The 72,089-nt window shown below is 42.0% G+C and overlaps 1 protein-coding gene across 6 annotated transcripts; it reads right to left on the bottom strand.

Moving 5' to 3' along the window:
• Positions 1-17,490: 17,490 nt before the first annotated feature.
• LOC306913674 (ELAV-like protein 2) lies at positions 17,491-64,445 on the bottom strand. 6 transcript variants are annotated; one of them, XM_079490478.1, is made up of 9 exons: positions 64,103-64,445; positions 46,692-46,782; positions 42,725-42,968; positions 38,062-38,115; positions 33,971-34,074; positions 28,797-28,950; positions 25,207-25,432; positions 24,330-24,368; positions 17,491-20,241 (listed from the first exon to the last, which is right to left on the bottom strand). In XM_079490478.1, exons 2-9 carry the CDS (start codon positions 46,764-46,766, stop codon positions 19,911-19,913), a joined length of 1,227 nt encoding a protein of 408 aa, XP_079346604.1. In that variant the 5' UTR covers positions 46,767-46,782; positions 64,103-64,445; the 3' UTR covers positions 17,491-19,910. The 6 variants fall into 6 exon arrangements, with proteins under 6 accessions (XP_079346604.1, XP_079346605.1, XP_079346606.1 ...); XM_079490479.1 differs by lacking the exon at positions 64,103-64,445 and adding an exon at positions 58,530-58,730 and having other exon boundaries at positions 25,207-25,429; XM_079490480.1 differs by lacking the exon at positions 64,103-64,445 and adding an exon at positions 58,530-58,730 and having other exon boundaries at positions 42,725-42,965.
• Between the last annotated feature and the right edge of the window lie 7,644 nt (positions 64,446-72,089).

Below are 72,089 nucleotides of genomic sequence, written 5' to 3'. Positions count from 1 at the left end.
CCCCTCCCGGAGCGCACCAAGATGGCAGCATCCGTAAACAACTCAAAATTTACGATACCGCAGTCACAGGGCCGAACGGCCACTACTACTCCAATGCACAGAGGGGATGACGGTCTGCAGTATGTAATTCAGACAGGAGTGTTGCTCTACGAAGACGTACGGTTTCAGTCAAACCCTTTAAGGCTTAGCAAGCTGGACCTGAGATGAGTTGGCTCTGTACCGTAATCATCTACACCAAATCTCGTGGCCAAAAATAGCCGATCTACAAGCTCACGTGCGCCTGGGCTTGTAGAGCCGCTATAATTGGCAAATGTCTCCCGGAATATGGATGCTGGGGTTCAAGTGGTTAAAGATGAACGCCTACTCTAGCCACCATTATATTCTTTTTTTTTTCTCTCTGTACTTTGTCAGAGTACCCCGTTGTACACGCCTGTCTGTATCCCTTTTGTGCCCACCACTGGCGGAACAGGTCAATACCGGGCCGCGTGGGGCAGAACGCACAAATTGGACCCCCCCCACCACACACACACACACACACACACACACACACTCACACTCACACACCTTGTTCAATTCAGATTTTACGGGGGCCAGTTTCGAATTGCAGACGTCCGTAGGTGCCCTTTGACCTCACAGGAAGCCAGCCATGGGTTAGTTTTAACCTGCCATGCATGTCGGGAGCCACACGTGTGCGTTTTAACCGGCCATGGGTTCTTTTTAACCTGCCGCGCATGTTGGGAGCCACACGGGTGAGTTTTAACCCGGCCACGGGTTAGTTGTAACCGGACGCGCATGTCGGGAGCAACTGTGTTGTCGGACTAATGCCTGTCGACTGTTAGTATGTCTAACAAACGTATGCACCCCTTGGTGCAATATAATAACCCATCAAAGCTTGACGTTACATCACTTTAAAACAAACATCCCGCAACTTACGGGTCTTAAAAAATGTACACACTTTGGAAGTACGTTAAAACATGGAGTAGTTAATTGTATAAGGGTCTAAGCCTTGGCTACTGCAGTTTGCTCTCACACAAATTCAGTCAGAAAAATAATGAAGTATGTGTGTTTGATTAGGGTTTGACTGGATTGCTGAATTCCTACAATGCCCATAATGCTTTAGTGCACTTCCCCTCCTTGTGGAGAGGGGGGAGGCTGCATGGAGGTGTGGCTTTGTAGTCCAGGAAGGAAGTGAGACCACATTTTCATGAGAGGTTTTTGATCGGAGAGCGTGTCAACAGTAATAATGAGGTAAATATACTATATGCCAAGTGTTTCTCCAGCTACAAAGTCAGAAGGATTTGAGCCACGCTGCTGAGGGAACTTGGGGTGCAGATATTCAGAGTACCACCCCTGCGGCACCACACACATTCCCAGAGGATTGGCCAGCCCCAGTTTGTTCTTTGTTTAGCCAAGATACATTACAATCACATTGGAAGTTAAAGTAAAGTGTCTTGTCAGCAAAGGCAAACTAATTAATGCTGGGAAACAAATGGCTTATTATTCCTTTTCTTTTATTGTCACTCCCCCTGAGAGCAGTTTACCTTGATGAACATCAGTGGTGGAAAAAGTACTCGCATTTGTTTGCTTACTGCAATAAATAAATTGGCATCGAAATGTACTTAAAGTACCAAAAGTAAGAAAAAATAAAGATATAGGGGAGCTGAAGCTCCAGCTGGAGATGAAGCTGGGGCTGGAGGGGTCTAACGCTAGAACTCCTATTCAATCGCGCAATTGTTTTTTGTTCACATCTGTTCTAGATGATGTGACAGCAACTCTCCATGCATTGTTGACACTGCACTCTTCCTGGTCTACGTCAAGGACAGTCTAAGAAGGATGAGACGCGAAGACCGTACGGGCGACGCCATGTTGCTTTGGAAGGAAAGAAACATGCGCAATGGGCTATATGCAGCCAACACTTCCGCGTTCAGCTTCCTTGGTCTCAACTGCGCATGTTTCTTTCCTTCCAAAGCAACATGGCGTCGCCCGTACGGTCTTCGCGTCTCATCCTTCTTAGACTGTCCTTGGTCTACGTGAGCTGGTGTTAGACCCCCCCAGCAGCAGCCCCAGCTCCAGCCCCAGCCTCAGCTCCCCTATATCTTTATTTTTTTTGTCAATATACATAATTATCAACTTACTTTTGTAAAAAAAGGTTTAGGGAGAAATTCCCCTTTAATCTGACTGGTTAATTGGCAGGTGTGGGGATGCCATGGCAATCAATAGGCTGAGGCAGAGGCTGGAAATTGCACAGGTGAGGGGATTTAGGCTGATTAGGCCCACTGGCAGAGCCTGAGCAGAGCCTTTTGTGGTGGTTCTGGAGAACCGTGGGTCCGACCGACTCGATACCGGGCACTGCACTCCCTGCGGGGGTGTGGAACGTGTGTGTCGATGAGGCAGGCGGTGGGGCAAACGGTTCTCGAGTGCTTTACAACCATACACACACACACGCAGACACACACACACACGCAGACACACACACACACACACGCAGACACACACACACACACACACACACACACACACACACACACACACACACACACACACACACACACACACACACACACACACACACACACACACACACACACACACACACACACACACACACAGAGAGAGACGTGGCACATTTATTGTAGGATGTGACATGTCAAACTAGGGGGTTTTCATGATTCTTGGCCTGGGCTGGGCTTGTTTTCATAAACCTGGCCGCTTGTTTCTGTTTGCAAAATCTGGCAACACTAGTCACAGCAGCAACAGCAACCAAGATGGTAATAGACAATTAGACATGCCATCTCCGGTTTACTACCAGTATAATATGAGTGAAGTAGGTGGACCCCTTTTTAGGAGACCATTTGTAGGAGTGTACCATGTCGGTTCTAGTGGCTCCAACCAGAATGGACTATCTTCCTAAATTAACAATCTTTGGCTACAGCCAAGAGGAAGAGGAAGGATACAAACAGATATAAGCAACAAGGGGCGGCTTGCCGCTCTTCTAGGTCTCTTCTAGGTCTCTTCTAGGTTTTTAAACAGCTGGTGGATGGAAATTAAGCTCCACCCACGCTGCAACTTGCAGTGTCGGCAACGTGTTTCCGTTTTTCTGGCTGGGTACACTCTAGCTGTCTCCACACTTAGGCGTCTAGGCGCGGCAGAAATCCGCTCGTGGCAGGCGTCTCTTCCTGGGTTTTAGACAGCTGGTGGATGGAAATGAAGCTCCACCTACGCGGCAGGTAAGCTTTTCCGGGAATTTGGCCGACGCCGCATTCTGCCGCGTGGGTGGAGATTCATTTCCATCCACCAGCTGTCTAAAAACCCGGAAGAGACTCCTGCTCAGAGCGAAAAACTGCCGCGCCTATAGACGCCTACGTGTGGAAACAGCCTTTGACTGTCTGATGAAGTTACGCCATTGGTCAGCTGACGTATGTGGGAGTTTCTCCATTGTCTGTTCTCCAAAACTGTACTCAAGCAAAAGTACGATTTTAAAATAATGATAATATAAGTAAAAATATTATAGTCTAGTGAAAAGTTACTTCATATTATCTTAAATAAAATAATTGTCCAATAGAAACGAACCAAATGTAAAATAGCCATGTCCAAATTTCAAAATGGAAACAATTTCTTTCAGAACAGCCTTTAAATTCTTAAAATAACTTTTATGTTTTGGGTAAGTATAAAGGATTTCACTCCCTAGAACATTTTTGCAAACAAACCTTCCTTTGCGGGCTGAGAATGCCATATGTTTTGCCATGTCGACGACAGCACTTCCTTCAGATCTTAGCCATCTGCAGTGTGGTGTGTGTGTGTGTGTGTGTGTGTGTGTGTGTGTGTGTGTGTGTGTGTGTGTGTGTGTGTGTGTGTGTGCGTGCGCTCAGTGCTCACACTGAATTCAATCCAGAGTTGATGAGGAGATAGGGCCTCATTGAAATGCACTGTAATGTTGCTGTATACTGTATAAGGCCATATGTGTGACTCACACTACCTACGGTGAAACACAACAGCTCAGTAATAGACCATGATGCATGCATGATCTATAAACATGACGTATTTCATGGAAAAAGGGTCTCTCTCTCTCTCTCTCTCTCTCTCTCAGCATAGGGCATAGCAGTGGTGGCCAGTTAGCTTAAGTTTAATCTCAAAGGAGAGTCATATGGGGTCCAGCCACCAGGTGGCGCAGACACAGAACATTACATACACTCACGGAAAATTCTTATCGGACCGTGATTTTGTGGATCAAGGTGAGGTCACTGACCATGCCCTCCAGGCATATAGCAGGGGGCCCAACCTTGTGACGCTATCCTCCATCTTTCTTGCTAAAAAATCACAGGCTTTCATCTGGAATTTCACTGCCCTGAAGTGGTGGTTTCTACTCACGAACGATTCGCAGAACAGATTGTAAGTCTTCTTACACAGGACGACATGAACTCCTCTGAGCCTTTGAGCCGTTTGTCCTTTCTTCTACCGCTAGCTTAGCACCTAGCTTACTGCTTAACTAGCCCCATCACTAACTCCTAGCTTGGCCTTGTCATTAGACACTAGCCTGCCAGAAAGGCCACCAGCTCAGCCTGCTGCCTTCCCTTCTAGCATTGACTCGAGTAGCAGTTAGGACCTCTTGTTTTCAGCTAGCCCTGGCCTTGCTAGCGCCACGTTAGCTCCCAGTCGACAGACGTCAGCTAGCTAGCCCACAGCCTTGCTAGCCAACCTGCAGCCTTGCTCCTAGCTCCTACAGTAGCTTTAGCTCTCGGTCGAACAACGATTGCTATAGCCAACCCGGAGTTAGCCCGTAGCCTACTAGCCAAGTCGTCAGACCGCTGGTAGAGCGACACGAAGCACCTCGCCGCATTCAACGCGACTGCTTACCCTCGGCGCAGCCTACTACAACTCCAGAAGCCTGATGGGGGGCTAACCCCCTGTTAGCACGAAGCCTAGCTTCTCCCCTCTCTTTCGACAGATGGGACCCCGGCTTCTACACTCTTCGGCCCGGAGTTGGTAACCACGTGTCTACTAGTTACACTGGTAGTGAAGCACACCGCGCCCCGCCGCTTCTTACGAAACAACTATACTGCCACCCGCGCTAACCTTGTAACCTCGAGCCTGCAGTTGACACAACGCCTCTCGAGCTAACATGGCTAACCGGTGGTAATGACAGGATGAGCGGGTTTTACCTATACCGCAAGCGGGTATGTTTCTCCGGCACATGTGACCGCATCCTATAGCACCAGGCGACCCGCATGCATGTTCCGCCTGGGCCCGGAGCACGCGCGCCAAGCATTTAAGACTCCAGGCTACTTGCACATGCCGCACCATGCTCTCCGCCAGGGAGAAAGGCAGACACATTGCGCAAGTTAAGCCCCATCAAGAGAGAGCGTTCAAGCGGCATCTTCCACTACCACAACGTGGCGACTCTCCCAACCGGCACCAAAACCCCTGGCCTAGCCTCCCTCCCCCAGAGGTAGGTTGTTCACCTGGCTGAATGCCACCATTGCAGCAAGTTAGGATGGTGAGGACACCGTGTTCCCCTTCACTACAGGGATCCCTGACTGAGCCATCTCCCCTACACAACCAGGTATGTGATTGTGATGCTAGGTTTGTTTAGTATAAAGCTAATTAAACTGTACGAGGTCAGGAGTAGCAACCTCTTTTGATGGCCAACACCATCCTAGGCCCTTTTAGGGTTTCAGATAGTATATTTCCAGGGACCCACGCAGACTAGCAAGCCTCGTCACGGGATATCAGTTAGCCAGCCGGAGCTGGGCTAACTGCTACACTGCTGAAAACACAGCCCTGGTCGCTGGCCACTTCAGCTGTTAATTATTTTCCTCAAGCACGTGTTTTGTCCTCTCCACTGCGCTAGCATGGCACAACGAGGCACCATTATGCTGCTTCCTCCTGTGCGGTCGTCGCCCACCACCTGGACGACAACCGCCACAGCAACTCCGGGGAGGGGCCGAGTGAGACCCCCGCGGCCTGCTAAGACATAGGAGTATCAATAGCCTGCGACATGGCAGCACACATGCCCCCCTGCAGTCCTGGACTCCTTGCCAAGCATCACGCTCTCCAGGAGCAAACCGCTCTCCAGGCCCACGGCTCCCACCACTAGGCCCCCCGGCCTACCACGCAGCACCAGCCGCTCGTTATGACTACAGCGGCACGCCGCTGAACAAATTGGCGCTGCCCCCGACCCACGGCCGCCTTTCCTCCGTGCAGCACTCCTGCTACCAGCGAACAAGGGCTTCCCTCCTCCCCACCTGACAGCCAGCGTCAAGAGGGCCTACAGCGGTCTGAACCTTCAATGGCAAAGGCCCTGTACTCGCCCGCCCTTCCCACCATGGTTCGAACCAGGGAAATGGTGACTCTCAACTGAGATAGCTGGACCCCCGTCCCGCCACTGTGGCCCCGCCGCCGGTTCCAGGCGGTCCCATGCGGCTGCGAGGCGCTCGCCACCTTCGTTCCCCGCTCCGTGCGTAGCCACGTGCCAGGCCGCCCCTGTGGCAGCCCCCCACCCACCTCGACACCAACCTCCGCACCCCAGTGGCGGCAGAGGTGGCCGCCAGGCTTACAGGCCTCGACAGGAGAGAGACGACCTACCCCTGGACCCCCATGGGCCGCCGCCTCCTCCTCCAACAGGGACGGACGCCCTCCGAGACCACGGGAGGACCGCCGACGTCTCCCCCCCCCGCTGGGTCCAAGTGCGGCTACCCCAGAAACCTTAGTTAGTTACATAGTTAGAAACCTTAGTTAGTTACATTTTTGGAAATCTCTATGGGAAAAATGAATGGCGTCAGAAAATGGCTGCCACTGCTATGCCCTATTGTGTGAAAAGTAAACATATTTTCAAGGAAGCTCCTGCAGAGGAAATGAGAGATGAGGCATTATTCCTGGTGCTCTCCAGTCATTCTTAACTGCATACAGAACTAACTAACACACATGCTAGTGCACACACATTACTTCAGCAAAGTTTGTGCACAAACACATGCATAATACAGTACATCTACAATAGATTCTATTGCACGTGCTTAAGCACAAATGAGCATACGACGCACACACACACACACACACACACACACACACACACACACACACACACACACACACACACACACACACACACACACACACACACACACACACACACACACACACACACACACACACACACACACACACACACACACACACACACACACACACACACACACACACACAGCATCTTGCCTACCAGGGCCTCAACACTCCAGTGAATGCTTCGCTCCTCAGAGGTATACACATCATCATCAGACACAGTGGGTGGCCTAAGTGCTAGATTCTGCAATCTATAAAGACCCACCGTCTGTCCCCCACCCCACCCCACCCCCCGTCTTCTTGCCTTTGGCGCCACAATTACATTTTACAGGAGCCAAACCAGCTATTAGTATCTAGCAGGGGAGAGAGATGCAATGGGCGTTGGAGGCAGGTATAGTCACAGAACAATGTAGCTTTCTTTTTTGTCTTGCTGTAAGAGTGTGTCATGTCACGTGAGACCGAGACTTTTGAGGAGGGTAACCAAAGGGAAAGCTGAAGTTCTTTATCAGCAGCACACAGATGTAAACCCCTCTGCAAAAAACACTGTATGGGTATTGTTCCACTGTCTGTCTGCACGATGGAAGGTACTGTAACAAGCCACGCTGCTCTGGCTGGAGCAAATGTGTTTCCACAACGCCAAAGACACAACAGTTGTGGGGAATTGAAATTACGGCAGTCAGTCAGTCGGTGTATAAGAGGTCACACTCTATAGTCATTCATATCATTACCTGCATACTCTGCACAGGACGAGAAACTGGCTAGAGATACTGTAGCTCCTCTGCTGTTATTGCGATATGGCAGAACCTGACACCCATGTTGATGTGTGATGCTCCCCTTCTGGGCCCCGTTATGTTTTTTTTTTTTTTTAGGTATCTTTGCATTTGAATGCTGCATAAAACCGTGACAACCACTGGTTTTGAAAGCAACATCTTAATAATGTTGGGAAGCTACAAGCTAGGTTATCTAGGAAGGTATTCGATTTTCCTTTATCGATCAAGGTTCCACCATTTGGAATAGATGTGATATATTCTTCCATTATTGTGAAATTCTGAATGTAAATAATATTTGTGCTGACAGCGATATCTAAAATTCTATCCATGTTTGCACAGTACTGCAACACTGGCCACGGCCAGCAGGAAGACTTGTCAATAGCGATCATTGGGGCAGCACAGCCTATGTCCCTGGGATGAGGGCTGGAGTAGCCGGAGACGTTTCCTACTGGCCAAAACTAATTTTATTTTATTTACAGTCAGACATGGATTTTCCTCTGTGTTCTCTTCTGACTATTGGCGGGAGCTGAGAAAAAGCAGACAAGCAGTGAAGGAGAGAGGCAGAGATAGGGGAGGGGGGGCTGAGTATGTTGATTGCCATCCTCGTGCCGGCGGCCTGCCACAGCTGCTATCAGGGCTTGTTTTGCGTGGGGGTTGTATGAGAGAGAGAGAGAGAGAGAGAGAGAGAGAGAGAGCAATTTTGGCATTGCACTGCGAAATGAGAAATGACACGCTTTCCCCAAACGTACCGCCTCATCGGCCTGATATGGATTAGTTAAGGCTGTTATTCTAATCTGCGCCCCTTTTCTTCATCGCCTCATTATGGTGCCATTGGGAGAGTACAACATAGGCCCTGTTAGCAGTCGATTTAGCTAGAATATTTGAACCATCTCAAATGAAATGGGCCCCGAGCCACCAGGGGGCCACCGCGGAAAATACTTTTTGTTTATTTGTTTTGTCTTTCCAATTCCCAAACAGTGTTCCGTTCAAGTAAAGCAGATGAGCAGAAGCTTATGGTTTCTTTTATGTCTTTCATGTATCCGATTTTTGTAAAGATCAGCTGATCTAAACAGAATATAAGTTGATCTGCCGTAGCCTATACTTTAACATGGCCAGGAACGACTAACTAGTAACTACTAAACTCGGAGGAGGATGACCAGGCAAGTACACAACATACAAGTACACAACATACAAGTACACAACATACAAGTACACAACATACAAGCTCACAGGGGAAGTTCATGACACACAAACCATCATTATTACAATAGTAATTTCATAGAAAAAACAAAAAAGAGAGAGAAGCTGAGATGGGGGGGGGGGTCTGACTATGTTGATCCTCGTGCGTGCGTGCGTGCGTGCGTGCGTCTCCACAACGGCAGTCTTAAAGGGGCCTAGAAATCCATCTATCCCTGGATAGACGATGCCTCCCCGTTGGGAGTCAGTGGTGAACTGACAGCGGCCGGATCGAGCGAGCCAAGATTCCACCATTTGTGATGTAAGCATTGAACATCTTTTACTGTGGAATGGAAGCAAGACGAAGACATCAGATCAAGAACCAACGCTGAGCTGAATGCCAGAGCTGATGTACAACAGATGGCAAGACGATGGAGCGAGGCGCTCATCACTGCAAATTATGGTAAAAACCAAGCTGCTTGGCATCTTTGGGATTTACAAAGATGAATGGCGCTTTTCGTATGGCAAGCTCTGTAGGCTGGTGAAATTACCACATTTTCCTTCAACCTCCAAGATTGAATTAAATTCAGGTTGCTCCAAGTCCATTTCAGATTCCAACTCTACAGTGGCTACAGTATGTGTGTAAGCAACAAACATCACCCATCCATCTCCAAACAGCCTCCACTTATCCTCTGCAATGTCTAAAACCATTGTCTAAAACCTTTGTTTCTGTAATTGCTTGTTAAAAAAAGAACATTTCAGAAGGTGCTTGATGGAAAAGCCGCCAAGGAGAGAGAGAGAGCACTTGTGAATTTAAGTATCGGTGACACTTTTGCCATTAAATCGCTGATCACATGAAATGCATATGAAAGGACCACTCTCCATCCACTCCATGTCAATCAACTTAAACCTTTTGCATTTAAAGGGTTCAAGAGCATTTGACTGGTGAGTGACAGACAATGTTCTGCAGATGCCAAATAACAGTTGTAAAATGGGAATTAGAACTGACAAAAAATGATGGCTGAATGATGCTGGAGAAGGGAGATACATTTGAACCCTAAATGCTAGTATTAAAATTGGATAGCAAAGTTTTCAGTTTGCTTGTAAAGGCCATAGAGGGTCTCTACAAGCCACACATTATCAACTGAAACCTCTCAGGGAACGAAAGGAAACGCTATTTCGTAATTGCTCTGTCTGCGGAGGTAGTTCAAGTCAAAGTGGCTTTGTTTACTCCAACATCAATTTACTGTCCACAGTCAAGGGGTTTGAAAATGTCAACTTGATGGTAGCAACACCAGAAATAACGGTCATATTTTTACTGAAACATAATGATCGCCTCCTATTTTGTCCATTTCTCCTCCTTTGCTCAGCCAGAGAAGAGTAGAAACATACAAATATATATTGATAAATAAGTCACAGATGTATTGTTTTTCAATTAACTTAATCTATCGTTTCATCTGTCGCTCAAACAAGATAGTATAGGCTACTGTACACATGGTATGTGAATGCTTGTAGCTGACAGTGAATTCAACAGGCGGGGAGACGACAACGACAAATAAATCAATACAGCTTGATACTTATCAAGCCGAATACACATACATTTAGGTATGAGAGTTTTGCATTGTGTTAAATTCTTTGAGGTCCAAACAAGCTGTATCAAAAACTACTTGAAAACTACCATGGAATTGCTGTAAGACAAAAACTTCCACTTGTAAACAAGATATCTCAAAATCTTAAGTGTAGGATTCCCATGACATTCCCTGACCCTGGAAGATATACCCTAATCATTTCAGTGACCCAATGACCTTTCCAAGCCTTTCCTCAAGACAAAACAGCTTTTTGGCGTGCCATGGCCTAGCATCACCCATAGGCCACAATCTCCACTCGTTTTCAGATTTTTAATAACCATTTTAATTATAGTATTTTGTTTTATTTCACTTCAATGCTTTCCTGTTGTTTACACAGCCGAATCCAACCATAGTACATTCAATCAAAGCAAACGGCACAAGTTTAGTTATTAGTTTGCCTCTTCTACAAAAATTAAAGTTACAAGTTACTGTCACGCGTGCCAATAAAGCTGCCATTCTCTTGTACTATTATTTCCCACCACGGAGTAACCTCGCGTATCGGAGGACAGTCTGGTGAGACCATGGGGGCTAGACGGGCTAGAAGGGCAGTGTCGGTAGGCCAATCAGAGGCAGGCGGGGCGTTACCATGTCTATAGCCTCGGAAACCCAGACGTTTTTATTTCCAGGGAGAAAAAAAAGTCTGGGTCCGAGTCCACTTCAATTCGGCATAGAGTAGTGCAAACATCACTCACTCTCTGCTGATTTCAGATCGTCTGCACCTTTGTTAAATTGACACACACGCACACATGTACACACACACACTCCTCTCTCTCTCTGTCGCTCTAAATAATTAGTCTCATGTCTAACAGCTGCGCTTAGTTTCTGCCTATGCTCAGACGTAGAATAGATATACGCCATGGACACTGGGCTCACTTACTTCCTGGACTACATGTTGTCTCAGTAAGACAGCCCTCCCCCTATCCACAAGGACTAGCAGTGCGCCAAAGCATTATGGGAATTGTAGTATAGGAAGGAAGTGAGCCCAGTGTCCATGACATCATGGAGCCCATGGACACCTTGAAATACTGAAATATCAAATTACCCACATAAAAACCCCAGGAAAGTGTTTCTTGTCTCCCAAACATCATTAAAATAAGATCTGGTTGCAAAAGGGGTGAAGTGGCCCTTTAAGTGTATGCAATGCATGGCCATTTAACAGAAGGCCTTTGGAAGGTAACATGGCATGTCACTGTGGTTTATCCATCTTGTTTGGCACACGTGTCTTTTTGATAACGTACAAGTTCTTGTTAACAAGGTCCCATTTGTGTGCTATAAGCCTATAATATAAGCTGTTGAAAATATTACGATAAAATATGAAGGATAAAAGCCTGCAATAGACCTTCTGCATAATGTTGCCATTAGGCAGAAACATTGTGTCTCCATATTTCTATTTTTTTTCTTTCATAAATGAATGCCTTAATGTGAAAATAGCAGATCTACAACCATATATTTTTAAATAATAGTAATAATAATTTATGGTTTTGAACATACTGGACCACCGGACAGCGACGATAAGTTGTTGTGGTGCCAAGCAACTTATTGACAGGAAGATGGGGGCACACTATAAATGAACTGTAATGGAAAATGTGTTGTGCCCATAAATCACTGCAGCAGACAGACCACATGCAAATGTGTTTACAGTTACCTGCTGACATCAGCAGCACTGGCTCGAATTTAATGACATTTTATTTATCACCTCCCCTGTCTCCGATACTGTGCTTTGAGTAGGAAGAGGTGGTGTTGGCAGTTTGGTAGACAGGTGACATAACAATAGAGAAAACATCTGCCTTAGTGCGTCTTGGCTGGCCTGAAATAGCAGGGCCAGCCCTATAAACGTGAGAGTCACAGTAAATGGTAAATGGTGCATTTATATAGCGCCTTTATCCAAGGCGCTTTACAGAGATTGTGCATTACATTCACCCATTCACACACACATTCATACACCGATGGCAGCGGAAACCATGCAAGGCACCAACTAGCACATCGGGAGCAATTAGGGGTTCAGTGTCTTGCTCAAGGACACTTCGACAGTAACTCTGGGGGAGCCCGGGTTTGAACTGGCAACCTTGCGGTTACCATCCAGGCACTCTACCCCTGAACCACCGCCGCCCCAGTGATTCTTCCAGGTGATGTGGTGTCGTTCCTCTTTCTTAGGTGTTTCGCCCAGGTGAGCGTGGTGGGTTTTGTCATATGCCTATCCCTAATCTCTCAAGACAGATTCTGCTAAAAGCAGAACTAAAGAAAAACAACATTTTTTTTCCTTTTTCTTTCCCAAATGGGTTCCTAGATGGGCCTAACCCTAATCCTGACCTTAACCTCGCTTAACCGATTTTGACCTGAGATCAGATTCTAAAAATGTCTTCTACATCCTGACAGTTTTCTGAAAAAGCTATGTTTCTATGTCAGTCGTCAGTCATTTTTCAAAAATAGCAGACCTACAAGCTCGTAGCGCGCCACTCGGTGGCGCGCTATGAGCTTGTAGATCTGCTATTTTTCAATAGCTATAGCATAACATAATGCCAACACCAAAAGGGGTTCCCGCCCAAAATGGGTTAAAACTGTGCCTAAACCTAAACCTAATCCTAACCGTAACCTCACAGAAACAATGCCTAAACCTAACCTCAAAACCACACCCACCTGGGCAAAACACCGGGAAAAGAGTCCGATTCCTCCATGCTACACAATGTAGCTTTATCCTAATTACTAGTGACCTTCTCTCATAATTTGAAGCCAGAGATGATGCTACTGTACTTGTAGCCATGGTCGAATACATCTATTGGTTCCAGTCAGCCCGGATGATCTATTAAACTGGCATGAACCTGCCTACCTCTACAGGGATTTCACGGAAATCTGAACATCACTTACTGATGAAGTTATACCTTGGCAGAGTATTGCTAGCCTGGATCCAGCCCAAAGACCCCGCCCACTAGCTTCAAGAAAGCTACAGTCTGATAATCAGGCTAGAGTATTGCCACTTCCTGAATCCATGATTTCAAATCTCTCCACCGTTTCACACACAATCCAGTCATATACTTGGTTTAGACCTAGTCTTGTTCAGTTAACGATTGAATGTTAAATATTGGTTGTCGGGGACAATAGTTTAATAATAATAGGGGACATTGCCAGAAATCACATTTCCCAGTGGACTTGCCCACATGGCATTCCAAGTAATTTTACTGGAAGCAGACAATAATGTGGTTACTGCAAGAACAGCCAAGACAACAATTTATCATGTATCTGATATCTGAAGGGGAAGCATGACTCCAGTAGGTACTGGAAGCAGATTATATTATGCAACCAATATACATGGTGTTGTGCAACTAAGGGTGCATGGGAGTTTCAACGTCCTAGATATTCTAGTATAGTTTAGATGCATGAACCACTACCTCTCACTCTTTGGACAAAAAAGTCAGTGAATAGAGCGCCGAAGTCCTGACGTGACTCGCTCATCCCCTCGATTCCCCTGGTTCACGGAAGTAATTTCTCTATGGAGAATAATATGGGGTCATCTTAAAATCGTTTCATAAAAGCATTGTGGTCGGAAAATAAACAAGCTGTCTCTGCGTTATTGTCAGGGAGGTGTCTCTGTATCGTTTGCGAAACATATCGTCTGTTTCTAGCAAAAATGTAACTAATTCAGTAGCAGTAACAATAGCGTTTTCTCTCAGTCTGTTGATTCTTCATATGTGAAACAGCCGGGATGACATGTTTATTTTTCAAACACAGTTCTTATATGAGGCGATCTAAAATCCCCCTATGGGGATTACAATGCAAATAAAAAGTACATGAACCCGTGGATTTGCGCCCTCCGATATTGACGTCAGACTTCGGTGCTCTATTGAAAATACTGTATGCCGTTTCATTCATGGCCTGGCTAGGTTGTAACCTGTGCACTTGCCTATTCTGGCCTTTACCGGCAAGTTCCACCACTAGAAAGGGCAAATGAACACAAACCTGTGTGCAATATATAAAATAATAATACAAATCACACCTGTGTGAAGTGATGGGCGCTCTTATCATCGTACAACATCATACATCATCTCATTCCGGCCAATCAGAATTTCGTCCTCACCTTCGTCTTCAAATGAGTAAAATCTAATTTTACCCAGTAGTCACGCATTCATTCAATTCAGGCCATCATCCTTTGATCTGAATGACTGCTCCTTCAAACACACAAAAGGGTCCAAGGCTTGTCTAAAAATTGAGTGGGACATAATAACATCACATCAACTTAGAAACGACTCATCCGAGATGACTGCCATAGCCCTGGCCTACTAATCCTGTTTTACTGGCACCGTGTAATCAGCTGTAGGATGACCAATCACATCAATTGCACGTCTGCAATGACAACACCCTTCTACAGCTGGGACAACTGCCACAGGCATGCCTGCAAGTTGTCACTCAGATATCCGTTACCTGCACAACAACTCCACCAAGAAGCTCAAAGAAATCTTTAATTGACTTTAGGACGTTTGTAGATATCAGAATTATTCAAAAATGATTCCTTGCCATACGAGAAATGGCCATCGGGAGATTACACTGTTGTAACGTTTAAGCTAATGGGCCAATAAATCACTGAAAGCTTTTTAAACTGCATGCAGATTAGACCACATATCCTTCACTAGCCATGCAGAATGGTACAATTGCTACATGATTGAGCATGGCATAAATATCGTGTTCATTAAAATAAGTGGCTGGACTGGAGCTCTTCAACGCAGCACGATTAAGAGAACTTTTGCCCATGAAATAAATAAATAAATAAAAGACACATGAAAAGCCAGCATAGCCAGGCTGCTTCAGTGGATCAGGGCTTTGTCCTTCCAATGCCCCTTAAAGCGACAGTCCGACAGAAAGAGGTGGCCGCACAGTGGGGAAGCTCACTTCAAAGCGGGCCATTTCACCTTTGCCAAGGCTGCCGGCCTCAAGTGGAGCGTGAGATAAGGAAAATCAATACTCTATATCAGGCTTCTCTGCCTTCAAGCCTCGTGCCACTCTTTGTGACAGCAGATTCTGGAGCCAGTGCCTGAACTCTACCCCAATTAACTATTGGGCCAACCAGTAAATAGCATTCAGCCACTGATGTAGAAGATCCTCTGTCCAAGTGAAAACGCCTGGGAATAAGTTCAGACTCTGTAATTTCAATGTCACTGTGCCACATAAAGGAGAAACAAAAAGGGTTGTACGGTATCTGAATTAAGAGTTGTTACATTGAGCTACGATGATGCATTACCACTTAGGGCCAGTGGTGGAGTAGTAACCAGATTTTTGTACATAAGTAAAGGTAGAAATACCATAGACATATAAACGTAGACGCCCTTTCCAGCTCTGGAGCGTATGTGCTCAAGGGAGGGCAAAATATTCCCGAGATTCCTTGCGAAGCACCACGGAAGCATGAGCGTGCGTCACAGAGCGCATGTTCGGGTCTGATAAGTCCCGGAAAAGATGCGCTGTGATTGGCCAGTAATCACTTGAGTGGCAGTGTGACGTAACGTACCTTCCACACTTCCGGCGTACTTCCTCCCCCAGTGTAAATTCTTCCGCCCCTCCTTCAACACACATCGCTCCAACGAACTGCAGTGGCCAATGAGGCATCTATTTTTTAAATATCTATGAGGAATACAATATAAAAATACTCTATTACACATGAAAGACCTGTACTCAAAGGTTTACTTGAGTAAAAGTGCATCAAAATTCACGTGTTTTGAAAATAGCAGATCTACGATAGCTCATAAAGTTGCGACAGAGTGAGCTTGTAGATCAGCAATGTTTTGTATTAATAATCTAATTCAGCAATGTAACTTAAATTTCCAAATAATTGCACTGGAGTAAAAAGTACAATAGGCTATTTGACTGAGATCTAGTTGGGTAGAAAAAATGAAAATACTCACTACAGTAAAAGTACTTGAGAACAGTCAGTTACTTTTCACCTCTGCTTCTGGCCATCTAGTGCAGGATTGAGAGACTTGAGGAACTAGCACTTGCCGCAGCACATGCCGACCTTACAGGTGTATGCAAAGGCTCAACTTATGGAACTTAAATAGCATTTTATGTAGACATTGCACTCTAGTGTATATGCATCGTTTCATTATAGATATTCCACTGTTAGGTTATTAGTTTACCTATGAGTCTTGATGACATTTTATGGATTTGATGCATGTTTTTGTTCTTGCTTACTGTGAATCGCTCTGAATTAAGAACTAAATGCTTAAATTGTAAATTGTAGGGAGAACAATTCATTTCATTAGCTTGTTTCTTTGAGGTATGAGGGTTCTTTTTGTGAATGTTAAGCATCCTCTGACCTGCCAGGATTGATAGGCTTTATACCTTCGGTACAATGCCTGTCAGTTATTGGCATTTGGAAGACTTAAAGGTATGTTTCACCAAAATGACCTGTCTATGATCATTCAGATAAACTCTGAGGCACTGACCAAATGTCTTTGTAAAGAAATCTTTTTAATCTGGATAGGCTGCTTCCTTAAGAGGCCCACTTATGTGGGCAGGAAAAAAAAGAAAAGCTATAAATGATTATGTTGGCAGCGAGTTCTACTAAAATAAAAATCACATGTTTAACCAAGACAGGTTAAAAACAAATCAACTGAAATATTAACTACATCATAAGGGCAGAGCAAAATCAGAAAACCGTGAATTGTCCAGGAAATGAGCCTTTTTTGCCAAACACAGAATTTGCCACTAAAGATCAAAATAGTCTTTCAAAGCATAATTTATGCTTTGGCTAAAAGTGTCAAGACGTGTTGCTCAACAAAAGTTTTGTTTTTTTTGTCAATATGACACTTTTCTTTTACTTAAGAATTTGGTTTAAGAATGTATTGATGAAGTAATCATGGGATTCATTCACAGAATTGCATTGCCCTCCAACTTATTTATTGATGTACTCAACATGTAAAAGTCCAAAATATTCAAAACAAACAAAGTAAAGAACATGTACATCCTTTTAAATACGGGAACTAAAGATATATTCTATTAAAGAAAAATAGAAAAAAAAAGAAAAATGCTGTGAACAAAGTCATACTGTACAACTTCCATTTAAATAATCATTCTCACATTAAGAGGGGCAGGAGGAACATTTTTCACACCAGGCCATCAAAGCACAAATTGTCAGAATCCACTCATGAATTCATTGTCTGTTACAAAAAAACAAACAAAAAAAATTTCAATAATGAGGTCAGGCGTGAAAAAAAAGAAAGAAAAAAAAATAGAGAAATCCAGCCCCTGCCCCGCAGCAGCAAGTATCACAGCTCAATCTTAGACTCAAAGATTTAACTTTTACAACAAACAGAAGGAGGAATAGATAACCAAGAAAAAAAAGAAAAGAGGGGGAGAAAAAGCAGTTGCAAAGATAAATATATAATGCATAGCACACTGCTCATTTTAAAGGGGAAGCATGACTATTAAATTGTTTAAAGTACCAAGCAGGATGCAGGTGCAGCACTCAATGCATCTATTAAGGCTCGACTAGCCTCCGGGTCTTTCTTCCAAGTAGCGCAAGATGCGTGTTAATCTCTTGCAACCCCTTTTTGCTATATGGTCATGTAACTGCTTCATTGTCCTTCCCCAAAGTGAAAAGAGCAATATACACCTTTTTATGATTTTAAAGACAGGTTATATGCATTACGTATATATGAATAAGAAAGAAAAACAAAAGCGTAATCAAACAGTTCAAAACTGTGGTTTATATCCATTCTTTACCACATAAATATATATCTATATATATATATATATATATCTATGATGTTTATATATATATATATATATATAAAATAACAAAAAAAATAACTTAGATGTCCATAGATTCTTAATACTTTTTTACGAAGCAAGACTATCTACAGACCAAACCACCAACAAATCCGATGCACTGTAAATCTAGTCCATAGGACAACAAATCAAGTATTCAACTGAATGTAAACAATCGAGATGAAAGCAAAAATTCCAAATGAAAATACCTTTACGTACTCTTAAAAAACAAAAGCACTTTGCAATTAAGTCCAAAAAAGAACCAAAATAAAATTGCCAAATACTCAACATAAAAGGACTTATTTACATACGGTACTGTAGCTCTAAGATCCGGAGCAATCAATCCTATTCTTCAAACAGTTTTGTTAAGCTGCTGCCATCGTCGGCTCATCTCCCTTAATCTTACATACAAAGCAGGTAAAAACCCTTATTAGTTGATAGTAAGACAAATTCAGCCTTTAATGATATAGCATAAGTACACCACAAAACACCATGAGCTCTGTCTGAAGGGAATTCTTACGGAAGAACAGATTTTTATCCCCCGTTTTACCTTTTAAGATATTTCCACGTTATAATTTTGCATGCACTTTTCGCGAATAAACCTTTGTATTTTTCTGTCTGTTTCAAAAATCAAATCTGAAAGTGAGTTTGCTAGTCATATAATAACCAGGATGATGGGACAACCCACAGATGATTTTACAAATGAAACCAGCACTGCCATTGATTCTAGAATCTAAAGATAATACAAAGATCTCAAAAGGTATCTTTTACATCATAAATCTCTCCAGAAATTTCAACCGCTGAAAACTTTCTGGTAAAGTTCAAAAGCTCACAAGGTGTCATATGAAGATATTTCTCAAAGTATCCAAGTCAAAATATTTGCTCCAGGTCCAGTAAAAAGTTTCTCCAAATTTTTCTTTTTATAAAAATAGATGCTTTTTAAACCCACATCAAAGAGGTTCTTAGCTCTTTGGCAAGGTACTGCTTTAAGAATTTTTTTTGTCTTTTCTCCTTTAAATTTTACAATAAGCAACATTATGCAGCCAACCAAGAACCAACTCATATTACAATAAACAGAATACTTACAAAAACAAAAACTGAAAATCGTCCAAAAATAAATACTTTAACCACTGAAAGCATAACGCACCTAAGGCAAATCAGAACACAGAAAAATACAAAATAAATCACTACACAAAGCCTTACAAGACTTACTTTTTCAAAGCAGATGGGCAACAAAACAACGAAAACCTAGTAGTAACATTTTAGAAGGTCCATCCGTAGAGACAGCAATAGAATGCAACATCACAGGCCTCAAAACCTGCAGATTTTTTTTCTGGTTCAACATAAATTATATCAAGAAGATTCAAAGCTTAGCAATGAAGGAGAAGAAAATCACGCTGTTGGACGCCAAATATCGTTTTCCTTTGTAACACTGATTTTACAAAGATGGTTTTACTAATGTAGAAAGTATACGGTCGATACGTTTCCATTTTCTGCAGAGTTCTCCAGAAACAATCGGAGTGGGTTATTAGGCTTTGTGCGTTTTGTTGGTTTTGAATGACACTTGGAGAACTCTGTCTCCGAGGCGGTATCCATTCAAGCTAGCGATGGCCACGGCTGCTTCATCATAGTTAGTCATGGTGACAAAACCGAATCCTTTGCACTTGTTTGTGTTGAAATCGCGGATGACCTTGACATTTGTGACCGCGCCGAAGGGCCCAAACATCTGCCACAGGATGCTTTCGTCGGCGTCTGGAGCCAGGTTGTAGACGAAGATGCACCAACCAGTGCCCGCGTGACCCGGGATGTTGATGCCAGCCAGACTGGTTACCCCATCGATGGCCATGGGGGAGAACCTGCTGTAAAAACACACACACAGCACGGTTCAAGACAAAACACTTAACGTGTCCATCAAAAAAAAAGAAAGAAAAGAGTAAAAGTCACTTCAATGAGCAGTAACAGAAACTGACAACTTTACAGGCCTGAGGCATGTTTACACTACTCTTCAAAATAGGTTACGCTTCAAACACCTTTGTTTCACAAATCACTGGATAAACCAAATTCTTTGGCATTCCTCAATATCTTCTCTACAGCTAGACAATTATTTACAAAAGCAGTCCCGTCAGAAGAATGCACCAAGTCTGTATCTCAACTGCACAGCACAAAAAGTTGCAACAGATGGTGTAATAAATCTGTGTTCCCTGTGAATACTACCAAAATCATTGTTCATAAACAATATAAAATGAACTATTAAATATTCAGTTTGTTTTCAGAGACCGCAATAACGAGTCCCAAAAACCCTGATCTTAGGTAAATCTGGTCTTGGGGTTTTGAAGAACAAAATCCAAAGTGCATAGGAAAAGCCATGAATTATTTCAGCAGGTGTCAAATGAGATTAGCTGCTCCAGTTGGCCTCTCAGGGAACATCTACCATGACAGGTGTGCTCCCAGCATCAAGGAACCCGAGAGAGATTTGGCAACCAAGACACCAGCCAACCAGCAGCAGAGAAGACAAATCACAAGTCTAGCATTGCCAGTGATAGGCCTTTGAGCCTTTAGGGAACTGAACTTCAGTCACCCTCTAGGAATGCTCTCTGTTCAATTGAGCTCAAACAAAGTACCATCTCAGAGACTTCTGAACACGCTTCAGACACAGTAAAGTTTAAGAGGGAAAATCACTGTCCATAATAGATCACAAGATGCATGTATGACATTTTAACCAAACAGATTGTATGGACGAAACTTCTGTGGCAGTTACGACAACCAACACCGTAACACTGGCAGAGACAGTGATGGCAACGGACAGATACTATTTAATTACAAAGATGAATATTTTACACATATTCAAATAGCACAAGCACTAGACTTGTACGTGCCCATCGCAGTCGGCCACCGGCCTACTTGGGAACGATGCAACTTGGGAACCTAATGATATATGTTGTCATAGCACCCGTTTTAACTGTCAGCCGGTGTCCCACATGGAGATCTGTGTGAAGACTGCAAACTGAAAAGTGTACTTGGCAATCAATTCGGCCCACTGGCAGAGCCTGATTGGTTGAGCCTCAATTGGCTGAGGCAGAGGCTGGAAATTGCACACAGGTGAAAGGAGTTGGCCTCATAAGGCCCACTGGCAGAGCCTGGCCCAGGTGTAAGGAGTTGGCCTCATTAGGCCCACTGGCAGAGCCTGACCAGAGCCTTTTGTGGTGGCTCTGTAGAACCGTGGGTCCGACCGACTAGATACCTGGCACTGCACTCCCTGTGGGGGTGTGGAACGCGTGTGTCGAATGTGAAGTCGGTGGGTCAAAAGGTTCTCGAGTTACGTGCATTACAACCGTACACACACGTACGTGCACACGTACGCACGCGCACACACGCACGCAGAGACGTGGTGCATAATATAGTAGATATAGAATTAAAAAAATATGGACTTTTAATTCAGAGTGCGACCCTTCTTGGTTTGATTTATAAATGTTGGAAAAAGGCGTTGGAACAGATACATCTGCCCCAGTGCTGTGATGTCATATCAGGAGTGGATGAAGTGCAACATGCTAAACTCCCCATCAACAAATACAAGTATACTCATTACTGATCAATATGCAATAGCTTTAACTCAACCTTTTACAATAGAGAGGCTTCGAGAGCATTGCAATATGTCTGCTTTTAATTGAAAGGCTAGACATTTACAATGTTCACTTATAGGCCAATATTGATCTGGCAAATATTGTTACAAGATCTGGCAATACAGTGTACAGCAGCAGCTTCCTCCACTGGTGTGTCATCACAGTGCAGTTCCATTCTGCTACCAATATGGTTACTTTTTCAAAACTTCTGATTTCAATCATTTCCACATAGTTAAGAAAACTATACCTTTGTTGTTTAGATATGGAATAGTATCAACAGAAACTGCAAATTAACAGCATCTCAAGACCACAAATAGAGTTCAAGTGGCTGACACATCGCAAAATCAACGTTTAGGAAATGAATCAGGCCTTCATGGTCAAACTTCTGCAAAGAAGCCACTACTGGGGAAGAACAAGAATTGCTTAGGCCAAGAAAGAAATGTTTCATTCATTCATTTTCAGCACCAAAGATGGTCCTTATAGTTTTATCAAACACAATAAAACAAGAAAGTCACTGATATTTGTCAGGTGAAATAAGCACAGTCTTGTTTTCTCCCCCCCATATTATGATTATTTTAGTAACGTGTATGTTTGTGTGTCACAACCTCACACCTCGCCGGTGTTTGCGTGCGCTGTCTATGTTGTACAGGCTTTGGGTCGGCCGCGTGCTGAACATTTATAGGCTACGTTTATAATAGCAGCGCAGCCTAGGACACTAGGACCCAGGAGCAACTGCTGTCAGTGTGCAGCAAGCGAAGCAGGCACACACACACTCTGATAAGACAGTGTTAGAGCTGTTGGAACAAACAGGCTCTCAGGCCAGGCCTAGTTTGTCAAACATTTTACGGGATTCTGGCCGGGCTGAACTTTTGTCGGCTGGGCTGGGGCTCAAATTATTAGGCACGATTAAAGCTCTACTATACGTCCCAGTTCAGTAGCCTCGTGGTTAGGTTGGGGTTAGATCCCCAGCCGGGTCATACCAAAGACTTACTTGGGGGTAAGTCCCTGCGACATACTGTACTGTACTAGCGTCATGACGATGCTACAGAGACAGGAGATGGGCTCCTGCCCTATGGGCCTCATGGTTTGGTAAAGCCCAAACCACACCAAAGGGTTGGGTTGGGACAAAACGTTTTTTTGTAAAGGTAGACCACACCAATGCAACTCATTGCAACTCAGTGAGTTGCATTGGTGTGGTTTCCCGTAACAGTTTTGTCCCAACCCGACCCTTTCGTGTGGTTTGGGCTTTAGCCTTACTTACTTATACGGCAAAGCTCTACTATTCACACCAAGAGATGAGATCTGACACTAATGCTGCGTTCACACAGCAGATGAAAGCTACAGTCTACCATTCATTGTCAATGGAAGCCAGTGACATGAAGATGCAAAGATGCATCCAGCATTTGTAGCTGCTTCAGAAGCTACAATTACACTGATTAACGTTGCATATGGCCGTGTGAACGCAGCTTATGGCCCATTTCTGGTCAAGAGAATGTAAGCAATGTAATTGAGTCAGTTGATATTCCAATAGTCTAAAGAGGTTGGTCAACAGAGTAGCATGTTGCAGTGGCAGGGGGGGAATTATTGTACAGAATTGTAGCAGGGACAGTGGGTGACGCATGACCACATTAGTGGTCTTTCTCCTGCTAGCGTGAATAAACCTCAGAACCTCAGTTCGCCCACAGCCCTCTCTGCTTTCTCCATCCCTCACATGTATTGTATCGTCACACTTGCTATGGGACACAACACTACCATTCCACTAATCTCTCAAGACAGATTCAGAGCGGCGCAGCTGAATCTATCGGCAACTCCCATTAAAATGTGTACAGTTTGTTGTTAGTATGAATGTAAACAAAGACGCACCACCGGAAGAGGAGGGCAGAAGGAGCTGACACCCGGTCTCTATATGCGGACACGGGTACTGCCCCCAGAGGCAAATTCATTAATTTATTTTTGGATGGATTCCCAGATTACCATTCCAATGACATTGCATAGTTTGGCACTGAATCCAAATTGAACGGTCAACCCATTGCTCATTACAGAGATGTTCAGTCAGATGGTCCAGGCACCATGAAAATAAATCAAGGCAAAAACACTGATACCTGGAAACAGATTGAATCCTCCTGAACGTGCTACCTCATAGTGATCGAGTACCACTTAATCCCGTGCCCTCGCACAAAAGTGTACCACTACACACAATGCCAGAGTCATGGAAAAATTAAAAGAAACAAACCAGATCATAAATTTCCCAGCAGTTTCTGAAAATTAAGACAGACTTGTAAACCCAGAAATCAATCTAATCAAAACTAGAATGAAATCTAAATTACCTTTTGACTCCATAGGCCATGTTAAGCAGATTGTCCAACCTGAAACCAAACACACACAAAACCAATACATATATTAGCTCCAGTATGCATGATGGTTTCCATGAGATAAATGAATACATTTTCATAAAGTTTGCGTCAAGGAGCCACAGAGATGAATCGATAACTAGAGACTAAGTGGAGTCAGCTGTTCTCCTGCCACGCTATTCCCAAGACAATCCCATCCTTATTAACCTGCTGACATTTGCCTTGAGTGTCGATATTCTAGCTACTCAACAGAGCAAACAGGAAACATCCACTTGATTCAGACACAACAAGGTTGGGAAGAGCACGAGTTGGCTTTAAAAACACGGGAAAGGATTTGCTACTAGGTGCTACACTCTTCAATCGGAACAATTCAAGTTTATTTAATGAAAAAAGTTAACATTATGATCCCACGTGACCATCATCAGATGGTCGTTACTATCCTGATAGTCCCCCCCACCACCCTGATAGTTCCCCCCCCCCCCCCCCACCCATCCTCCTTCTCAGATAAAGCGCAAAACATCCCAGGGTGTTGAGTAAGTAGCCATTGCCTTTAACACCTCAAATCACCCGCTGTCTTAATTATACAGAGAACTGCTCATCATCCACTGCCATGCCTGACCAAATGACCTCAAACCAAAGTGTAGTAGGAACTACATCTGCAACAGGACAATGTAGCTCGGCCAAGCTTCAAAATGTAAAGACTGAAAGGGCTGAATTATTCTGGACAGTCTTTTAACACAACACAGATTTTCAACAATTCTGCTGAGACAATTTAAATGCTAATTTCAAGAGACTTGAAGGTCAACATATTCCGCATCGGTAGCAGTTTCAGTTATTTTTCTTTTAATTTCACCTGAAGCGCTGTGCTTGCTGCGCGAGGGGTCCTGGGTACCTTCGATTGGGGGACTGGTACAGCTGGGAGAGAAGCGCTTGGCTAGTCTTTTGACTTGGGTTGTTGGCAAACTTCACCGTGATTGGCTCAGTGGCACCGGGAGGCTTCTGGCAGTTCAGACCCTTGATGGCCTCCTCGGCTTCAATTCGCCGGTCAAAGCGAATGAAGCCTACCCCTCTGGAGACTCCTGGGGAAAAGGCACATGTACGATGATTATGGCTGCAGGGCTCCAAATGAACTGTTTTACTTAGTAGCACTGGTGCTACCAGTTTAAAAATGTAAGAGCACCAGAATTGCTTTAGGAGCACCCACCAAAATGTAAGGAGCACCCATATGTTATCGATTTTTTTTGAGGGGGCGCCAGCACCTCCTATGTCCAGCTTTGAGGGTTTGTGTAAACAAACATTGAAGACAAAAGTTTGTAAACGCAAACATTGAAGACAAAAGTGAGGAATTGTGATTGGCCAGAATGAGATGATGTATGATGACGTATGATGATAAGAGCGCCCCTCACTTCACAGGGGTGTGATATTTTAAATGAATAAAAACAATATAACATGAAATTGTGAAAGTAGCCTTACAAAGCATGCAATTATTAGGTCAATTGTACTGTGAGTGTGAGGGTGCTTGTCTTGAGTCTGTGTGTGTCCTACACCAGTTGGCCTCAAACTTTTTCATGTCAAGGAGAAAGAACCCCAAATTGTTATTAGCCCACAGACCCCCATTTGAAAATGCATGTCAGGGCTCTAGCAGTGATTCTCATCATTTTAATTTCAAGGACACCCAGTGTTCTGTTACGGTTGTTAACTTGTTCATTTCATGTTCTGCATTTCATTTTGAAAAATGTAAATTCATTGTTTTCCTATGGCAAGTAGTGTCTCTTTAAGAAATACATCAAGTAGGCTTCAGTTTTGTCATGTGACCTCTTTCAGGAAGTGCACTAGATTTTCACTTAGAGTATAAATATAAGTATAAATATAAATATAAAATTTTATTATGATAAAATTATAAAAAAAATATAATAAAAATCACGGAAAATCAGAGCCTGAGGCTCGGCCCGACTAATTATCGTGCATTTTGGGCCCTACCCTACCCGAAAATGTCGGGCCGGGTTCGGGCAGAGAGGCGTTGCCATAACAACCGGGCCAATGTTAAAAGCTACCATGGGGCTCAACCATTATTTACATTGGGATCCGTATATATACGGACCCCTTATAAGGTCCACTAGGACCCTCTAGTGGTGGGTCCGTGTGTATGTACATACATACATACATACACATACATACATACACACAGACTTAGCAGAAAAATAATTAAACATACATTTTATTTTCAGAAACCGAAACTAGGATTCCAATTGTATCCAATCAGGATAGAGAACGGATACGGAATAAACAAGTGGAATTGTAGGTGATGACACAAAGAAATGAGCAGACAAAATTGGAACTGGAACAATTATCAATAAATTAAGCTCATAAATAGCTACTTTCTCCTTATTGGCTGAAATGTTGTCACCTACCTGAAAATGTATTTTCTGTTTATTAAAGAGCTGGAGAGACATGGAGACCTCTGTTACTTAACACTCTATAGCAATGATTTATATCAGAACATAGTGATTTAACCTTATAACAATTTGTTTTAACGCAAAAATATCACTTACTCTACCTTTAACCCATTCAAAACGGGAACCCCTTTTGGTGTTTTAAGCATTATGTTATGCTATAGCTGTTGAAAAATAGCAGATCTACAAGCTACAAACTTGTAGATCTGCTATTTTTGAAAAATCGTAAAAATGTGGCGCAAATCTTTGAATATATATATTCTTTCAGAGTGAACGTTTTTAACTAAATCTTTGCTTCTGGGAGGTCACTACAGATAATTCTGGGGGTCCTTGATGTGAAAAAGGTTGAGCACCGCTGACATAGAAACAGGTTTCTATGGTTTGTTTTGTTTTTCAGGAAACTTTTAGGATTTAGAAGCCATTTTCAGACATCCGAAGGAAAAAGGGTAAACATTTCAAAGAGGAAATGGTAGAGTTACACAGCTGGTAGAGTTAGGGTTAGAGTTAATGTTTAGCCTGCACCAAGACTACTCAATTCTAGCACATGCGCAGCAGTGCTGACCGACACATTGCCTCACTGAAAAATAATGACTAGGGGCCATCTGAAAATGCAGCTGCAAGCAGCTTACCAAAGACATCCATATGAATGGCTTTACAGTCTACATTCATTTCTTATGTCAGATTCAAAACAGCGTTTTCCGTGATCATTCCAAAGCTTAGCACATTTGTCAAGTCTGTGATCTTCAAAATAGAGCGTATTGAAGGGCTGTGCGATGCAAATTAATTGCCTTGAGCAACACAGAGCTACTTGACATCACAGCATACTACAATAATGACTGGGAAATTGAAAATCCTTCAAATGCTCCTCGTGCTCTTGAGGGAAGCGCAGAATCATTGTTTTTATTCAAATAAAAAAAGTTACTTATTGAGAAACAAGCGTTTCTTTAAAACTTTGATAAAAGTAATAATTGTGACACCCGTAGGCAGATCTACTTTGGGAATGCCATTTTAGATTAGAATGCCCCCCCCCCCCAAAAAAAGTTGTAGATCAACTATTTTCGCACAACACCATTGTGTCAAAACATAGCAAATTGATCGGATTCTCTATAAGTCCTTGCTTCAAAGCATCGTGCCCTCTGCTGCAGCAGGGAATGTAAAGAGGCATAGGCGTGTTTGTTCATAGCTGTGGGAAATTCAGTTTATTAGTATTTCATATGGATCCCTTTCCACATGGCAGTTTGGGAAATGAAGATTATAAGTTGTTGTAAATGTATTTTACCTCTTGCCACAAAAACAGGCTACAGCTACAACCTTAGGGAACAAAAAAGCCAGCAAAAAGGGAGGGTTGAGCGAGAAGGTGAATGCAAGCAGCTGGGAGGGAGGTTGTAAGCGGAAAGGAGAAAAGGAATTACCAGACGTAGAGACCTACTACTTTACACTGATTTCATATTCTATCCATCGATGCATATTTATGAACTGCTCCAGTGGAAAATTGCATTTTTTGGGGGGACCACATAGCGACATGTTTGATGTATTCCTTAGGCCTGATGGTGGCACCTTGCCAGACAGCCAGTGCAGGCAGGAGGAGGAACGGAGGGCGGTGTGGGGAGATGAAAACGGATTGGGGGGGTTGGTAGACGCATGGATTAAAGCAAAATAAAATCTCATGACTAAAAGAGTTTGTATGGCCAAGTCCTTAATGTGTGATTTTGCCTCAAGCAAAAACGCTCATGGAAAGACATCGTCGGGGGCGAAATAATTAATGAATGAATACATGGCAGGAGAAGTGTTAGGATTTTATGGAAGATGCTTCTGAACATATTGCTAGTTTGACACAATCACTCTGATCTTAAAATAACAGAAAATAGCCCATCTACCAGCTCTCAATGCGTTGCAGTGCGACACATTAAGAGCTTGTAGTTTGGCTATTTTCGCTGTGCAAAATGCTTCTATAGAAGACATGCTATCTACTATTTCATATTATACTCACCAGTCACCTGGTCCACCAGAATGCGTGAGGTAATGATGCGCCCGTACTGGGAGAAGAGCTGCTCCAGTTCCTTCTGAGTCATGGTTTTTGGCAAGCCACTCACGTACAAATTTGCATCTCTGATGGAGGCCGAGCTTGGACGAGCGTAGGAAACCTTACGGGGCGGGGAGACAGATAGCGTGACCGCCAGTTAGCTTGTACAGCGCATTGCAGAAGGGTTCAGGATTACACACAGCTAAAACACACTGCGGTGTGCCAACACACACACACACCTCTCAAAAGGAATCGCATCAGAGCGGGTAGGCTATACATCACAACTCTCGTTACATTTGTTCACACCGACAGACGAGAGCTGACACTATGGCCTATTTCTTGCCAAGAGAATGTAAGCAGAAAGAAACAGTTCCGTCAGATAAAGGAGTTCAGGTCCAATTAAAAAGCCACACACACACACGTAAGATATTGTCACAACATTGCAATGGACAGCATGTTTGTTGATACTTGACCTTCAGAATAAACTTGACCTTCAGAATAAAAGCCAAACGATAACAGTGTTGTTCCTGCCCCCAAATCAACTTCTTGTTTTTGCTCCTAATTTTCTCAAAAGGTGGAGTGAAATAATAAAGGACTCGCTTCTTCACGGACGGTGGGACCTGATGGATAATGATGGGGCGCTTGTTTTACAGCGCCAGCTACTACTAGTAGGGCGGGGTTGTAGAACCTCAAAAACTATGCCTAAACCTAACCCCAACCTCACAGAAACTATGCCTAAACCTAACCCCAACCTCACAGAAACTATGCCTAAACCAACCCTAAACCTTACAAAAACTATGCCTAAACCTAACCTTAACCTGTAAAACAAGTGCCCCCTCAGCACCCATCAGGTCCCACCGTCCACGAAAAAGGTAGTCCAGAAATCATACGTCAGGCTGCTTTGGCAACCAGGGGCAGTCTTCATGATTCTCATGAAGGCAATCTCGCATGAATGTGAAAAGTGTGGCATCACAGTGCGCCGAGTGCAGTGATGTGTGTGTAACTTCGGTATTCACGACAATTCACGATGCTGGGTTCATGTTATTATTTTCTCACAATTTGTTATTAAAATGTGTCCACATCCAGGAACATCATGAATATTATGATTAATTTAAAATTCCTCAGACAAACTAGAACATACTCTATGGCATCTTTTATAAATCAAATACAAGAATGTTCCAGGTTATGTATACTCCTGGTGTCACACATCAATAATAGTAGCTCTACAAACTTACAATTTGACGCATTAGATAAGCTATTTTCAGGCTTCATTTTTGTAGTCTGTAAGGCAAGACCAGTGGTATTCATCTGGTCCTTAGAGTGTTCTATTACCAATAAGACACCTGAGGGTGAGAAGCAACCTCGCCCTTTAGTGTACGCATCCGCCTGGGTGAGCAGACTATGGGCGAGCGCTGGCACTTTGGAATGGGGGGTCAGATCAACATATCCGCCTGGGTGACAGCAGACTGCTGGGCGAGCACTGGCGCTTTTGCATGGGGGTCAGATCAACATATGGAATTAATTCTGTACTGGCCATATGGAGCGTGTCTTGCGTGTACAGGGTTTGATGAAGTCAGATCAACATATGGAATGTCAGAACAGGTCAGCTCCATATATGGAGATCTAAGGGTGGCAGCGGGGGCAGTACCTTGAGTGTACAGGGTTTGATGAGGGCCCAGGTAGGGCCGGGCCTTAATTTTCAGGCCTGTTGAGAACTCTAGTTTTCACCGGCTGCCGGGCGCGGCTGCACTAATACTTTGGAGCAGGCCTGTCTAGAGTTTGAATGGACAGGTATCAGTCAAAAGGGAGACATCGAAGAGGAAGGATGGATGGGGGAAGGATCAACATATGGAATGTCAGAACAGGTTCTGACATATCCATATATGGAGATCTAAGGGTTTGAGGTCAGATGTAGAGTTGCTGGCCAATATTGATGACATCAGGGATCTCCATATATGGACTTAATTGCGACAGCAGGTCGCATTTACTATGACCTCAGGGATCTACATCACTGATGATGTCATGAGACCTGGGCACCATATATGGGGGCTGGCACCATATATGGATTTTAAGTGATACACTGACTGAAGAAAACGCCCCAAAACAATGCATGGTTTTGAGCTGCGGGGAGACATGCCACTCCAGATTAAAAACAAACTGTATACAGTGTACTTTTGTATTCACAATGGTACCGATAAAGCCTAATTCATATAGTACAACAGTGTTGCACTTGCATGCCCATCAAAAAATCACACCCGTGTGAACCGAGGGTGCCAGCCCGGTTCTGGCGACTCGCCCCGTATCCGAAAGTGTCGAGAACTGACACCTCTCTCTCTCTCGCTCTCTCATTGCAACACTCTCTCTCTCTCTCTCCCTCTGTTTCTAGCACAACAGCACCACTTTTGCCCCTACTGGTACTCTAAACATCGGGACATAGTCACATAGGTTAGGATATAGGGACATTGCTGTTCCTTGGAGTGGTTGCACCACTCCAAAAAAAAAAAGGTACTCAAAGAGCATCACAATTCCTATTCACCAATTTGAATTGATAAACTGTCCTGTTACTCAACTACTCTCCTCTGTCTTCACTCTTCACATATAAAATCAAAATTTAAGAGCCTAATTTCACAAACTAGAGCTGTTGCACCGCCAATCCGACCAATATGTCCGAGTCATAGTGTCGAGGGCTTTGACAGATTTGTGCCCATATATGGAGATCTCTGTATCCGTCTGTCTAGTCGTGCCCAAATATGGACTGGGCAGCAGGCACCACACTCCCTCGAGTCATCGATGCACACGCCAAGTTTTAAGTTATTGTTATTTTTCAAGTTTAATGTTTCTGATGTCTTGATGTATGTTGTTTTTGATGTCCTTTATATTTTCTAACCTGTATAGCACTTTGTAACTTTATGTTTAGAAAGGTATATAAGGTGGTATATAAATAAAATTCATTCATTCATTAAGTTGTTCGATCCCATATATGCACATGGGCAATATGGGCATAGCGGTCGGATCTATGGCTTTGGACAACGGGTTTACCATATATGCCTATGGGAATATCATCTGTGTCATAGTGATATGCTTATATGGGCTTATCAGGTTTACTTATGGTTATGTCAAGAGTTAACAACATGGCCGTGGTCCTGACTATATATGGGTTTGTTGATGGTTCTGTCTGAGTGATGTGGCTGTGGTCATTTTAATATAGGATGGGAGTCAATGGGATCTGGATAATTGTCGCTTTTAGCTAAATACTGTTCCAAGGGGAGCTTAAAATGTTTTAACTTTGCATTAAAAATGTACCATCATAAATGGTCCATAAAAAATAATAAATGGTCCATAGGAAAATCCATGTATAGCACTATTATATAGGTATATATATATATATATATATATATATATATATATATATATAGGTTGGCAGTGGAAAAACGATACAAGAATGCAAAAAATGTCACTTCAAAGTAACAAATTAGTCTTTCTCCATAGACCAATGTGTCAACATTTCTTTCTAGAGCTATAATGTTTTTTAGAAGGGGTGTTCTGGCAGCCTACTGCACTGGGCTGGAGCCCAACCATAAATCAACATTTGTCCATAAACACAGACGAGTAATAGAAAACAGAGGGGGACCAGATAGTCATCTACCAGGTACTGTGGATCAATACATCATTACACCCCTGAGTAGTCATAAATTCATTTTCCTCATTGCACCACCACCCTTTCCCAGAGACACCGTGCAGACATGTAGACTCTACAGCGCAACACATGCATAAAAACATGCACGCACACAGACACGGCCAGCCTACAGTTGAGTCAACGGGGGAAAGTACTTGTGTTGCAAACTGAGCGTGTGCGTGCGTGAGGACAGCGCCAGGGTCTGCTGCATCTTGCAATTCCCTGTGCCTGGTGGCTGCAGGTTCGCGTGACAGGGACGTCTATTATCTGGAGAGTGCACCGCGGCCGCATTTAATTACAGTGTCAGGCCTGCTAAATGGTCCTACGCCAGGCCCCTCTCCGCAATCTCGCCCGATGGATTGTATCAATAAAATTCACTTGCTTTAATTAAACCTCCAAATAGGATTCTTTTCGGTGCTCCCCGATCGATGAGACCCCCACTCTCCGCCCCTCTCTCACCTTCCCCTAGTCCTGTCCTGAAGCAAAAGCATACAAGGTGAAAGTGAAAAAGCTAAAGCTCCCTCCCTCCGCACAGCCTTCTCTGCCATTCCCCATCCCTCCCTGCCTCACCTTCACACTTCATTTGATGCTAATACTTGCAAAGTATATTCCTCTAGCTCAATGGGGTTTATTTGCACTTCTAACAGAGCAGCTGGAGAATTTGGTGATGTGATGTAGGAAAAAAAGGGAAAGAAAATGCTCCCATGTTCCACTTTCAGAGGTGTGAGGAGAAGAAGCAGGAGGATAAAGCTTTGTGCCACGTTTGATTTGTGCACGGAAAACCAAGTGAGTTCACAACATTCCACACAGTACCCCTTCAAAATAATAAAGCTTGCAATACACGACTTGGCACCAATCACAATCAGCATATTTACTAACAAAAATTTGAATTTCTGTTATTTTTGTAACTCTCTCTTGCCTACATTTCCGAGAGATCAGACCAATGCCGTGTACGGCCCCACTGGAAGATCACATCCAATAATCTGAGATGAACCGTTCCTCCCAGGTCCTGCAACACTGTATGAAGCAAATTAGCTTTTCCACCAGCACACCACAGTCCATGCACTGTCTGATGAATGCTAATGGCCGCCACCTCCCTGTACCGGCATCATACATATGGGGGAGCCACTCCATAGCACACGCAACCATAGAAACAGTTCTGCTCTACTTGAGGCCCAGACAAAGCTGCCTGTGCCCAGATTAACAATAGGCTGCCATGCCTCTCTCTCAGTTCTGCTCCCCTCACAGTGCTTTGACTTCAAGCCAGAGAGCTATAATAGTAGGCCTTTTTGCAGCTGTTGTTAACGGAAACAGATTTAATTGGCTTCATATTTAATTGGCTTCAATGTCATCGATGCAGATTGCCCCTCGATTTATTGGTCTAAAAAGAAATCTTGGCATAAGGACAGAATGAAATGGCAACCTATTTTTACATATTTTTACAATTTCATTTAGGTCATCTTACCTTGATGGTTTTGGTTTGAAGTCTCAGGCCGTTTAAGGTATTGATGGCTTTTTCTGCATCTTTCGGGTCCACGTAATTCACAAATCCATACCCTAGGCTCTGCCCTGCAATCAAGACAAGATGTATTCAAAATTGTGCATAACCAGGGGCATAATACATATATTCTGGATATGCAAACAATATATAGCCTATATTAGGAGGACGTGAACTGTAACTAAGTAAAACATGTTCCACAATGACGTTAACTGAAATTATTTTTATTTTGAAAAGGTATACTCTTTGTCAAGTGAAGAATTAACGTCTTTAACCCTGACATTCCCCATTTTGTAGATGACATTTTTCAATTGTTCCTATTTTCTTTGAAAATGTATCTACAAGCTCACAACGCAATTTAAAAAAAAAGGAGGTTAAGCACTCCACATGTTGAATGTTAAGGTGCGTTCAGACTTGGACGGTTAGAGCGGCGCGATTACATACAAAGTCAATGCAAAGACGATAGTTGCGCGAGCGGCGCGAACGTTCGCGGCACGACCTGGCGCAGCACAAACTGGACGAACCGAGGCGAATATATATATATATATATATATATATATATATATATATATATATATATATTCAGGTCTGAACGCAGCTGTAGGGTTGACGACAGAGTACAGCAACTTGCAATGGGCCTGGTCTATAAGATTCCCTACACCACCAAGATACCCATGTACCTGTCAAAATACTTCCTTAATGTCAACAAAGTCTACAGTCTCAACACCAGAGGGAGTTCAACAAACTATGTGCAACCCAGATTCGGCTCAAACAACGAAATAAATTAATTGGATTAATTTCGCTCCTATGCTACTAAAATGTGGAACGCCCTACAAACAGCCAGACATGTGAATCCGTCGACACCTTCAATACCACCCTCAAAGGGCACCTACGGACGACTGCAATTCTATACAGGACCCCTAAATAAATACATCAGAAAGTCTGATTTCCCACCCCTTATCTTTTTACCCCCTTTTTTACTTTCTTTATATGATGATTTCCTGTTTCCTGTTCCTGTGTGTATTTGTACGTCTATAAATGTTCTGATGAATTGAAAATGGTGGACCCTGTGACTTTATCATGGTTTTGTCCACAAAGTAGCAGTTTTTGTATTGACTTTCGTTTGAAATGTACCCATTCTACATACTGTGAAATACATTTTTTAATCAATCAATTTAAACTCTGAGTCCAAGAATACACAAGGTCACAAGGCTGCCTCAAGCAACTTCAGAACCAGAACCTAGCCATCTCTTTGACAAATATCTTAAATTACCAATGGCAGGCAATTCGTCTGGTTTCACACTGACTCACATCTCTGACAGCGCAGCGGCTGTGTCTCAGTGTGTTCCCCAAACCCCCTCCTGCAGCCGTTTATCTCCAAGACGTACAATAGATTGACACCCACTCTTATGTGCACACAGGCAATTCAATTTCCTCCGCCCACATCACTGGGCCTCCATGCAATTCTGCTGCAGGTCAAGTTCACAAGCAACTTCAGCAAATTAACATCTAAGCTACTTCAATGAAATAAAAACTTTCTATTAGATCGGGTGAAAATATTTTCATATTCCCGTAGTAGCATATGGAAGCAAAATTACTCCAAGGCACCGTGTTCACTTCACAAAAAAAAAGAAGAAAAAAAAAAGAAGAGGGGAAACTAATGTCAACATTGATTAACCAATTATTTGCACAGGATGATTTATTAAAGGCGGGGGTGGCTGAGCATCAGCTTCAGCTATGGTTTTAATGTATCAACAGTCGGCTCCTATGGACCATGCCACAGCCATCTTACCATATAAGTTAATGGCAAGGTGCTAACAAGGTGCAACTTCCATTGGCAGCCCATTCATCCAAACAAAAAAGTCCTATCTGATTGTATTACACAACGTCAAACTCATCAACATTGCAGCTGTACGAAAAGCTTGAATTATCCTCTTTCTATCCTCAAAGTGTTTGTTTCATAAAAATTCACTGTAGACATATTATGAGCTACTTTCTGTCCTTGCAGGTGATTCTTTTTCTAAGTGTTGCAGTTTGGAAGTGCTCATTAGATATCACTCAACTGTCCTGTGTACCATGCTGTTTTGAATTAGCACATAATGCAAGAGGCAGCAGGACATTGCTTTACTGAAAACAAGTGCTTCCAAACTCTGATGGAAACATGGCCGCGGTCTGCAAATGGGCAATAGACTCGCCCTTGAGGGCTTAAATGTTATATGCTTAAATTCATATTTAGAAAATGTTTCAGATGTCAAAAATGCCTGAGATGATAGAATGATGATGGATGATGATGGTCATGGAAGGGGAACGTTCTGAAAGCTTCATGGGCAACTTCAAAATCTAAAAAAATGACCTCTCAGACATGCTAGTGTTAAGTGTGTGGATTTTACAAATTGAACCAATTAAAAGTATCAACAAGAACTTAAATAACGACATTAGATTTATTGGAACAAATGTCTGCCCGAAAAACTTATGTCTAAAATGGTTTTAGACATAAGGTTTCCATCTGACAGCAACAAAATAATACTATAAAGGGACTTGTAGCTTTGGCAGCAAATAGGTGGCCTGAATGTATACATATTAACTTATTTCTGGCTCACACCACCATGAGGCAGCGGTCTCATGGGTCCCTTAGCTGTGACGAGGAACAGTTCATAAACTTACATTCACCTTAGGCCTACATCTCAGGGAGTGCTATAGAAGAAAGACGCAGAGCCTTTGAAATGAGCTGGTGAAATCACGCTTTTTGTTAATGCCTGGAGGTCAAACAAAGCCTGAGTGTGTGTAGACAGGCATGTGTTGAGGTGGGGGATGTGAAATGGCAATTATGTGGCTCCTGTGGAACACTTCAATCTCTGCTACTTCAGTGGTCTTTGATAAAACCAAGACTCATAGGACATCTGCCTAGAATATGAGATATGAACTGACTCCCTATGTGCATGGCTGCCAGAATGGAGGGTGGGATAACAGACTCCCGTCATGCCCACACACATATTCATTAGTGTAGATTTTCGTCTTACACAAACATTAAATTCCCATCGACAATGAATGGAGAATTTACGTCATGTGGACGAGCAAAGCAGCTATATTTGCCTGCACAAAAATGTAATTCCCATTGACAATGGAGAATTTACGCCATGATGTTCAATGATAAGAGCGCCCCTCTCTTCACATGGGTGTGATTTTTAAGGAGCGCTAGCCCCTTCTATAAACATCTTTTGTCCCCACACGTCTCAAGATTTGCCATTTACAATGGAGAAATTACGTCAGAATTCCACTAAATATGGCGTAAATTAAACATCAAAACATTAAACGCCATTGACATTGAAGGGAAAATTTACACCATATGTAAATGAGAAAATCAGCTAACCAATCACAGGCAACAGGCATTCTGATTGGCCAGTATGAGATGATGACAAACATTGAACTAAAAACAAACATTAAACCTGTATATAGGAGGGGCTTATATACAGATTTTTAGAATCTGATCTCAGGTCAAAATGAGTTAAATGAATACTTTTTGAAACGTCTATGGGAAAAATGAACGGGGAATTCTCTTCCGGGCCTGTCGTCGGGGGCGGGACTGCGACGCTCTATAATCATTCATTAATCGCAATTGAGGCAAAACTTTGAAATAAACGTGATACAGATTTTAATTAATATCACCCAGCCCCAACATGGATGCTAGTTGAAGTTAAGGACACTGCCACAGGGCTAGGCTAAACAGAAGCAACACACCATAACTGAAAATGAGTCAGTAACTCATCCACAGGCCTAAATGACACTGATCTTTTGATAAAGACAGAAGCAAGGCTGATGAGTTAGACTGCAAATATGTTATTTTCATAGTGATTATTCAATCCAGTACCTTTTAAATTAATTTAATCAAGAAGCATTTTAATTAGATTTTTTTTATTCTTAATATTTGTGTCTATGACATGTCCCAAAATAGGGATCAATATTTAGCTTGCCTATGACATGCCCGAACATAAGGATGAATATGAGCAATTATGTTGTTGATTGATTTTTATAATGATTAAATTGATTAAGTTTCATACTTTGATTAACTGTTGCAGCCTTAGCGCCCTGTAGAAATTGTAGATCTTGGCCCTCTAAAACAAAAAGAAAGGCAATCATTGGCATCTCGATTAACCACGTAAGCCCCATTTTCCCCCAGTTGGGAGCAGACTTGATCTCTGGTTTCATCCATATTTTGCTCAAAAGGAGCAAAATATGGATGAAACCAGAGATCAAGTCTGCTCCCAACTTCACGCCACATGTGAACGCCCCTTAAATTGCTATTAAAAAACACTCGTGGTAAATGGTGCATTTATATACCGTAGCGCCTTTATCCAAGGCGCTTTACATAAATTGTGCATCAATTCACCCATTCACACACACATTCATACACCAATGGTGGCGGAAACCATGCAAGGCACCAACCAGCACATCAGGAGCAATGTGGGGTTCAGTGTCTTGCTCAAGGACACTTCGACACTAACTCTGGGGGAGCCTGGGTTCGAACAGGCAACCTTGCGGTTACCATCCAGCCACTCTACCCCTGAGCCACCACCGCCCTACACTCGTGTGAAGTGAGGGGCATCTCACTTCTTTAAAACATTGTACTCAAACATTAAAGATGGAGTGTCGTGATTTTTGTACTCTGTTTTGTATGTGTCTATGGAGTTAACATTACTCTAATAGACCCCCAGGTGTGGTTAGAATATTAAATATGTCTTCCTTGAGTATTTTTGGTTTCTTCCTGAAAGCTGAAAACCTTTGAGTGAAAAGGCCTAATCGAAATACACCAGATAGTGACATCACAATATCATTATCGGCCCGGGCCGTATCCTGTTTTTTGGGTTGCCGTTTGTTAAACAAACATTAAAAGTGCATAGACTTGTCTGCTATAGGACATTATTTCTGAAAGCCATATATTGGAGGGGCTAGGCGCACCTTAAAAAATATGAAATATACAGATTTCAAGTCCTTGAACACTTCCATTTGGTTCCAAACACTTCAATTATTTAGGCTACGGTTTTCACACTTCACACGTACTGTTAAATATGCAGCCCATCAAGTATGTTTATGTTCAACCACCCAAGTGAGTTGTGCCAAACAGATTTCTGAAAAATATTACTACATCTCAACCCATTTCATATAATGATCAGCTTTTCTAGCATGCATCACTTCACAATGCCATTTCCTGCATGGAATCATTACATGCCACACAACATGGCTTGGCCTGTAAGCCTACAACTTCAACACAAGAAAGTGTGTGTGTGTGTGTGTGTGGGGGGGGGGGGGGGGCACACACACACACACACACACACACACACACACACACACACACAGAGGCCTTGTACACATATGTCGGACGGACATGCTCTGTTCCGTCCGTGTTTCATGGCCGCCTCAATGCTTTTCCAATAGAAGTCACGTGGTTTGACCAAACCCCTCCCCCCATCAAACACAAGTGTTTGGCCAAACCACCATGTACTTCTTTGTACGACAATTAACAAAACTAGCAGATCTACAAGCTCAAAACATGAGCAAATTGTGAGCTGTAGCTATGTTTTTTTTTGGGGGGGGGGGGGGGATTAGGGTTGCCATGGTTGGTCTATACTACTTTTAAATTCTGATACTAGCCAATATAAATAGGAAGTGAATGCATTTAATTAAATCTGACCAGAAGCAGGGATAAATATAATTGAATGACCCCCAACAAATCCAACCACGTGAAAGCAGAGGTGATGCACTCCCAACTGCTTGCTCCTTTAAACTGTGCAACACAACACTATTGCCAAAGTTGATCTGAACTTCTAAACGTACTTTTTATATTTTAAATAATAGCAACTACACTGTTAACATCAGAAAGCCTCATTAAAGATAATGTGATGCAGTCCAACATAAGGAAGATGGACATGAAATGCATTTATCTAAAAATACTCCACATTTTTAGGCATGGGTAAAGCCATTAGTAGGTGCAGTGCTTCTGCCAAGCACGCACAAGACAGCCTCTCATGAATAGTGGTCAGCTATATGTAAGCATTGTGAAATATTTAACATTATGAATATTTCAGAGACAGGAGGTGGTTCTGTGCACATCTTTTATGTTCACTTAATGAAGGCAGTCAAACCCTTGGGTATCAAAACATCATTAAAATGATCTATAATTACAAAAGGAGTAGAGTCAATTCAAGACCAGCTTCTCTCTCACACAAGTCACTGGGGAGAATCAGCCTCCTACCCGGCAGCCTCCATTCACGGTGAACGATCAGTTCACTACACAGTGGCTCTGGCAATTTCAGAGCAAATATGCAAATGACAGAAGCTTATTCATTCTCAACCAAGAAAAAAGGCTAAGGAGGCTGAAGTCCCTGACAGAGGGACTGAGGGAGTTCTAAAGAGCAGATGGAGGAAGGTCTAGGCAACCTTGACAAACTCAGCACGCAGTTAAGAATCCAGCAGCCTCAGCCATTATCTAACCGCTCACGTCCGAGAGGCCATGTCAGCATGTGCCTCCATGCCGGCTGCACGCCACTCTCCTTTAAAAAGTAATCTTATAAAGTCTTCTACCTAAATATGCAATGTGACTCCAGATAGTACTTTTGAGGTCCTCCCAGTCTGCAAGTACAATAATAACAAAAACTAACATCCACTCTCTCCAAAGAAACCCTACACACCAGGCACCAGTACACACACTTAGGGGTGTGCTGAAATATCGATATGGCGATATATATCGATACGTCCTCCCGCGATAAATAATCGATATTGATTATTCAAATATCGATATTAAAATGAATTAAAAAAAACTCTATTAATTTAGTGTTTGAGTGGTGCAACCACTATAGACAGCTATGTCTGGGTCCCTCTGTGTCCAAGCACGAAAATAGCATTTTTTCAGTTCCAAGTATTTTGTAGTTGCAGATATCGTGATATATCGTTGATGAAATTTCATACAATATATTGATATATCGCACATATCGCAATATATTGAATATCGTGATATTATCGTTATCGAGGGCCTAATATCGCAATATATATCGTATCGTGAGGTACCCATATCGTCCCACCCCTACACACACTACATATTAATCCAGTGATATTTAACAATTAAATCAGCCCTTAATGGCCCAACTCATTCTGGCCTGCTGCTGGGTCGTTTTCATAATGGTGGAAACATTTACACAGTGGCATCTAATTATAACATTTGAGACTTCGTTTGCCTCACCAAATATGAGCCTGATTTAAAAGTTTAAGGCTTCTGACTTCAATTCATTGAGGGTAAAAAGTTCCATAATTCATGACGGTAGAAAAAGAGATTAACACCATCCAAAGAGATCATCTATATGGATGTAGGGAAACTCACATGTGTGCCTGCATAAATAGAGCAAAGCGTATGCCTTAATGGGTAATACAGTTGGTAGAACCCGAGTGATAACATTTTAGTGAACAAATATTGATGCAGACATTTGTGGGGACACTTGTATTAGTGTGCCTGGGTTCTACAATTTACAATTTAGGCATTTAGCAGACGCTCTTAATCCAGAGCGACTTACATTAAGCAATAACAAAAGCATGGCATACATCACTAGTGTAAAGATAGCCTGGCTCCAGCCCTGAATCGCTAGCCACGCCCATTAAGAAAATATGTTCTGGCGATTCAGGTCTGGAGTCTCTCTGCCTACGGCTGCGTCAGTGTCGTTCGGAAATCCGATCGTAGCAGCTGATTCACCTGATTGGCCATCAGCCCCGTCACTCAACAGCGTTAGACAACAAACATGGCTGCCCCCACTGCGGTAACTCACGACCGTATCAATCTGGCTATTAAATCGACGTATGATAAATAGTTTCTTTACAGACACGAGAGGTTTTATAAACATCATCATCCGACATATTTTACCGCTTTTGTTTACATGCTAGTAGCGCTCGTTGGTTTGGTTAGCAAACAGGTTAGCCATAGCCACATGATTGACAACAACGTCATCTGCTTTCCTACTATTCTGATTGGTTGGTATGAATTAATCACTGAAGACTGCCGCTTTGACGATAAACTGCTGACGATAAACTGCTGCCGTGGGGAGGGCTTTCAGTCTGAATAATAACGAAATGAGATTCAGACTGAATGTCAGGCTAGTGTAAAGAGGTTCTTTGAATACAAACTAAACACCAACAATGATTGGTATTATGTGCAAAATATACAGCAAGTAGATAGTGTCTTAAAATAAGTTATATATAAAATAAAAAATTAAAGATGGAGTGCCACAATTTTTCCAGTTTTTCATGTGTCTATGAGGTGACAGTACTTCATTAGACACCCTGGAGTCGTTTTTATGTGCAATGGTGTATTCACTTTGTATTTATGTAAAAAAGTATACCTCCTTATATAACAATAATACCTGATGATCATGTTTTAGGGTGGAAAAAAATCACGGCACGCCATCTTTAAGATCACACTCGTGTGAAGTGAGTGGCGCCCTTATCATACATCATCACATTCCGGCCAATCACTTTTGGCGTCCTCACTTTTTATCCTCACATTCCGTGCTCAGCCAATCAAATCATCACTATGGGATACACACAAACACACAACACTGGGAATAGGAGGGGGCGGCTAGCGCCCCTCAAAAAGAGTTAAGATGCAGATCGTATCTTAAGAGCCTCACAATTAGTCAGTGATAGAAATGGAAAGAGCCAGTGTGTTTGTCTGCATGTTACCTGTTATTTTGTCTCGAACTAGTTTACAGGACTCAATTTCGCCGATGCTCCCGAACAAGCTCTTCAGCTCCTCCTGGGTCATGTTCTGAGGCAGATAGTTGACTATCAAGTTGGTTTTACTGTCTTCTATGCTCCCTGACTCTACAGGAGAGGAGCAGTTGTTTGAGATTGTAGAGGGGCCGTTGCTTGTGTTGTTGCAAGTAGGCCCATTAGACAGCTGTGTTTCCATGGCAGCAATTACCTGCTAAAGAGACAAATAAAAAAGTCAGTTTGGCCGAACCCAAGACAAAACTCACTCAAAGAGATGCTCACTCACACTCCGTTAAGAAAAGGACGCTCTTCAAACATGTTGCTGATTCAGCCTATGATGAATTGTCATCGATCGAAATGCAAAAGCTTAAATAAAATTGCAACCTTGTATTTTTATTTTGTTATTGTTCCGCTTTGCAACGCATAATGCATTGCAAAGTGTTGTGAGCTTGTAGATCTGCCATTTACTTTTATGTTTTACAATTAAGATGTTGCCACTAATGGCATGCCCAAAATAGGGACACCAAGCTGGTTAAAGGGATAGTTCCACCCAAAAAATTACTTTAACTATTGATTACTCACTCCATGGAGGCTTGAATTCATGGATATACATTTTGGAGGGGCGCTAGCCCCTCCTATATTCAACTATAGTGTAGATTTTCATCTTACAAACAATAAATTCCCATCGAGTCTCGACAATGAATGGAGAATTTACATTCATTACGTGATTTATTTATGTGAATGAGCAAATCGGCTATTTTTGTCCTACACAAAGATTAAATTCCCATTGACAATGAATGGATGATGTACGATGAAGAGCGCCCCTCAATTCACACGGGAGTGATTTTTGTTGTTTTAAACCAATGATTTGAAGACAAAGGACACTCTGTGTCTATAGGGAACCACTGCTGTCATCGGCTTAGGAATGCAACAAAAAAACAGCCATGAATTCAAGTCTCCATGGGGTGAGTAGAAAGTAATCTTTTGGGTGAGTCGGTGGGTTTCATAAATATTTAACCAATAAGTATTAACAAGAGCTTGTGACTAAATTGGAACAAACGGTTTTGGACTTCCAGTACAAGGTTTCTGCCCGACAACAACAATACCAAGGGCACTAATGGGAATGGATATCTCAACAGGCATATTATTAGGCAAAAACAACAACTTGTAAGTAAGGGATAATGTATGGCTGAGTGGTGGTCATTGTTTATAGATAAATCACAGACAGGCTGATTAAGCACCGACGCGAAGCGGAGGTGGTTAATCACCCTGAAGGTGCTTTATATTCCATTCTGGACGGGAACCCCTTTTGGTGTTTTAACTAAGCATTATGTTATACTTTAGCTATTGAAAAATAGCAGATCTACAAGCTCATACTACTACAAGCTCGTAGCGCGCCACTCGGTGGCGCGCTACGAGCTTGTAGTAAAAATCGTAAAAATGCGGCACAAAACTTTGAATATATATTATTTCAGAGCGAACATTTTTTGATTTCGACGTCAGGCCTAAATGGGATATATAAACAATGACCACTCAGCCATACATTATCCCGCTTATTACACGGCTACTTAATACATAAATTAATAAATTGACCCAAAACACAACAAAACCAGGTATTTCCTTGCTTGGTAATGAAAGTGGCCGGCGTCTGCCCAGCTACAGCACAGTCGGAAAACAAGGAAGTGAGTTGATCAAATAGAATCCATTTCCGGGTACTCAATTTCTGGCTCAAATGTTTTCAAAAACATTTTTGAGTGCAATTTTTAGCTGTAAATGACATTGCTTTGTGTGTGTTTACATGGCTGTCATGTTGGAAACAGCAGTAAATCAGCGGGGGGGGGCAGCAGGTGCTCCGAGGGTTTGATTAGGCATCGGTCTGTTATAGAGCGGAGTGGTCATTATCCAGAAATAACAGACCGCTGAATTTAGCGATTGACCAATCAGAATCAAGCATTCAACCAAGCCAGGTAAAAAGCCACAATAACTTATAAATGTTCAGAATAATAGCTGCACTGCTCAACTGTTAAAAAAATTATAATCACACTCATCTAAAGTGGGGGCGCAGCGAGGACAGTATTTATTATAAATACTGTCCTCGCTGCGCCCCCACTTTAGATGAGCCAGATGACGTCTGACGGTATTTACTGCCATAAAGAAACATTTAAGTCCATAGACTCGGCTAGCAAAAACATACATCATAACTGCCCTAAACAAACATTAAAGTCCATAGACATGACTGGCAAAAAATTACATCATAACCCATTTAGGCCTGACGTCGAAATTAAAAAAATGTCTTCTAAATGATGACAATTTTCTGGAAAAACCTCATGTTTCTGTATCAGTGGTGCTCAATATTTCATGTCAAGGATCCCAAAAATGATATGTAATTGGCCACCGACCACCATCTGAAAATATGTTGTTCCAGGAACCTCTCAGAAGCAAATATTTGAGTTAAATAATATATATTCAAAGATTTGAGCCACATTTACAAGATTTTTCAAAAATAGCAGACCTACAAGCTCGTAGAGCGGCACTCGTGCCGCGCTATGATCTTGTAGATCTGCCATTTTTCAATAGATAAAGTGTAACAATGCTTAAAACACCAAAAGGGGTTCCCGCCCAGTATGGGCTGAACAAACATTGAAGTCCATAGACTTGGCTGGGGATGGGACATTTATAATTGGGCTCTAACCAACATTAAAGGTCCATAGACTTGGCTGGCCTATGACGTAATTTCAGAAAGCCATGCATTGCCAACGCTGGGCAAGACCTACGCTGTAGAGTGTATCATTTTTTGGGGGCGGAAGTTGCAGGGTTTTGACGGAAATACTGCTCAAGGAAATGACGGATCTGACAGATGTTCCGGCCCGACACTTCCGCCGATACACTCTCTGCCTTAGGTTGTGACCAGGCTTTTCTCTTTGCAGATGAGTAAGGCTGGGACTGAGGCTATGCATTGCCTCTCAAAAAAGAAAAAAGTGCACTCGAACCCCTTGGTGTTTTAAGCATTATTTTATAATTTAGCTATTGAAGTGCATGGCACTTCAATAGATCTGATATTTTTGAAAAATTGTGAAAATGAGGCGCAAATCTTTGAATATATATTCTTTCAGAGCAAATGTTTTGAACTCAAATCTTTGCTTCTGGGGAGTTCCTGGAACTACATATTTTCAGATGTTGGTCCCAATTACTTGGGGGGTCCTTGATATGTAGGAGAAAACTACACACCAGTAGAAATTAGGCGTATGCACAGGTGCATAGGCCAGTGGACATCAATGAAAACAATAAGGTACACCCGCACACTGTGTATTTGCTCGGTACATGAGTATTGTCTTATTTAATGAAGCAACGTTTCGGTCCCTCCGGACCTTCCTCAGGCAGGTCCTTGACATGAAAATGTTTGAGAATGACAGACATAGGAAAAATAGGTTTTTCCGAAAACTGAAAAATGTAGAAGACATTTGTAGAATCGTCCTCAGGTCTAAATGGATTATAAACAATAATCTCTCTGAAGGTTAGCTGTTGCAACATTTCATTCAGCAACTGATCTATAGTCAAAAATCAAAGCCACCTTCAGTACACTGGTACTGAACATGCCTGGAACAGTACGGCAGTCCTATGTTGTGAGGCAACAAGCAGCGGGTTCATGTATGAAGACACATCCTTTCTTAACATATTATCCAGTGATGTGCAGATGTATGTCAGTTTAGTCAAACACCGCTATCAATATTGTAATTGTTAAGTTAAAATGACATTATTCAGTCAATATCAGCAGCAGTCTGACATGTTTAGACCATACCAATATACAGGGAGTCACGTATCATATGAACAACATGGGGGTTTCAATAATTTGATTCATACAAAATGTGTCTGAGAGTGCTAGAATCATTGGTATGACCTAGTGGCCAAATTAATTCAAGAAAGAAATGCCACAGACCCCAGTCCAAGCCGGTTCAGCCGCCCACGAACCACTTCTGAGAAGAGAAGCCACATCGCACAGTCTGACTGCCATGTTAGTTTGGAGTTGTCTGCAAAAGAGGACACAAAAAGTGCTTCATGTTAGATCAACAAGAACAGTGATGCACAGTGAACAGTCAGTGGTGATAACATGTCATTGTTGGAAGGGAGGGACTCAGTGGGCTGATTGTATGTTTTGGCTGTCCATATATGCAGATTGGGTTAAACCAGGGAGAGGCAAAAGGCAACGTTTCACTCAGTTACAAGTCAGCTTGGGCGAGGAACAAACAGCAGAACCAAGGGATGTATAAATATTCGGTCAAGAATGGAAACAGCCATCTAGTGTCTACAGGAATGAGCACAATAAGCATGGAAAGGCAATTTAAAAAAAAGTAGATGGACGCTTCGCAGAAAGGTGTACTGAAATCACAAATCAGAACGTTCGCTCACATCTAGCAGATGGAGCCGTTGCTTGAGCTAGTGCACACCGGCACACCCTGCAAGTGCTAACCAAGTTGGCACTTAAATATTTCAAAAGATCTGAACAAGCAAGATCTATAAATATTACCCAGAGGTCATGACACACAGCTTTGCCTCCAAAAGACAAACAATGAAAATGTATTTAATTTCTTTAACACTGGCAAGCTGTGAGCTGACACCTTATGACAAGAACATTCTGTCTACTAGTGGCTACTTTGCCTTAAACTCATTACCAATAAGTTAACAAGCATCTAATTTTCCAAATCCATGCAGTCAGGTTAATATGGACACACACACACACACACACACACACACACCCCCCCAAGAAAAAAGCATCTTCGTGTGTGTTATAATGTGTGTGTAATCATAATCAAGAGTCATCAGAAAAACACCATAACAGTTAAGTAGACTGCACAACGAAACGTTTTCTTGGTTTAGGCACGCTTGATATCATAGCTACAAATTGTTCCAATATTAGGGGTAATAAGAGGTGAATACACCCATGAATGGTTGCAACCCACGCCTCTAAGTGAAAAGGCACAAGCAAAGAGAAATGTTGCCACTGGCAACAGTCTGACATTGAAATCCATAGTTGTTTGAAAGGTGGTGTACTTTATTTATAAGCTTTGATTTATACTACATTAGTTTTGGTATTTGTAACCCTTGGGATTGTCATTTTTGCCTGGACTTAAATACGCCATTTTCACTACATTCTCTCACCAAACTGCTTCCCACAAATTATTTGAACATGACAGTGTACACATGAGAAACTAAAAAGGATTAGCCCAGGCGCAGAGACAGATTTTTATACCACTTAAAGGTGACCATACATTTTTTTTATTGTTGTATTCCTACATGTCTCTAGCCCTATTTTGGGCAGGAACCCCTTTTTGGTGTTTTCAGCATTATGTTATACTTTTAGCTATTGAAAAATAGCAGATCTGCTATTTTTGAAAAATCGTGAAAATGTGGTGCAAGTCTTTGAATATGTATTCCTTCAGAGAGAACATTTTTAACTCAAATCTTTGCTTCTGTGAGATCCCTGGAACAACATATTTTCAGATGGGGGTCGGCGGCCAATTACATACAATTCTGGGGCTCCTTGACATGAAATAGTTTGAGAACAACTGATATAGAAACATACGTTTTTCTGAAAACTATCATGATTTAGAAGACATTTGTACCAGTTATTTGTGACCACACCATAGACAACATATATAAGGCAACATTTTCCAAATGTCATTGTGCTTTAAGTAGCATGAGACGTGTCAAACTAGGGGGTTTTCGTGATTATGAATCCTAGCCTAAATTCGGCCATAGCCACTTAAGGCTTATGTGTGACCTCATCACATTTGTGATGACAGGTATGGCTGTTTTTAGCCCAAGGAGAATAAAAAAATATTAAAATAAGTGGTACCAATTCATGAAAATATCAGTGTTGGCCCCTGCACTAGATGACCGCGATACTCTTCTGGTTATGACTCACTTAAACCGTCTATTCTTAGTCAAATTGACCCAAGTTAGAACTGTACTTGTACTGCCCGCCCCTCCCCAAATGTACAGCAAATGTCTTTCCACAAAAATAGCCAATCTACAAGCACACAACAATGCGTTGTGACTCGTGAACTTGTAGATCTGCTTTGGTGAATATTCCCCCTAGAATATGCATGCTTGGGTTCAAGTGGTAAGCAACTTGAAATGGCTCCTTATTTCTAGTTACATACATTGACATTTTCTATGTTTTTTTCCTGTACAGTGATTCTCTCTCCTGCAAGACCTCAATACAATTCCTGCATTTCAGAACCCTTCTGACAGCTGTCTCCACTCATGTCTGGTGCATCCCTCCTCAATAGGTGCTTTTTCATTACGTTTCAGGAAGCGTATGTTCATTAAGTCAAAAAAAGAAAAGCTTATTGACGGTCGTTTCCATCCACTGATAATGCGACTCATGGTAGATATAGAATAAGTTAATGAAATAAGCAGTAGGTGGCACTATTTTGCCAGTACAGTGAGTCGCATGCAATTTTACATTTATTTAACTTCGACATTCTTTTAGGCTATACAAAAATATAATACACGGACTGCCTGGTTGGCGATTGGGCTAGTTTTTGTAACCAATGAGTCCTCTGACTCCTCGGAATTTAATTTACTATTAAACTAGCACTATAAAGCGCTGGTAAGACTAGATTGAAGTTCATCGAACCCTAAATTTTAAGTTAATTAAGGGACATTCAACTTCAAGCCCATAGGCCTACCCGTGAAAGAGAAGAACTACATGAAACATATAGGCTATGTGATTGCATAAACATCACAGGAATAACTTGGAAGTCAGAATAAATGATGCCGCCTATTATAGATAATAAATGATAGCCTATAGGCGATGCCTCGACAGACCTTTTCACCTTGATGAATAAGTAAAGTAATCCACGTCCACGATCACGCAATTCACACCATTGATTGATGCGCTTTGTGCGTGCTCTCTCATTTAAACGTGTTGGTTTCTTATGCAATGAATATAATAATAGATGAAGCATGCATGGATCGAATAGCCTGCATGGACCAGGCAGGTCATCTAAAAGTTTAAAATAGATTGACATTATAGCGTTGTGTGTGTGTGCGTGCGTGCGTGCTTTGCATCCATACAGTATAGATCCAGATATCAAAATGATCAACTCGGGAGGATTCAGACTTCAGATGGGATCTTTGAACACACTACACGATTATTGGACGGGTAGTGAATTGGGACCTTATATGTATCGACAACATCACTCCCTCCCTAGCCACCCACCCGCCGTTCACTCCACTGCCTCCCCATCGGTTTTTTATTTTAATTTCCAACTGTTCAAATATAATGAGTTCAATGCTTAAAACTTTTCCGCAAGTGTTTCCATACCCAATTTGCACATTTCCTTTTTTTCGATACAGGCCAAAATCCACACCCTGCCAGCGCAAAAGTGTTTTTGCATTCGCATTTCGAGGTCTTTCCATTCCATTTATTCGCAACAGCCTTATTGCTTTATGAAAACACACCTAATGTCTTGCATGATCTGACTAACATACAACAGTCTGGTGGTTACATAATATTACATTATGCTTATAAACATGTGGTTGCTTAACACACAATATAAAGATAAAGTAATTAGTCAAGCAAACCTAACGTTGAAACTAAAGGCAGCCAGCAGAAAGCCAGCAGAAAGAACGGAGGGCTTCAGGATGTGATTTGATCAGCATACTTTTTCCCCCGCAATACATTCAGGATGCTCAAGACAGTACAGGCATATAGGGCTGTCACGATAATTGCGAAATCTTAGCGATTTAATTGTGTTTGTTTTGCATTGAACATTGGAAGCATATGAATAAAAATAGATTTGTTTGCCTAGAAATCAAAAAATCACAACCGTGTGAAGTGAGGGGCTAATATATTAACGTCTAACTCATGTTGATTACGTGATGTAATGGTGATATAAAACAAACGGTACCAACACAAACATTAAATGCCATTAACAATAAAGAGACAATATGATGTAATGAGGCACATTATGACGTAAATTTTCCCTTCATTGTCAATGGCTTTTACAAAACATTGAACATTGAACTAAAGACAAACATTAAACCTGTGTATAGGAGGGGCTGGTGCCCCTCAAAAATACAAAGAAATTACTGACAGATTCATTTTATAGTTTAAAAAAAGGTAAACATAGGGGAAATATCTGATCTACAAGCTTACAACGTGTTGTAAGCTTGTAGATCTGCCATTTCTGCTTTTTTATGTACAACATTTTTTTGGAATATGGAAACAATGACGATGACAAAATTGCAATTATCTAATTGTGACAGGCCTGCGTATGTACTTAACACTTAATTAACACTAAGTGTCCCATTGAATAGCTACTCTTAAAACGCCATTTGAAAATGCCAACCTCTACTTTTCTTTTTGCAAAATGTAACTGATTAAACACTAGAATGATTGTTTGTTGGCACGAGGACTGGCCACCACAGTCTGCACAAATTTCATACAGAAATCCCAGTCTACTCTGCATAGATATTATATTTTACGAACTAAGCATTTCAACCTTCTTAAAGCTCATGGACAACCAACAAACCAAATGTTTCACGACAAACTATGTCAAATGAATCCCTTTAACCCATTTCGACCGAGACCAGATTCTACAAATGTCTTCTGAATCATGACAGTTTTCTGAAAAACTGTTTCTGTGATCAAACATTATTATTTTTGGTGAGTCAGGGACCCACCAAAAATATATGTAATTTGCCGCCGACCCCCATCTGAATATATGTTGTTCCAGGGAGTCGGGACCCCCCAGAAGCAAAGTTATGAGTTTAAAACGTTCGCTCTTAAAGAATATATAGATTTACGCCACATTTTCACGATTTTTCAAAATAGCAGACCTATGAGCTTGTAGATCTGCTATTTTTCAACAGCTAAAGCATAACATAATGCTTAAAACACCAAAAGGAGTTCCCGCCCAAAATGGGTTAAGTCCACTGAAGTAGCCCAAAATGTCATCCATGCAATGTCAAACCACTACCGAAACATTTCTGAGCCGGATTTGCTTTCAACGTGAGCATGCTGTGTCCTTCCTGATAGTGCCAAGTACAGTCTACACATAAACTCAAAATAGTGCTGCATGCGTTCAAGTCAGGCAATGACGTAGGCTTGAACTTCACAGCTCAGATAATCTCTCCCGCTGCTCTTCCCATCTGTTATTTTCCTCCTAGTCTAAAACAGGTAACGTTAAAGACTGCAAAACAGGTCTGCTTTGCTGCTACTTGCACTCGGCAACTCTCGATAGCCCAGTTATGATGAAAAACAAAAGCATATCAAATTCAGCCAAATTATAATTGAAATCATACAGTACTAGACTCCACCTAACCCTAACCGCAAGCACGGGAGCAGCGCATGTTCGACCGCATGTCCGACCGCATGTCCGACCGCTGTATCCACATGTCTAACCTGCGTGTGCATCCCGCGGTCCTCCCTCACTTGCATATTATGCAAGCACTCCATTTAATCTACAGTATAATAAATGCAGTGGATAACAATACAAACATGTAAAAGCTTGCTTCCATCTCCTTTTCAGTATCACCTTCCATTTTAAGTACAAAGTACAAACATTGGCCCTTATCCCGCTGCAGACAATGCCACAAGGCAGAAATATTTCATTAGATAAACACTTGGAAACGGAGGCTTGGCATGAAGCCTCTGCCCAAAAAAAAAAATCCAGTGAAGGCTTTCAGTATTTGGAGGCAGCCAACCAGCCAGCAGCCTTCATCAGTGCTGGCATTTCAGTGCGGAGCATCTTGTTCCCCTGGAGGCCTTGCCTTGCGGTTTTCATCAGAAAACAGCCCCAGTTAAAGATCATGAGGTTATTTTGTCCCCCTCCCCCCACTCCCGTCAGTGCTAGGATAAACCCATCCTCCTCCACACCACACTACAGTTTTACCCCACTGAGCAATGGCTCCCTTTAAGAGTCATTAAAGTGTAGCATGTTTAGTTAACTGGTACTCACACATCCCACTGCATTCGCACACAGATTGAGCAAGAGAGAGGGAAGAGGGGGGGGACTTAACACGCAATGCTACTATGAAAAGAACCTGATGGAATGCCAGAAGGATACCCAATTTAAATGTCTTTGGTTAAATAAAGAGAATGAATGCTTTTGACTTCTAGCACACCCGTCAATATTTTATAACCATCTGCTAGTCTGCTTCAATGCCACTGCATACAGAATGCTGTACAATTGCTAGGTATGTTCTCAGAGTCCAAGTGCTACATTGATTTATCCATACGTCGTGCACTGTAGCTAAATTCTTTGTGATCTGTGCTTTAACCAAAGGCCTTCCTCCATTTTAGGATGCCATTAGGAGTGGCAGGTTTTGCCTCGGCCACTCAATGATTTGTCCTTGGTGGTGACCAGGGTTTGTTCTTGGAAGTAAGACTTGTTGACAGTTGAAATTCAACTGAAAGAATGCCAATAAATACAACTGAGGGAAAACAACAAAAGCCATTTTGATTTGTAATCCTACTGTGCTAGACAAATGGTAAATGTACAGACATGCCGTTAAAAGAAGAATTCTGTCAAAAAAACAAGCACTGCTTCAGATTTAATGTGTAACAAATCCCTGACACATGTAGCATGCAACAAGGAATAATAAAGACCTCCCTCAGTAATTCAACAGTACATAAATGAATGAGGTGTGATTAAAGCAACTGCCACAGGACTCGGGAGACTCTAGTCAAAGGTTTGACATCTTGTTTTCAATTAATGGCACTGGTGCCATCAATAAAATAAATGCTTTCAACAAAATATGCAGCTAGTACACCAACGAACATGAGCACCTAGCATACTTGTGAATATAGATTGGTTTCATTTTTCTCCAAATTGTTGGGACTGTTATGGCCCGTTAACTGGAATATTTGAGCAGCTGGCATAAACAAAGTGCAAGATCCATGTGCATGTGTTGTGGCATGCAAGTCTTCGATCTGAAATATAGTAGACAACTAGTATATTTGATTGGAGCCAACTAAATCAATTTCACTGAATAAACACCTGAACTGTTTAACTGCATAAAAATAATTTGGAATAAGATTGTAAATAAAAACTGGATCTCCATTTTCAAACTATCACAAGAGAGTGTAAGGGTAGTCCAACCAGTGTATCCCGCTTAATTTAGTGTAATAGAATTTAGTGTGATAGAATTAATCTATGTCATATTGATTATTTTTCAGTTTTTGGATAGGAGAGTGTAAACATGTTTGGCTGTCAGATCAGACTTTTTCCAGATTAGCTAATTCCCACAACTATTACGGTAACGGACAATACGACAGGTCCCCTATAAATATGCTGTTATGACATGAGTATTTAGAGCTCTCCGTCAGAACTACACCAACCCAGCTACAGAGTGGACAATCTGCAGACACAGCAACAATCATGGCCTGTCTGTCCTTGTAAAATATGGCCCACCACACACACACAGTGACTGAAAACAGTCTTGACATCGCACAGCATTTTATACTAAGGCATATACTATATGCCTGAAGTTGAACATCCATCTCCAGCAGAGAGGAATGCAATATGCAAATGATCTAAACTGAATGCAAATGAACTAAACAGAAAACCAGTGTAGTTTGTGTCCAAGTAGTTGACACATGCATGCCCCTCTGGCTCAAACTGGGCTAGATATTAGATTTGTGAATTGAATATCAATGCTCCAATGGTAGTCACAGAAAATGTAAATATACCCAGTAAAATATACACTCGAGACTAAAAAGGCAATTTGATAAGATAGATACATCATTATCTTTAACTACTTAAACATCCATCATTATCTTTAACAACTTAAACATCCAAAATATGGAACTGGGGTAAAATCAAAGCTACAATAAAAAAAATTATACTGAGGTTGGACTCATACCTTGCTTTGTGATGATATATCATAAACCAAATTACTATAGTGTGGTTTGCCCAGTGCCACCACATAAACAATACCAAAGCGTACCGCTATGCAAACTAGCAAAAGTGTAAACTAAATGGCTGTGCTTTGCACATACACGTTTCAATTGACTATATTCACACAGCAGCCATATTGCTCTCACGTCATTTGCTGGTTCGGAGGAAATGCCACTTCCTGGCACTGTAAAGTATGACTTAAGTGCAAAATGGCCACCCAGTGAATATGGTGAATGTCTTCTTCATGCCATATAAAAGAAGATAGTTGAAGAAATGCATAGTTGTTAAACGCATTTATTAACGGCTATAAAAAAAATACAGAGAGCAGCTGTGAGCGTTGGTGTTTCGTGATCACAAACCAAACTGCAGTTAAGTAGCACTCCTCAGGTTCTATCGATGTCTGCTCCCTCTCCAAACTACAATCATGTTCTATCTATTTCCAATGTTTTGTTGCAAATCACCCTTTTACAAAAAGTAGCATCCCTGCTCATCAATAACCATGCTTATGCCAGAATACTTCATTTCAAAACAAGTGGACATTGCACTGTTTACATGACAAACAATTAAGAGAATTGTGAAAATAAAACAAATGGAGGAAAAACAGTTGAGACTAAAAAGGCAATTTGATACCATGGCGTATATATATATACACAGTAGCACATGTGGGATATCTATACGAGTTGCTGTGATTCAGTGACAAGGTCCAAGGACACTGCAGTGCTGGCCTCCGGCAATGACCAGCACACACGGAGGGAGGGACACCCTGTGGCCAGCACACAAAATAGACACAGAGGAGGGAAGGGGAAGAGAGTCCCATGCGCCACCCACTGAGCCCAGACTAAGTCAACTGCAACAAGCGAATATTTAGAGAGAAAAATAAAATACAGAAAGAAACTAGAGAATAGAGGGGGATGGGATAGTTTTGAGGAGGACAAAGGGAGGGGGGGGGGGGTTGTTTTTTGTTGCCAAAGCCATCCCCCGTACACTAACCTAATTCTCTGACAGCCCTAGTGCACATTACTGCATAGCACACTGACGTGGCCTTTGGAAGTTCCTGCGTTTTAGTCGCTCTGTCAGCAGCCTTTATTTAGAAAAAGGCAAATGTCTTAACTCAATAATACATCAAGACAACCACTCTTCCCCCGATCGCTCAAAGAACATGAAGCCACTGCAATTGTAGAAGGCAGCGGAATGCTGAAGGGGGTAATGCCTGAAAGCTGTGGATATTAATAGAAAATATCATGGGAGGAGGATTCCCGTGCGATACCAAGAGAATGAAAATGCTGGACTGGGCATGAGGTCAAACAATGCACAATTTAATGGATAGGATGTGATGTTGGCCAGCATTAATGATGCTAAATGTGCCTGCACTCTCCATGAAGGCCGTAAACACCCAGAGCAGAGTGCTACTGAAGTGTAGTATAACATGCTCACATTATAACACATTGAAGAGTTACACTTAATTAGATTTAACTTAAAGCCTTAAAAGAAGCTTTTATGTGCCTGTATATCTGTTCGCCACAATTTGCAACACTAGATTTAGAAAATATATATATGCTGAATCTAGAGTAGCAACACCAACCGTTGACAGCCCATGCATCCAAACAGAAAAGTCCTATCTGATTAACATTAAACTCTTTTTGCATTTACAAAAAGCTTTTCTAGCTGCAAATTGTTGCATAAAAATCCACCGTAGACATGATATGAGCTATTTTCTGTCAAGAAATTCTGTGCAGGTGATATTTTTCTAAGTATTGGAGTTTGGAAGCGCTCGTTTTCAAAAATGCAACCTCCTGGCTGCAATTTCAAAACAGGTGGTACGCACTACGCAGGGCCGTTGAGGGATTCCCAACGAGAGCGTCCAAACTCAAAAACAGAAAAATGTTCACCTGCACAGACTTTCTTGACGGAAAGTAGCTCATAACATGTCTACGGTGGATATTTATGAAACAAACACTTTGCAGATAGAAAGCGGATAATTCAACCAAAGTTTAATACCGTTTAATACGATCAGATAGGACTTTTCTGTTTGGTTGCATGGGCTGTCAATGGTTGGTGTAACACTAGATTCAACATATTTAAAAAAAAAATAGTGTTGCAAATTGCAGCTACTCAATACCCCTCTCATTTGCCTCATTCACTTAGCTGGGGGGGGGACAAGAACCCCAGACTCATAGTAGTCAAGCAACACTAGAGTGCACCACACCCTCAGGCCTCGGCCAGTCTGTATTGCTGGCCCATGCTCTCCATTCCCACAGGCCACCTACGAAACAGTGCATCAGCAGTCTCCTACTAAATTAACTCGTCAGTTGCTGGCTTGATGATACAGGATATATTGGTGACCTTCTGAGTCACTGCAGACTACAGCTTGAATTCTTGACACAAGGCAGACCCTGCTCTCTGCACACTTGCCTGCTCAGTATTCAATGCCAGAAACAATAGTAAGTACCTAAGGAGCCAGAGACAATGGTAACTACTAAGGAGGCCAACTCAATAGAAACTATAGTACCACTGCTGAGAAGGAAATACTGCATAGCATTAGACTAAAAACCTGATTCTTAGCCTAGCATTTGCATGAACTCAAAGTGCACCGTGTACACAAATAGCAGTTATGGATGATGGCATCAATATGGTTGTGCTGATACAAGGAATAAACACGACATTGGCCTGCACAAAGATTCATCATGAACTCCATAGCTATGTCAAAATGTAGGGTAACACTATGCTGTGGGGACAAGTACACTGATCATTCCTTGGTTAAAACTAATGGTATAGCCATTGAATTTAACCCATCCGAGTCCCATTGTTTAATGGCATTACAATTGCAGGAATACAAAGGGGCCAATCATATTATGTCAAAGGAATACACAACTCACTACAGCATCTGCTGAATTCATGTAAATAACAGCCACATGTTGTGGCTAGGCAGCCCACACATTGGCACAGCATGAACTGGTTTATTATTCAATCAAAAGGTTATTAAAGGGCTGGTTTGTGGTTTCTTCGTGCGTGTTGGGGAGAGGAGCATGGTTGCTTCATTTGCAGCGTGAGCCCGTGACACACCTGTGTTGCGGAGAACAGCCGTGTGTGTGTGTGTGTGTGTGTGTGTGTGTGTGTGTGTGTGTGTGTGTGTGTGTGTGTGTGTGTGTGTGTAAAATTGCATAAACCTGCCCAAGTAGGCCTACTCTGAGACGGCATTAAACTGAGTTTAGCCAGGAAGGCAACGCTATACTATAGTGTCCTATATCCGAGTTCCACCATTAGTCCTCATCTCCGACCACATGCAGAAACACAGGTGGCGTTCATTAAGCTTAACAAATATCAACCCTGGCTGCGACGACTAGGGATTATGCTGGTTTTGTTTTAACTAATACAAAACAATATCTAGGCCTATACGGCATATCAAAAGAAAATGTTACTGCATGTGTGTGTGCACTGTGCAGTAACACCTACGGGTTAAAAACACATGTATGTTTGTATAAAGCATGGCGTCTGGCCATGCATGCCTTCTACAGGTACATGAAGCTAGCGTCAAACAAATGCATTGTTCTCGCCGTTGTGGCAGACGTATACGTGGTACATTACATTTGCAGTTTATATTCGACAGATATGACTAGAATGTGATGATATGACGTAGGCCTAGAGATTAATTAATTTCCATGAAGCCACTGGGGTTGGGTTGGTAAAGTAAAGCCACCTGCTGCTGCTGCTACACCCAAACTCCAGGCTTGGCTAGCTAGCAGCTCAGGTGCGTGGCGCGCACGTCATTTTTTTTGCAACTCCGGGCCCGGGCGACACTTTTCTTAGCTGAACAGAAAATGAATCACACAGCCAGCGTCACAGTGCTCACGTTCAGCTTAGCTTACCTGTTCTTGTAGAATAGTAAAGACTGGAGATACTTTTATAGCTTGAAAGAGAGCCAGAATTCAATTCAATTGCATGAAACTCTTCCTCGACAACTTGACGCTGTAGAGAACGGGGGGCGACGGCGGGTGCGCGCAGTGCACTAAGTAAACTAATTAGACCCTCGGCCAATCAGAGGCGGGACGGTCCAAATGGGAGGTGGACCTCATTTAGATGTCCAGGGCTGCAGGGATATACATTCAAATAAAGCTCATCTTTTAGATTGTGTTATGCCACTGCTGCATATTATGTCTACATGAAACAATGAAGTAGTGTACAAATGCCATGTGCTTTAGATCCATACTGGTTAGCGGTAGCCAGTAGTAGGCATTACAACTAAAAAGGCCTGCCTTGAGTAATAATAAGGGAGGGAATAGCAAGGATATAGCAAAGCAACGGATCCCTTTACGTCTCCAGCTTTTTTTTTGTTACCCAACACACTGCAGTCAAACAATAGCATTAGTTGTGCAGTGCACGGACTGCGCCTAACATGTGCAGCATTCACTTTGCAGCGTTGGAGGTTCAATTTCACCAAGTTACAGAGTAACCTGCAAATGCAATTAAATCCTTGTTTTTAGGGTCAAAACTATGTCCAATATGATCAATTCCATGTGTGACAATGTGCCATTTGGTCACGGTTGTAGACTTAAATGTATGAATACAATGTAATGAGATATAGATGAAAAAGGGATGAGTACCTATTTAATCGTCTTATTATTATTATTTTAAATCAGGTTAATTGGGTGCAGCTATTATCCCTCAATTGGCCTATAATTTGGAGTCCAAATAAGCTCAATTGCCTTGTGTTTAGGGCGCAAATCTGTTAATTGTAGAACCCAACATGCGATACAATAGCTAACTATAGCACGAGCCAGTGTCCCACGTTACAGCTCTAGGCCTATCCATGGCCATGCACACTATAGAGAAATAACATGGGCGAGAAATTAAGACGCTCGCCCATGATTTGAAATAACGTTTGCAGTAGGCTAGCCCAAACCATTTATGCCATTGTAGGTCCATCATCTGTCAACGCATAGCAATCCAGACTAGAAATCTGTCAGTCAAATTGAGTCAATGCAAATTGGATTCAGTTGAAATCGTTCGCGCTGACTTTGCAATCGCGTTTACATGCACTAACCTAGAGATGACAATGAAAGGCATGATCTATAGTCACTGGTTTCATGGAATGTGTGCACTAAAATATCCATCGCAAATATTTTAGATCAATGAGCAAATATGTAAAATATCTTACCGTTTCTATAAATGAAAGTTACGGACGTCCTTAGGCAAACAATCTCTGAATCAAGAAAACACCTGGTAATAGGTTGTAAAAAGACGAATTCCACTCTTAGTTCAAACTTGGAAACATAAAAGCCAACACAAACAAGATAAAATGAGGAAATTAAATATTTATTAAATCAAAATACAGAATGGGTTCCTTTCAGCAAATGCATTAAATAAAAGGAAATGAACAGAAGAAATAAAAGGAATCAAATAATTAAAAAAGTCGGCTTCTGCCCGTCTCGCTCTTTACAGGTGCGCCACACAAATACGCGACATCACTATGTGAAAAGCTATGTAAGGAGGAGGTTGTCTTTAAAAAGAAGATAGTCCTGTCAGCAAATATATAGGGCCGTATCACAGCAATGCTATACCTCTCCGCTCTCTCACCAGTCTCATCCATTCAACCTACACACGAGCACGCATGCACGCGGAAGTATACCGGGAGTAGCTCCATCCACCCTCGAGCACGTAGTGGTTCTTCAATGCAATTGGCTATAACGCGCTCCCCGTTCGGCTTGCCATCCTTCCGAGCCAAAGATGCGATTCGTTCTCACCAGAGTCATTCAAAAATGATCAAGCATTTACTTTAAAAACATAGAAATTGAAGTCAAGTGCTGCCATGCAGAGGCATGCACTGAAGCACGCATGCAGGAATAACAAAAATATCGGTGCCTTATATTCCATTATATGTGAAATGCATTCTTCTGCCACGCCTTATTGGGGGGGAAAAAAGACACGTCTCTCTTTGACAGACTGAGACGAAGCCGCTCATACAAAAGAACTAGCCTACAGGCTACAATCTTGCAGCCTATTCGATGGGTAAGGTACGGATTAAAGGCTACTTTGATATAGGCTATACCCTGTCCTCGATGCTCGTCTGATAATTGCGGTTCACCGTTATCTGCCCCTATTGGTTCTACACGTACAAGAAAACAAGACCACTACACGACTCAACACTGGATCTTTCATTGGGCTATACTGGCGTTCGGCATCAGCCGTTTGTGCCACGATGTCCCCTCAGTCTCCACGGATTCGACACTGTTGGAAATGAATAGCTCGCCGAAATAACTATCTGATATCGACATGTGCTTTTTGCCAAACACAAAATGCGTTTCCCTCATTTTCTATAGGACAGACAGTAGCAGGCAGCGCATTGTCACCGTTTTCAGCACTGGAGCGTTTCAGGACCACGGAGAGCGCACACGTTTCTGACAATGCAGCACGCAGCTTCCAGCTCTCTCCCCTGCGCATATTTGGAAGCATACATTGCCGGCGGTTACACAGTGTCACAATCACTCTACTATAGACCAGACCTATTCAACTTGAGAGGCAATACGAGAAAATGTGGTTTCGCCTGTCATTTCAATTTGAATAGCAATACTCGAGTCTTTACGTGTGCAAGACAGACGGTGTAATATGGTATATAGAGACAGTCTTGAAAAGGCAAACAGAATGAATTACACTATAGGCCTAATCCAACTAATTTTTAAATTGATGCTTTGGAGAGAAGAGCAACAGTTGAGTGTGGGAGGATACCAAGGGATGCTTTTCAAGGAAGTTCAGAGTTCTCCAAGAGTACACTATTGTAAATCTCCTGCTCACAAATGATTCGGAACTATAGAACAGTCAAACAGTTCCCTCCTACAGTAACAATTAAACAAATCTTACTCAAAAAGAGAACATGAGATAAGTTTAAATGCATGCAAGCCTACTATTGCAAATTAAGCATTTCTGCCCTCCTGACCAAACAGTATACTGACTAATGCAACAGTTACTTGTGAACACTGCACGTTGGATGCAGCATGCCATTAAAACCAGTCTTAGCCTCCTGTGTGAGTTCTGAATATAATGAAATATATTCCACCCAAAGGACAACACACACAGACAAAAATGATCAATCTCATTGGTGTTACTCTTTCAGTTGGTTTCATTATCTGCAATTGGTATAAAATATAAAATACTAGTCTATTACAAACAGGCAATCTATATTCATCACATACTTACAAATTGTGCAGACAAAATCTGAAAGTAATAGTTAATATTTGACTCTAGTTTCCCATGGTGATTCATAACTGTGGTTTTGAGAAAGGCGAGTTCTGTACAATAAATCAAGGAAAATAAAAGGTGTACAGTAAAATCCTGTGTTTAACTGTGTAAAGATGTTATCTTATTTCCATTGTGGAGGCCACAGAGGCTGCGGGAGCTATAGCAGCACCCGAATGGAATAGTATACAGCGGGTGCCACTGCCTATGGGCTATAGTTCCAAACATTGGAACTATCCCATTGAGATAGAATGAGCACTTCCGCACTCCATTGTTACAATGGGAGTCAACGCTATAGTGTCACCACTCTCTTACTAGATTACTCTGAATAGCACATATGTAACTTTCCTCTTATACCACGGATTTGAGCCTGGCTTCCTGTGCAAGTGCTAAAATGTTCACCATTGAACTAAAAGAGCCTTCCTGCTTGCTCAGGGGATAAATTGATAAATTGTATGTTGACCATTAGGTAAAAATCTGTGTCAGATCCTGTCTAGGTGAGACATGACCTTTGACACGATCTAAATATCTCAATAGAGGAGCAGGGAGATTAAATACAACCACCCCAAAGTTGAAGGTATATTGTGTTAACATACTCTACCGTACAAATTGGACAAAATTGCACTTTTTATTCATTAACCCATTCTGGGCCTTTTGGTGTTTTAAGCTTTTGAAAAATAGCAGATCTACAAGCTCATAGCGCGGCACCGAGTGCCGCACTATGAACTTGTAGGTCTGCTATTTTTGAAAAATCGTGAAAATGTGCCTCAAATCTTTGAATATATTCTTTCAGAGTTTCAGTTTAAATCTTTGCTTCTGGGGGGTCCGGTGGAACAACATATTTTCAGATGGGGGTCGGCGGCATATTACATATCATTTTTTGGGGGTCCTTGACATGAAATATTGAGAACCACTGATTTAGAAACATGAGGTTTTTCAGAAAAAATACATTTTAAAAAGACATTTTTTAAATTTCGACCTCAGGCCTAAATGGGTTAAACAAAGTTACATAGTATAGTGCCTCCCGCTTTAAGTCAAACTAAAACATAATGAATCACAGTTTTTGCCATTGGTTAAAATAAAAACTAAAACCTCATGTCTTGAACCTTATTATTTGTCATTGGCTGAGTCAATTAAAAAATATATATTTATATTGAACCACAGTGCTAAATGCCTCAATGTCACAGCTGCTCATGTAATATCACCATGCTGTGCATTAGCAGAAGACAAACACAAGAGGAATAAATCCTATGATCATGAAATGGAGACACAAATTTCTACACTCATTAAAATTGTTTATTACGTTAATTGTTCCCAAGTTAATCATTTCCAAATTCAGATTAATACATATCTCTGCTGTCAGGCAGCTTTGTCCATAAACTTTTCAGGAAATGGGGTAAAATAGTTTTAAAAACATCACAGACAACACTGTCTTCAATATTTGTAAAACCCACACAGAGTAAAGGGTGTTCAATAGCACTGATTTATAAAAAAAATAAACATAGATGCCCAACAGCAGATATGTTTATTTAAGTCTCACATGATTTCACTGAATTACACAAGTTACAAGTTTAACAAATTGATGAATAATTTCTCCTACTGCAGGTACTGCTGTGCCACTATAAAGCAGCAACCTAGAGACACAGACAAGGCAGAAAACATAGCAGTCAGTAATGTTGGCATGGTTTTGGTCACCTCCAAAACACTCACTGAACATACTGAAGGACTATGAAATGACACACTACCAGTGTTGTTTTCGTCTACTAAAACCAAGACGAAAAATGATCGACTACCTTTTCTCACTGACGAAAACTACATGGAAACTAAATGAAAACTAAGCTATGATGACAACAAAATATGTTGGCAATTTCATCAACAGATAAAAACTAGAGTAAAATGTTAGGGAGAGACTAGTGGACAAGCGGGCCAGTATAAGTAAAATACACAATTTTAGACTTGGTTGTGAGCTTGTAGATCTGCTATTTTCAGCAAGTATAAAATCAGCCATTATGATGGCATCAAGGCCAGAAAAAACACATTTTAGTCGACTAAATCACCTGTAGATTTAGTAGACTAAAATCTTGTGATATCAAGAGACCAAATAGAAATGTGCTGCCAAAAACAACACTGCACACTACTGGTGATAATTAGCCTGCAGAGCAACCATTTCATTTAGTAGAAAAGGTAACAATAATGAATTAAGTCTTACCAGACTGCAGTAGCTTGTGGACCATAAACCTCCTCTTATTGTCAGGCCCATAGAGCATGCTTCTGGCTTAGCTATGCCATAGCCAGTGAACACATGAAAACAACCATCTTGGTTCAACCAAAGAGACAACAAACAAAACAAAAATTGGGGGGGAAATCCATAATTGTTCTTTGCTGGTTACCAAAACATGCACATGCAACACTTCAGTCAAGTGTAAAGTGGTTTAGAAGTCACAGGAGGCTTTAAAACCCCTTCACAGAGAGGAGGAAGTGCATGAACAAACAACTCAGCCAGAACTCCAGGAACCTGTGCCAAACATTTCCCTGACCACACCCATCTGAGCTCTCTGAACTCCTGAAAGGGGCCGGACCCCCCCTTAAAGGCATACCTTTAACAAGGAAATAAATAACATTGGTGAATTAATTTCCACCCCTAAGGATTTGTTGAATTTATTGAATATTGAATTGTTGCATTTTGTGCAACACACACACACACGCACGCACGCACACACACACACACACACACACACACGCACGCACGCGCACACACACACACGCACGCGCACACGCACACACACAAACATTCCTCTCTTCTGAGCATCAGTAGATTTCTGTTCCCTGAGGCTGATGACATATATAAAGTGCTCCAGTTATGTTTCCGGATACTGGAATCTCGAACGCAATAGTGAGCTGCCATTATGTCATGCAGCAGGCTACTTACTGTCCATGAGCTGAAAGGTGGCAAAGGGGTTTATCAGGGGACTCTTTATTGTAAAGCAATATCACACAAATGGAGGGCAAACGCTAACATTCACACTTGACTGACTGTGTGGTAAAGGTCAACGTCCATAGTTCAGAGACACAAATATGTACGGGCACACCCCCGGGAAAACAAAAACAACACGGCCACGGTGCCAGCGGGTCGTTACCTGGCTTAATCCATCTGTGTAATGTGCATTGGCTGCCGGCCTGAGACATTCAGATCTTTCCTCATGTTCTTTCTGCTCCCTGGTCATCTGTATCACATGAGGCATAATGGATCCCGACCACTGCTGTTAAAGGTCAAGGGTGAGTATACTTGACCTACATGATCACTCATTGGCAGATAAAATGTCTGCAAACACAGCTATATTTCCTGGACACCAGGTGGTGTTTTTAGGGGCCTCAAAAGATTTGCCAAGATGTCAATAGTGGTTCCTGTGTGACATTAGCATTGTGTGTAATGTGCCTCTACTGTGTTGATTGCCTCAGTGTTGCATTTTTGGGTGATTATACTAATCCTCCCCGTTGGGACTGACAATGAAATGTCGGCATGTTCTTCATGACAAACAAAGACAAGGTAATAGGCATAATTGCTGTAAAATACCTCTGTAAATCCTGTTTCTGTGCTGGCCGTGATGCTGGGGAAGGTTCTTAAGATCAGGAAAAGGGGGACTGGAGTAAATTGAAAAGAGATGTTATGAATTTTAAGAATTTGGATGTTTAGAAGCATTATCCTACACTTTCCTATAACTGAACATGGTCTATATTTTAGAATCACAATGATAAAGAACATTGCTGCTCTTTTATGGGGGGAAAAGTATTTCTGCATATATTAGGGACTGTACTAGAGCTGGGGTGCCCTAGCTAATACTTAGCATGGGTTAATTGCAAATGTAACATGACTTGGCAAACTTCTTTAGCACAGACAGACTCATACTTTAATAATAACTCGCACAAAATCATGCAATGTTCTCATCTACTTATGAACCAGAAATGGTAGCCTTTCCATGGCACTTGCTGGTGTGTGTGTGTGTGTGTGTGTGTGTGTGTGTGTGGGGGGGGGTCATTGACTGTAGAGCATGCAATATAGGGTCCTGCTGGGAGGTATACACTCCCACTGTGACCATTAGGCTGTGTAATGCAAGCTTGAATGATGTCATAACATGAATACAGGGATGGTCATCAGTGACCCTGAGACTAGTGAGGATTAGTTATAGTGCTAACTACACAGTTTGATGGGAAACTAGATACTATGGGCTACACAAAGAGTAAATACATAAATCAATCAATCAATAAATCAATCAATCCTACATATTAGAATTGGCCAATGAGTCACTCTGACTCAAACATATAAACAAACCCAAGTATGCACATATAGGCATTATATGCCACTATGAATATGGAGATCAGGTTGTCCAGAGCCATGGCTCCGACTGATATGTCCATGAACGCATATAGATACGCCAATCCAACCATATATATCTGTATATGGGCATGTCAATATATATGCTCCAGATATTGGGTATAAAGGGGACAACAACTGACAGATACAGAGATCTCCATATATGGGCATAAAAGGGACACAGACAGAAGAAATACAGTCAGTTTCTTTGCCAGCAAATACAACAACCTTGTTTTTATTTTGTGACGGCACAGTAGCGTGATTTCTAGGGTTTCGAGGGTTTATTTTCTTTAATCTTTTTTGAGGGGTGCTAGCCCCTCCTATGTCCAGCTTTGAGGGTTTGTGTAAACACAAACATTGTGTTAACACAAACATTGATTGCTATTGACAATGAATGGCCAGCCTTGAGTATTTGTGTAAACACAAACATTGTGAAAACACAAACATTGAAGACAAAGGTGAGGACGCAAATTGTGATTGGCCGGAATGAGATGACGTATGATGATTGCCCCCTCGATTCGCACGGGTGTCATTTTTACAGGATAACATGACCACAAATTTGTTGTCTCAGAAAGTGAATGTCAAGAGAACTGAACAAAAGCACTTCCTTACACAACCAATTATGTCATGTTGGAACATGTTGCTTTGTCAAGCATCATTATGACGAGGGGCCATTTGAAAGCTTCACTGGCTTCTGTGGGAGTGAATGTCAGCAGTTGCAAATACTAGTAGCAGAGTGACATGTTTGATACACATGCACTCCTGAAAAATGTGTGCAATTAAAAGCACACATTTCACAAATTGCTTGGTGAAAGAAATAAGAAGCAGGCACTACTGGTGAGTATTCCCCCCACCCATCAATAGCTGATTGGGATAAATTTTTCACCACAAGTCAGACAAAATAAATCAAGCACAGTCACTTTGTCTACTGAACAAAGGAGACACTTTTATGGAAAAGCTGGTTCAATGGTGATAAAGGAAAAAAAATTACAGCATCAAAAACCAAATAAAACCTGCAAACAATTTCTTTCATCTAGATCCTCTGGGAAATACTGCTCGCAGTAGAAAAGAGCGAGGCTTTGGATCTTGGAGAAAATAGGGCATGAAATCTCAATTAGATGTGTCAAGATCCTGGGAAATTTCGATGGTCCTTTTTTTCCCTCTTCTTTTTTTTAAACACACCCCTGTCTCGTGGAGACACTGAGGAGATCGTGTCCACCCAGAGCTTCGTTCCCCCTTGAAATAGCCTGGCCTAACCCATTTTGGGCGGGAACCCCTTTTGGTGTTTTATATATGTTATAATTTAGCTATTGAAAAATAGCAGATTTACAAGCTCATAGCGCGCCACCGAGTGGCGCGCTACGAGCTTGTAGGTCTGCTATTTTTGAAAAATCGTGAAAATATTTATTTCAGAAAACTGGAGGATTTAGAAGATTTTTTTTAAATTTTGAGGTCAGGCCAAAATGGGCTAAATAATCTGATTGGAGAGCGGGACGGGCATGTCTCTCTGCGGGGTGCCGGGGAAGGGGGTTGGATTTGGAGCTATGGGGGCGAGAGGGGGCTGGGAGAGCAGGTGCAGGGGAGACGACTATCGATTTGGTTGTCCACAGATAAAATAAGAAATCAAGGGGGTTTTATGGGGCACACTACTCCTTGGCAAGCCTTCACAGCGTCCGGGAGATTAGAAAGTGAATTTCCCAGACAGCAAACAAAGGGCATCATTAAACAGTGGCCTGAGCTCGTTTGCCATTTTGTCTCTTTAGTGTGATTTGATCTGAGGCCTCCCTTTAAATCCAGATGTCGGGGAGGGAGGAGGGAGTCTGTGAGTTGTTGTCCGATTGAATGGCAGCAGTCTCTCTGTCTTTCGTGGAAAGAACTGCCCGCAAACAAATAGCCTGTAAAATATGTACATTGATTGAAGTACAATAATAGAATTACTAAATAGGGCATAGCAGTGGGCGTGGGCTTCTGGTTCCACTGAAAACTGTACTACTGTACTATAGGCAAGCCCTCCTCCCTGGTCTGTGTGTGTCTGTGTCTGTGTGTTAGGCTGTGCAACAGTGACACTTGGTGGTGAACAAACGCTATAACGCTATTTTCGTGCTCGGACACAGGGACACAGACCCAGCCACACACATAGCTGTCTATAGGAGTGGTTGCAACACTCAAAAAATATATTCACCTTTTTCCTAGGCTGTGTGTGCTCCACTTCCTGTCGATTTGATCCAATGAAATCCAATGAAACTGGTCAGATGACCAATGATGTCCAATGAAATCGACAGGAAGTGGAGCACACACAGCCTAGGAAAAAGGTGAATAGGCCTATATGAATATATAAATATTTTTGAGGGGCCCCTCCTATGCCCAGTTCTGTGCGTCTGTGAGTACCCCATATAGTGATGATTGATTGGCTGAGCACGGAAAGTGATGTATGATGATGTATGACGATGAGAGTACCCTATGACCTTCAACTATAATGACTTGGTGACAAGAAAACAGGATGTAGTTACTTGTGCGAGCAGAGCGCAAGTACTGTTTTCGGCTGCGTATGTCGGTGACTCCTTCGGCCAATAAGCGATTGTGAATTTTTGGTGGCATCCCTGGCCAATCAGGAACCACCGTCTTTACATAAACATACATAGTTACGTCATCAGCCAATCCCTGATTGGTGAGCGACGGCACCAACATACTGAGCCAATCCAATTGGCCGAGGGGGCCATGAACGACATACGCAGCAGGGCTCTGATTGGCCAAGCGACACCACCAAAAATACACAATCCCTGATTGGCCGATACTGGCCTGATACTGTCTGTTTCTATTTGCCCATTTGCCAAAGAAGCTTGCAATTTACAATGGGAAAGAGAATATACATAGGCAACTTAAGGCAAGATATCCTCACACATTGGGTGGTAGACCAGGGGTGTCAAACTGGTGGCAGAAAGGGGGGAGGGACGGTAAATTGACAAGAGTCAGAGGTAAGTTGCGCGCTCTGCTCGTGCACAAGTTGGCAGCTCGAGAGTGCATTTCTATAGTTATAACTGTGTCAGTAATAGTATTTATTTAGTTGACTAGTTAGTCTTAATGTATTAGCTGTGTCTGTTCAGCGTTAGCCCTGGTCCAGTGAATGCGTTAGCGAGTTCTCACCAACGCCCTGCCAAGAAAGCCTCTGCTGCATACCAGTAAAAATATAAAAAAATAAACAAACCCACTTCGGTAATCACCGAAACAAAGCCCGTTTTGTGTTGGTGAAAGTCTATTCTCCAGGCTGGGAAGCCTCTCAACATAAATTACCCATTGACCTGTAGATCTGTAGAGGGCGCTCTAAATAAAATATTTTATTTTATTTTAAACCCAAAAAAGTATATATAAGCTGGGGTGCTCAGAGGCTTCTCGGCCTGCATGGGGAATAGACGCCAACACAAAACATGCTTTGTTTCTGTGATTAGCAAAGTGGCTTACTTTATTTTTTGGACCCATCGCAGGCAGTGGAATTGTTACCCGTGTGCAGCAGATGCTTTCCTGGCAGGGCGTTAGTGAGAACTCGCTAATGCACTGGACCAGGGCTAGTTCAGCGTGTGGAACATCCATGATTTGGATCCTCTCAAATGCAGACATGAATTTAATATTGATCGCATTGATATAGAGCCGATCCCAATCTCTTTAAGGCACAAGATTAAGGCAATCAAACAGCTTATTTACAAGAAACTGGTATGTTTAATCAAACCATGAGGCTTCATTTACAGTAGGAATTGTAAAGGAAAAAACACTTGAAATAAAAAAGCGGTCAATTTGCAGATAATCTACTTGACAAATACAGTGCAGTCCCAATAACAGAAATAAATAAATGAAGACACTGTGGAATAAAGAAGTGTACTGTAGGCACATTAAAGAGTTAAAGAGTCTGGCAGCAAGACATGTAGGCCTACTGTGGCATTTAAACACATTTTGACCTGAGATCAGATTCTAAAAATGTCTTCTACATCCTGACAGTTTTCTGAAAAAGCTATGTTTCTATGTCAGTCATTCTTCGATTTTTCAAAAATAGCAGACCTACAAGCTCGTAGCGCGCCACTCGGTGGCGCGCTATGAGCTTGTAGATCTGCTATTTTTCAATAGCTAAAGCATAACATAATGCTAACACCAAAAGGGGTTCCCGCCCAAAATGGGTTAAACACATTGTTCATTTAATTTGCTAAAAAAAACTAAACAAAACAACAACTGTATTAATCTACCACGATTTATAAAATCTGTTCATTGGCACCCATGTCCTTCAATCACATTTTCAAAGCCACCGGCTAGTTTTGTTTCATTTTTCTTTCAGGTATTTAGCATGATTCCACAAATCCACATTGCAAATGATATGACATTGACCCGCAAAGTGACCCAATAGAACCTGTTGAACACTGTGCAGCTGAGACAAAGGATAATAATGTGGCAAAACTCTGGAACTCAAAAGAGCTAGCTTGTCTCAAGGTGTTCACGCCCTGTTCAAAGGTGCCATAGAAATGCAATTTATTATGTATTATCCCCACAGTGATTCATCAAGGGATTGTTTGGCCTAAACATGAAGAGCCAACATCTTTCTGAAATTAAAGAGAATATTGCATTAGGAGACACAGAGCAAGTGATAAATGTTGTGCATTTGGGTCAAACAAAACAAGTGATTGAATGATTAATTATTCAGACATGGCAGTTTGCTGAGATAATGGCTTCTCAGGCATAATTATTTTATCCAAAGAGAAACATCGCAATCTTATTTTGGTCCACCGCGGTTAAGCTATGCAGTGTCATATTGATATAACGCCAGAGCAAATTGCTTGGTTTGTAGAAATTAGATGGTGCAGCTTTACCATGAATATGAATGGATGGATCGTGCATGTCATTCATTCTTGCAAAGGGACTTATTTTAACATGAACCCATGGGCATATCAATCATAATAGGTTGCCATTCTGAAAACATTCTGCGATTGCCAAGCTCACAACGTGTCGCAATGCGTGATCTTGCAACATTATGTGATCTTATGGGCTTTTTTCAGAAAAGAGATTTGGTGTAGAGAGAAACAAATAGGGGGCCCTTGGGGGACCCCGGTCAATGAAGTCTAGGGTTTAAGTGGTTAATATACTGTATACATGTATACTGCCCACAAAGACAAAATGCAAACCCATTTTAAATATGTCCCCTAATGTGCACTAATGTACGAAGCCCTGGAGTAATGTCTTGCATACCATACAGTACTCTTTTATTCCATCATGAAAGATGAACATATCTTTTTCTGGATGCTTTGCCACAGACAGGCATTTTGACACCATGGTGTCTGATTCACTCTTGATCCTGTCCACCTGTCCATACCGCAGATGGAAGTAAATGTTGCCTACAGAAACTTAACATCAATAGGATCACTTCCGGTAACTACAGTAATGCTAATTTAGCTGTCTATAAAAGAAAGGACAGGGAAGACAGTAGACCCCCTATTCTCCTAATTGTCTTCCCTCAATTCAGTTCTAACCGTTTGGCAATAAAGGTACTGATGCTAAATAAATACAAATCATTGAAACAAATTAGGTTTAAAATGAGTGCCTTGCTGCCAGGATTCTTTTTCTGGCTTTGTATAAATGTTCATTTCGGAGGCTGAGCTATAATCATGAATACAAAACAAAGACATAAAAACTAAAACATTTTTGCAAACATTGTTACAGGTACACTGGACCATATCAACTGTCGATTTAGTCGACTAAAATCTTATGATATTAAGTCGACTAAAACTAGACTAACACTAAAACATTCCAGGGGACTAAAATGTTACTAAGACTAAATGAAAACTAT

This window comes from Electrona antarctica (genome assembly GCF_951216825.1).
Source record: "Electrona antarctica genome assembly, chromosome: 21".
NCBI classification, from domain to species: domain Eukaryota; kingdom Metazoa; phylum Chordata; class Actinopteri; order Myctophiformes; family Myctophidae; genus Electrona; species Electrona antarctica.
This window is presented reverse-complemented; position numbering and strand designations above follow the sequence as displayed.

Bases quoted from the DNA above. Each gene is read 5' to 3' on its own strand.
- LOC306913674 (XM_079490478.1), bottom strand. From the start codon at position 46,766: ATGGCAGTCAGACTGTGCGATGTGGCTTCTCTTCTCAGAAGTGGTTCG. The intron at 42,969-46,691 runs GTCTGTGGCATT...TTGTCTCTTTAG, and splicing joins CTGAACCGGCTTGGACTGGG to CAGGTAATTGCTGCCATGGA. The intron at 24,369-25,206 runs GTGAAATTAAAA...GTTTGGTTTCAG, and splicing joins CAGCAAGCACAGCGCTTCAG to GTTGGACAATCTGCTTAACA.